General features: G+C 44.1%; 2 protein-coding genes and 1 pseudogene across 3 annotated transcripts in view; 2 read left to right on the forward strand and 1 right to left on the reverse strand.

Moving 5' to 3' along the window:
• Positions 1–19196: 19196 nt before the first annotated feature.
• Positions 19197–33242, reverse strand: LOC125549346 (uncharacterized). 2 transcript variants are annotated; one of them, XM_087514169.1, is made up of 4 exons: positions 32924–33242; positions 20482–22087; positions 19842–20355; positions 19197–19501 (listed from the first exon to the last, which is right to left on the reverse strand). In XM_087514169.1, exons 1-4 carry the CDS (start codon positions 33133–33135, stop codon positions 19482–19484), a joined length of 2352 nt encoding a protein of 783 aa, XP_087370295.1. In that variant the 5' UTR covers positions 33136–33242; the 3' UTR covers positions 19197–19481. The 2 variants fall into 2 exon arrangements, with proteins under 2 accessions (XP_087370295.1, XP_048568741.2); XM_048712784.2 differs by lacking the exon at positions 19197–19501 and having other exon boundaries at positions 19523–20355.
• Positions 33243–36408: 3166 nt separating this feature from the next.
• LOC147981928 (uncharacterized) lies at positions 36409–37506 on the forward strand (annotated as a pseudogene).
• Positions 37507–70658: 33152 nt separating this feature from the next.
• The window catches only part of LOC147981929 (uncharacterized), a 2003-nt gene continuing 572 nt past the window's right edge, over positions 70659–72089 (forward strand). Inside the window, exon 1 of the mRNA XM_087517243.1 lies at positions 70659–72089. This exon is cut by the window's right edge and continues 572 nt beyond it. Coding sequence (XP_087373369.1) covers positions 70705–71175 — 471 coding nt within the window. The 5' untranslated portion in view covers positions 70659–70704 and the 3' untranslated portion in view covers positions 71176–72089.

Below are 72089 nucleotides of genomic sequence, written 5' to 3' on the forward strand. Positions count from 1 at the left end.
GGAAACAACTGTTTGGAGCGTCCCATGCATACATGTCGCCGCTGTAAAGCCTGTGCCAAAGTTGGCTAGCGGCGGGGATCGGGCGGGCATCGGGCTCCTGCGAGGAGCTGGTGGACGCCGGCCGGCGACGTGGATGGGCCTGCGCCGGGGACCCGACGTGACGCAGAGAGCTTTTCGATCGGTTGATGCAGCGGGGCAGCTGGTCCCTGCGACGCGAGAGCTGACGAGAGACACCACAGCTTTTGCTGCTTGTAAGCGGGCAGCCCGATCCCGGCCTGATCCTTCCATCCAGCTCTTGTGTCGTGTGCGGTGGTGGTGCCCCGCTCTCATGAACCGGCCACGTCCTTAGTAGTACACGCTTTGGGCCAGATTATTATTGCATGTTAAACTGGCAAAAATGGGCTCGGAAACGCCGCTGGTTTGCGGCGAGGAGGAAGCATCCGCGGCTGTTCCTGCGGCGGGGAAAAGACGATTGTCCGAGTGAGATTCCCCGCCGCCCACTCCGGTCGCCCTCGTCAGATCGAGCACGCGCCGATTAGGTAAACTAAACGAGCATTCCGTCCTTTTGCTCCCGCCGCGATAAAGCCGAATCGGTGGACGAATGATCGGCGTGCGGCGCGGCTCCCCGGATGTTCTCTGCGTGCAGGGATCGGAGCCTACAATATTCTTCCGCCGTCCGGCATGTGCTTGCCATGGCGCAGATTTAACAAATTAACACGCACATGTTTGCACGCAAAAAAGACCATGCTACAAACGTAATTCAACTTAAAACCCTCGGAAGAAAGAATATGTTACGTGATCACGGTTTCGGGAAACTAATTTTCTACTGTCCGCGGTTATATTATTGTAAATGTACTAACCTTTTCATGAATTTTCAGACCCTCCATCTTCAAAAACTTGTCTTACATTTGTCTAGATACGCATTGGGAAGGAGGTAATATCTAATTTGTGAACGTTGAGTTTGCTAACCACATATTCCATGCGCTTACAAGTATCTAATCTGATTATGCATGATGGTAAAAAGAACAGATTTAATGTGTAATATTACAATGCACTTGCACCCAAAAAAAAGACAGCAATGCTATGTGTGTGAAATGAGAAATCTAGTGATATATTTTTCATGATATATAAGACATATTTAACTTCTCAAATCGATGACCTAGAACTACGTGAATGACTTATTCACGTAGTATTAAATTTTGCCTCAATTACTTTTAATGGCCTTGTATAGATGCATAATTTATTTTTCATACTCTCTCCGTCCAGATGCAAAATTTATGTTGTGCATCGTGACCAAGACAGAGGGGAAAATAAGAGAACTTAATGTTTATTTATTAATTAATAGCATTGCATGTAATGAATTGACCACTGCATGTCGTGTTTGGTAGTCTCGAGCCATTGAAAGCATACATGCCTCACATCTCTTATTGGTTCATTCCTTAATTTATGTCAAGAAACAAGAAATAAGGTGGAAGTTAATGCATCGCGTCTAAGTGTTTTGGAATTATTTGGTTTCGTAAGGTGACTTAGGTGGTGTTTGGTTCTCTAGTCCTAGGACTTTTTCTAGTCCCAACTAAAAAGTCCCTCCATGTTTGTTTCCAGAGACTAAAAAGTCCCTAGTCCCTTCATAGAGGTTATTAAATGACCATGTTGCCCCTAGTATATAGAAAAATAACAATCAAACAACACCATGTGGTGGCGGGCCAATGTGTGCATGAAAGGGCATTGTTGAAGATGTCCCCAAAAGTCCCAAAAAGACTCTCCTCGAGAGTCTTCTTCATTTAGTCCCAAATGCCTAGTTTAGTCCCTAAAAAGTTCCTCCCGTTTGATAAAAAAGTCTCTAGTCTCTAGACAAAAAAGTCCCTGAAAAAAAACACCCCCTTATACACCTAAACGTAGGGAGTAGTGTCCTTGTATAAGGGAATGGAGGAAGTATTTTTTTTATATAAGTTTGGTCAAAGTAGATACTCCCTCCTTTCCGGTTTATAGGGCTCAAATCTAAAATCTCATCAACAAAGGGATATGGTGAGTGGAGGAATATATCTCGTACTTTACAAAACTACCCAAACTAAATTGATGCATCAAGTGAGATTAATTGCACTGCATGCATGCTTGGCCACTAGATGAATAGTAACATTACATGCATTGGTGAGTTCCTTTTTAATTCTTACATTCAAAGATTTAATGTGCCTTGGAATCTTAAAAGAAGATGGAGATAAGCCCTATAAATAGGAAAAATGAAAAAAAATTAAGATAAGCTTTATAAACCGGAAATGAGAGAGTATTCTTTTACTTCGGACAAAATTTATATGCGGATTAAAAAAGAGCGGAGGGAGTACTAATGCATAGGCGGTCCTCTTAATTCTCACTTATGGTTGATACGGATGGACGAGACAGTCATCAAATGACCTAAGAATGGCCTAGTAGTAGTAGTTGGCTAGTTACTCCTAGCGGCCGTGCATCCCTTGGGCCGCAAACCGCAAGCTCGTTGCAAGGAGACGATACCATTTATGGGACGTGAGAGGCGTACATGGCGCGTAGCGGCGCCGCAGCGCAGCACCAGCACGGTCATACCCATACGTCGAGGTCGAGAGGAGGCCAGACGAATTATTGGAGCGTCCGGCGCGGTAGCTGCACGCTGTCGGGACCGCTCCTCTCGTCTTTTTGGACGCTAGCTGCGCGGGGCGTGCAATAACTGCCCCGCCCAACGGCCCTCGGCCCTCGCGACGTGTCTCTCCTCTCGTCCGTCCCGGAGAAGACGACTTATTACCGGACGCAAACACGGCTCGCCGCACACCACAACAACGCAAACACACACGTATGTACTCGATCTACATGGTACTACTATACATCTACATGCGATGTGAGTACGACACATGCATGGGTACGTACATGCGGTACTAACCCTAGGATATCGTGCAATTTATACGTGCGAGCAGGCAGCCCACGACGATGATTTACAGGCGTACGTGCCAGGGGGTCCATGCATGTTAGAGAAGGAGGAGGAGCGCTACGCCGGTCGCGGCCGCGGGAGGGCGGTACAGTGCGCCGGTGGCCGGTGGTACGAGGCAATAGATGCGGCCGGTTTCTCGCTACAGGAGCTGCCGCAGCAACAGTGATGCATCGTTGCTTGATTCGCTACGTGACAAGGGCTCTGCGACAGGCCCGCGCCCGGTGCGCTCACTGTCCAGCCGGTAGCAAGTTGCCTCGAGGTCCCGAGCCTAGCCTAGCATGTACTAGCACGAACGGGCGGCGCGCTCGATCTAGGTTACCAACTGGTTCAAAATCCGTTGCGTCGATCGTGCGGGACATGGATGTTCCAGGCACCACGCCCCAGCACATGGCTCAACGGTGATGTGTGTAGGTTTTTGGTTAGTGAGGGAGTCGCCGAGACAAAACGGTGATGCGCACTTTGGTGCGCGTGTACGATGCCAAGCTTTTCTGTAGAAAAGAAAGAAAAAAGTGGAGCGGAGTAGTGTGCCAAAGAGGGAATGAAATGTGCGTTAATATATTTTCCCCCGTCGTCGCGCTCCGTTTCCATGCATGCATGCAGCGTGAGCTTTTTGGACGGGAGGAAATTATTGGTGCAGGCCCCGCCGCACCAGCCTCCTTGAATTTAGCCCGGCTTGTCGCCACCATTCCCGCCCTCGCTCGCTCCCCGGCCGGCCCCTCCATCTCCATTCCACACCCACCCGTCGCCGTGCAGCTTCGTCTTCTACCTCGGCTGGCTGCTGTCCCCGTAGATCCGCTGGTCGATTTTATGATCTCAGAAAAGGGAGAACAGTAGTGCTGGTGCACATGGGGTAGCAGCGGCAGGCAGGCTCGCTGCGGCGCTGAGCACGAGCCTTTCTGCCCGGGCTAATCCCATCATCATTCCGCTGCTCATTGGGCCCTAACCCTCGGGAAAAGGCAGGCCCGATCAGTGTCGCAGGCCCGTCCTGATACAGTGATTATCTCGGACCACGTTCCTGCCCTGCCACAGTGAAATACGCCGTGAACAGTGTCTGCATCGACCTGACCCGTCAGAGCCGCGCAAGTCAACTTTGTTAATCCTACGTGACCTATGGCGTCTGTGTTTTTTCACTGGGCCTTCATGATTGGCGTTGGTGGGCGATGGATCGCCAGCCGAATGGATTCCTGGAGATGAACTGGCTCAGACGTGCAGAGGGGGTCAATTTATTAAGCACGTCGGCCGGGCAAGTGGCCGCATGAGATTAAAGGCTGCTCGATATGTGTGCATGCAGCGCCTCTGGGCGTCTCAAGGTCGTCGCTGGCTTCCATGCAGGCGGTGGATGAGACGGTGCAAGTCAGGCCGGCGTGCCAGGGCCACGTCAGAGCCTCGACCTGGGATTAGCCATGGATGAGCACGCAAGATTCCTCTCCGCCATTCATGGCTTGCAGAGCTCCAGCCTGCAGGGTACGTGGCCTGAACACTAATTTGGTTTCGGTCGAAAATGTCACATTCTTGCTGCCTTCCTGCCGGTTCTCCACCTCCTCCTTTTCCTTTTGCGGATTTGGTGGTTCTCCTTGTAAGTTTGCCGGTGTTTTGAGCCGTATGCCTGCCTCCCCGAGAGGAGTGAAATGAGGAGACATGATAGACAAAAGAGACTCTCTTTTTTTCTTTTTGAAGAAGAAGACAAAAGGAACTCTGTGCAAGGGAAAAGGGCACTAGTAGGAAGCAGTGTGGGACACTGCATACGAGCGGATGTTGGGCAGAGGCAATTATTTGGTGCATCGTCCTTCCTCCACTGAAACCTTGCATGGCATCGGATCCTCCTCCGCTTCCTTGCAATGGACCCGTCGAGCAAGCACGCATACAACCATGATGAAGCCATGCATCGGCACTATGGCAGCCACATGGAGGAATAGTACTGCATCATTTAGCCGTGGATGCGGATTCATGGGAATGGATCGTGCCGAGGGGAGGATCTCTGCCGATTTCGTCACCGACAAGTATGTTGACAACGTAGACGACATTTTTCTTTTCAAAACACGCATGAGACTTGCGCATCTTTGCTTTAAGATTGGGAGAGATATTCTACAGAATTATATTACAAAGTTGAACTACTCCAGACCAACATACCTGCGTCTGCTCCTCCCCCCAAAGAAACATAGACGACATTTTTCTTTTCAAAACACGCATGAGACTTGCGCGTCTTTGCTTTAAGATTGGGAGAGATATTCTACAGAGTTATATTACAAAGTTGAACTACTCCAAACCAACACACCTGCGTCCGCTCCTCCCCCCAAAGAAACATAGACGACATTTTTCTTTTCAAAACACGCATGAGACTTGCGCGTCTTTGCTTTAAGATTGGGAGAGGTACTCTACAGAGTTATATTACAAAGTTGAACTACTCCAGACCAACACACCTGCGTCCGCTCCTCCCCCCAAAGAAACATAGACGACATTTTTCTTTTCAAAACACGCATGAGACTTGCGCGTCTTTGCTTTAAGATTGGGAGAGATATTCTACAGAGTTATATTACAAAGTTGAACTACTCCAAACCAACACACCTGCGTCCGCTCCTCCCCCCAAAGAAACATAGACGACAATTTTCTTTTCAAAACACGCATGAGACTCTCGCGTCTTTGCTTTAAGATTGGGAGAGATATTCTACAGAGTTATATTACAAAGTTGAACTACTCCAGACCAACACACCTGCGTCCGCTCCTCCCCCAAAGAAACATAGACGACATTTTTCTTTTCAAAACACGCATGAGACTCTCGCGTCTTTGCTTTAAGATTGGAGAGATATTCTACAGAGTTATATTACAAAGTTGAACTACTCCAGACCAACACACCTGCGTCCGCTCCTCCCCCCAAAGAAACATAGACGACATTTTTCTTTTCAAAACATGCATGAGACTCTCGCGTCTTTGCTTTAAGATTGGGAGAGATATTCTACAGAGTTATATTACAAAGTTGAACTACTCCAGACCAACACACTTGCGTCCGCTCCTCCCCCAAAGAAACATAGACGACATTTTTCTTTTCAAAACACGCATGAGACTCTCGCGTCTTTGCTTTAAGATTGGAGAGATATTCTACAGAGTTATATTACAAAGTTGAACTACTCCAGACCAACACACCTGCGTCCGCTCCTCCCCCCAAAGAAACATAGACGACATTTTTCTTTTCAAAACATGCATGAGACTCTCGCGTTTTTGCTTTAAGATTGGGAGAGATATTCTACAGAGTTATATTACAAAGTTGAACTACTCCAGACCAACACACATGCGTCCGCTCCTCCCCCCAAAGGAACATAGACGACATTTTTCTTTTCAAAACACGCATGAGACTCTCACGTCTTTGCTTTAAGATTGGGAGAGATATTCTACAGAGTTATATTATAAAGTTGAACTACTCCAGACCAACACACCTGCGTCCGCTCCTCCCCCCAAAGAAACATAGACGGCATTTTTCTTTTCAAAACATGCATGAGACTTGCGCGTCTTTGCTTTAAGATTGGGAGAGATATTCTACAGAGTTATATTACAAAGTTGAACTACTCCAGACCAACACACCTGCGTCCGCTCCTCCCTCCAAAGAAACATAGACGACATTTTTCTTTTCAAAACACGCATGAGACTTGCGCGTCTTTGCTTTAAGATTGGAGGAGATATTCTACAGAGTTACAGTATATTACAAAATCGAACTACTCCAGACTAACACACCTGCGTTCGCTCCTCCGCCAAAGAGCCTTGGGATGCCCTACCAACTACACTCGCAAGGGAGGACGAAATCCTGTCGGAGGACATGATTGTTTCTGTCTAGCCAAATGAAATGCAATCCCACAGCCACCAGCAAGGAGATTCACGAGCGCCGCAAGTGTGACACCGCCGCCACCATGAGCGACCACCATTCAATGATGTCAATGCGGTGCATCGGGCCGGGGTGAATCGGCACAGGCTGTGGGGCAGAAGAAGTTGATACTCCCTCCATTCCAAAATATAGTGCGCCCGCGTTTGCCGAGGTCCAACTTTGACCATAAATTTAACCAACAAGACCAACTGCGGCGGGAGAAAAAATTATATAATTGAAAACTTCTTTCGAATACGAATTCCCTAATATAATTTTTGTTCCTGCCGCAATCGGTCTTGATAGTTAAATTTACGGTCAAAGTTAAAGCACGTGGATAGAGAAAGCACTACATTGTGAAATGAAGAGAGTGCCATACTTGTGGGGCGAAGGAGCAGCCGGGCATCATAAGTTGAAGATCCTCATCGGTTTGGTCACACAGCTTGCAGCACGCGCGGTGAGGAAGACCGCAGCTGGCCAGCCTATCCGCCTTCCATATCCGGCCCATGAGCACAAGCCACCTGAGTATATTGACGTCAAGTGGAGACACGAATTCGAAAGCTAGGCGGCGCCAGGAGCCAACTCAGGACCGAGGAAGGAAAAATCTCATAAGAGAGCTAGCGGAGTATCAGCCGTTCATGTAGTCCTTTATTAAAGTCTCTAAAAGAAATTTGTTCAGAAACAGTGGGACTATATCCATTTAAGAGGGTAATGGCCGGAGTAGTCCTACAGATTCCTGCAGCTAGTTCCGTCCAGAACATGCAGAGCATCTCAGACACCGTTATCTCCCCCCGCCCGCGCCTTGGCATCTTCTTCTACGTATGTACAAAAAGGGCCAAGACGAGCCAGCCCCAACCGGCGCGGGTCCCGCGCGAGCTTCAGCTTTCGGCGCACGCAGAGAGGCGCCGGCGCAGCGAGCGCGAGGAGTCGACCGACCCGACCCAGCCTGCTGAAATCGCTGGGTTCGAATCAGAACCCATCGGAGCAGCGCGCGGTTTCCGAGGAGATGAATGCGTGGCGCGTTGGGCGGGTCGGGGCGGCATCGAGCCCCGCGCGGGCAGGCCGCAGAGGGGACCGGGCGCGTCGCTGCTTCTTTTGTCCTTGGCGTTTTTAACCCCGCCGCGTCCTGACGGCGACCGCAATAACTAAACCCTGCCGCCGACGCCAGTGGAGCAGGCGCGGGCGGGTGCGAGCGGCGAGCCGTGCCTCGCCTCGGCCCTGCCGACGGAATTAACCGGCGGGTGCCAGCTGATCTCATCGGTCGAAACACCCAGCCTGCTGCTCTGCGCACAGCAGTCTCTCGCCTTCCCTCGTCGACCTGCTTACTGCTACCCCGACAGCACGATCGCATCTCCTTAATTTAAATTATGGAATGATGGTAATTACAGACGTTTTTAAACATCTGAAAGAACTAGTCATGTGCATGTGGTTCTAGAGTAGTACTACCGCGACTTTAGGCCAACCCCACCGACCCCAACCGGACGTCCGTTTTATCCGGATTCTGTCCGTTTGGGTGGAGATTTGGGGTCGTGTCTGGGCGTGTTCTGGGATACGGTGGCCGTGCGTCCAGTGCGCGGACGCATCTCGGTCACATTCTGTTCACGTGCATTTTTTTTGCAAGTCCTTAACTTTTTTTTATCATTCATTTTTGCTACATGACAATACATCATCACATTTTAACTAGTAAAGTAAGGCCAAAGAAAATAAGGACAACAAGAATACGTTTTAAAAGATAGCCAACTTTCATAACTGCCCCCTTAAGTTGGCTTAGGGCCTTCTCGATGCACTCATTGTTGATCTGTGGAGGAGGCTCGATCTGCCATCCTCCTTTCTTCTTCAAGCTAGAAGTAGATGTTGCTTCATCAGACCTAGTCTCGTGTCTAGCCTCTAATCTAGCAACAAGTGCACTTGTCTCATTTACAGCCTCTATGCTAGCTAAAAGTGCACGAACATGTACTAAATTTCGCTATATCAATATATCGATGTACTCTTCTTCCCAATACCAAAACTTGCATCCATTCTACACAACAAAATTTGAAGTTAGCACAACTAGTCAAATCTAGAGCACAGACCGAAGCTAAAAAAAGCGCATACCCCGTCGTTTAAGCACTTGATGAACACCCATCTGGGATGTTCCGGCGTTGTAGACACGCGATGCACGACCATCCTTGGGCAGTGGTCGCACTTAATGAGTGGCAACGGTGCGCCGACGAGCTTTTGGGCAAGCACCGAGCCCGGCCGACCGCCATTCATGTATCTGCCGACGGACCACCGACGGTGCAGATCCGAGCGGCTAGAGGAGGAGCCACTGCCTGCATGTGGCCTTGCGGCCCTGCCAGGGCCTTCCGGCGAGGTGCCCGGCCTGTCCATGGCGCGGCCCGACCTCCCACAGCCGGCCGAGCTCAAAACCGACCGGATCCGCCCCAAATCCGGCCGGCGGGTGCGCAAACCAGGTGGCCGTGGTTGGGTAGCTCGACGGCGCCGAGGGGAAGGGGCTGGGCGAGCTCGCATCCGAACTGCACGGCTACAATGGCAGCGGCGGCGGCGGTGAGGGGAAGAGTGAGGAAGAGTGGAGGGGGTGCGGCTGGAGGGAGGGAGGGGGCGGATAGAAAAAGGCCCGCCCTGTGCCACCGACGGGCGGGCCAGGGGAGGACACGCGCAGACGACCCGCGCGTCCGCGTGGTGTCCGTTTCACCCCAAAATCGGCGCAAACTTGGACCGTGGATGGGTCGAAAGCGGACACAAAACGGACAAAAGTCCGTTTGCTCCCGCGCGCTGGGCTGCCTCGTTTGTCCGTTTTACCCCGAACGGACGGGGCCGGACAGGATAGGGTCGCGCGGTGGAGTTGGCCTTACAGCAACAAAATGCTATTCCTGCCGAAAACAATTAGGTTATAAACTTTCCGTCCGAAGATACTCCCAGCATTTCACAATATAATGCGTCCGCACTTTTCGATATCTAAATTTGATCATAAATTTAACCAACGAGACCGACTGCGACGAGAACAAAAATTATACCATTGAATTTGTATCGAAATAACGAATTCAGTGGTATTATTTTTGCTCCCACCACAGTCGGTTACGTTGGTTAAATTTATGGTAGAACTTAGATCTCGAGAAACGTGGGCGCACTATATTATGAAACGGAGGAAGTATGGGTGTACCCATATTCCAAAAATCTATGGAGAATGGTGTTTTGGCTCTCGGGAGGGCGTGCTCCTGTGTGAATAGAAAACAAAAATGTAGATAATGTTTTTCAAAAATTCTGATTTTTTTGTAGATGTTTGTGTTAGCGTACCAAGCATCCTTGCAATTTTTCATGCGAAACTGAGCAACGGCATTTCATCAGTGAAAAAAAAAACAATTTTACGGTGACATTTGGTATATTTTTTTCACAGGCCAAAATGTTTTATATTTTTCCCTACAAATTTGTATGTAGCATTTGGATGTGACAAATAACTCATTGAATCTTTGTTGAAATTTTTTTGACATTTCAAAAAATATTTTCGCGCGTAGGAGAGCACGCTTCAGAGAGCACCAACGGATTTATGAAATCTATGGCCCTTTTTGTCACATGTCAATGCTACTATTTTTTGCATCAAAATTAAAGTTTTATATAATACCTAGTCATTATATGTGTGATTTTTCCCGCAGAAAAATTTGAGTGATTTGAATAAATAAATGATGAAAAACATTTTGTTGAGCGAGGAAGAATTGCTTGTGAGGTCACCTAGTAGTTAGAGAATATACTACCGGACACCCTATATCTGTCCCAAATGCTCAGAATGACCGGCAATTGACATATCCTACTCATATGTGGGGCGGATATGGCACATCCTGACGTGTCCGAACACCACTACCACGTCGGACTGACCACATAGATCCACGTGAAAATCAGTTTGACGGTGCATTCTTTGTTTTTCACTGAGGGCATTCATGGTGCCGTCCGGTGCCCCTCCGGCGTGCCGCCAGAGGGATCAAGTTTGACTATTTAAGCTGAACAGTGGCATCCCAACCCTAGCCCGTTTCTTTCCCCTCCTCCCCCTCCATTGACCACTGCCACATTCCAATCCGTCTGTCGCTAGCCATTCCGAGGCGTCGGATCACCATCTATGCCTTGCTCATGCCGGAGCAGCGACCCGAGTTGCATGAGAAGATCCAAGCTAGGCGTGAAACCGTGCCACATCCCCTCTTTACTGGTTGTGCCGCTGTCTAAGATGCCCTCGTCTTGCCTCTGTTGCTTCCGCCTACCACACACCTCTTGCCGCATCGCTGCCACTCGCCACTACAGCTACTTCTGCCACCCACCCACCCGGTCGCCCCTACCCCAAACCCTAAACCCATCTCTAACCCCGGCCGCATCCCAACTCCAACCGATGGACTTCTCTGCCAACTCCTTCCTCTCCGGTTGTAGGGAGGGATTTGCATCCTATCAATCCTCTACACCTATAATCATTCAGAATGAGCGCGGTCAAGATGAACACCGTGATAGTACAATCTCACGGGAGCACCAACTGCCTTGAGAGGATTTCTACCGTAATCCACTGCCGATACAGGTGTTATTTGGGTCCATACAAGCATGTGAAAAGAGGCACGCATTGACCCACACGAAATATGGAGACGGCCTTTTATAGAGGAACTCGCGGGTACACAAAGTCATAGACAGCGTGACGCCTCGCGCCTGCCCTCTCACGTGACTCGTGCCGCTCCCGCCGAAAGAAGAAAAACGGACACGTTTTAACCCGCGCCGGACGAGCGAACAGGAATTACCTTTGAACATTTTCTGAGATCGAGCGAACAGGCAGCACGCGCGAGGAGCGATCGAGGCGAGAGATGCCGCTGGTCGATTTTCTGAGAAAAGGCTGAGGATGTCGTCCCAGGGGCGTCAGTGGCCCAGCCATTCCTGCGGGACGCGCAGGCCTGGTTGACACCTGTGTCGTCGCCCTGCTGCTACTGCCCGGGTCGGAGAATGGGCCTGAAGCTACCGCGGCGCCCACACAGCAGGAGGCCACGCTTCCGTTTCTTTCTTCTGGCCTGCCTGCCTTGCCTGCGCCGTGTGGCAGCAGGCAGGGCGAGCCTTCTTCTTTCCTCTCGTCGGGCTGCATCGGGCGGGCGAGAGATAGATGCCGCCCGTACGGTACGGTCTGGCTCGTGTCTTGCCCGTCATCATAGCCCGCCTGCCTCGGTGCTGTCTCCCCCTCTCACGCGCCGAGCACGCACGCCAGAGGGTCTGGACCGGGGGACACGGCCGCTAGCAGAAGAGCTGGAAGGGGTCACGGAACATTTTTTGCTCTTCTGATTTTAGCAGAACAAACCGATCCCGCTGAATGAACGCAGTGACAATGTTCAGCATATCACGGTATCAGGCTGTATGTCTTTAGGATATTCACCGGAAGAAAAAGGATATAGTATTTGTTTATTCGGAAAATGAAAACTCTAAGGGTGTTCGCGACTTGCCTTGTGTCTAACACTTTCTTCGCATTCCTCGCAAAAAAAAATAGAGCTCCTTAAAAAGGATATCAAAATGGTTTCTTTAGTTACTAACTTACTTACGACAGGTGCCAAGTGATATGAGATTGTCAAAAAGGGTTCTAAGTGTACTGCCACTGCCTTTGTCGGAGCGTCTACGTCTCAACTTGCCGCGAGGCGATGCTCCCACCTCTTTACGTCGTGATTTCTATCACCATCCCCACCTCCTGGTGGATTTGGAAATGTTTGCAATGGCTGCGTTTTCAGCAGCGACGAACGACCTGTGCAACGTCTCGCCGACATCATCAAAGATGACACTCGTTCGTGGGATGACGCTGGAGTGACGAGGCTAGGACAATTGATCCCAGAGACATAATAGTTTGTCCTTTTGGGGTTGCGCATCCCTTTTTCATACGCGTTCTTTGCATTCCCACTCACATCGGTCCTGGCGTTCGTGTTCGTGCAATGCCCTTTGTATCTGCTACAATATATGTCTTCTATCAATGCAATCATACACTATGCTTTTACATATTCGCAAAAAATAAGTTTGCTACGTGACACCAAGGCTATTTATTGCTTCCTGTGAGGCAGAACTACATCTCGCCTCAGCGATCCCACAAAACGGGCCGGCCCAGCAAGCGGTTTTCATGTATGCACAGGTAGCACAATCCTTCTTTTTCGTGCTAGCTTTTATGTTTTAGCGTGCTTTTGCTCCGGTTTTCCATTTTTGCTGGCCTTTTTGGTTTTCCTTTTTCTGCTTGGCTTTTTTAGTTTTCTCATCATTACTTTTATCCTTTTTCTTTTTTTGCTGTTCTTTACTTGTTTTCTTTGGATTTTTGGCCTTTTCTGTTTTCCATTTAGTTTTTTCTTCTTTTCAAATAAATGAAGACCTTTTCCAATGCACGTTGAACATTTTTTATTACATGCACAACCTTTTTTTGGTACGTATAGAACATTTTTCAAAAACATGTTTGAAATATAATTTAATATGTCTTAACATTTTTTGAACTACGCAAATATTTTTTGACATTGTATAAACATTTTAAGATAAATGTCATGAACATTTTTTTAAACGCCAGGACATTTTTCAAATATCACATACATTTGTTTAAATGGCACAAAACAGTGTTTTTGAATTGCACTGATTTTTGTACATTGTATAATTTTTTTTGAAAAGTTTCGTGAACATTATTTGAAACATGTCAACTTTTTTTAAATGTCACGTACATTTTTTGATGGTTTGAAATATTTTCCTGAATTACAAACATTTTCTGAAACACGTGCATAATTTTTAACGTCACGTACAAACATGTCTGAAAAAGGTTTAACAACACTGTTAAATTTTTCAATATATTAATTTTTGAAATACATGTATATTTTCAAATTATAACTAGAAAAGAAAACATGCGCATCACGTCAGCGTGACGAGCCAGATGGCTAGCCGAGCTACTGTCTCCGATAAAGAGGGAGCGCTCGGCTCTAGTGAGCTGTAGTGGGCGGCCGATTAGTTTCAACAACGTTAGTTTTGTTCGTTCGTCTTGCTTCTTTCTTTCTTTTTTCTCTGTTTCTTACTTTTGTCTACAGATACTGCGTTTGGCAGCTCAGTATTTTTGAAGTTTTACAAGGATACCATGGTTTTGAGAAAAAAACACTGGTTTTTAAATACTTTGACGTGTTTGGCATTAATTAATACTTCAGTTTTATAAAGCGTAGTATATGTGGTTTTTTTGCCGTATTTTAAAACGAGGTCATGATCTCTTTTTCGTAAACTGAGAAACGCTTGCTCGACTTCTTCCAGCCGTCATTTATCCTCCATTGCCCCGTCTTCTCTGCAGCCACCCTGGGAAGAAAAACACGTGCTCTTCTACATCGACTACTCTGCCATTCCTACGACTGGCCTCCACTTGATGACTCCGCCGTTGATCTATTTAATCCGTTGCCAATTGTGCCAATGCAAGAAGCTTTAGATCAATTAGAATGGGAAGTTGATTGATTGATCCTGACATCCTGAGAGAGCCGTACGCGGCATACTAGCTAGCTAGCCGGATTGATTGTGTCAATGATCCTACACACAGCATACAGTCGTAGTATGATTCATTGTGTCAATGATCCTACACACAGTATACAGTCGTACAATACTACGACGCCGGGTGGAAACACGCGCATGCCGAGGCTTAGATCGATCGATCATTGGAGAAGTCGTACACTGATCGATTCTATCCGGCCAGGGATACAAGAGATGAGTAGATAACTATACTACAGATCCTAGCAGGCAGGAGTCGCAAGGCTACAAGCTAACAAGCATGCGGCAGCTGTTTGCATGCACAAGCTGATCAGGTCGTTGTAACTCCTTGTCCTTTAGTGCAGCTGAGTTTGGTTCAGCTAGACGATGCATGCAATGGTCAAACCAAGTAAACTGAGGAATACTGTATTTCCCAAACATCTCCATAGTTTTGCTAAAACTGAGAAATAATGTGGTTTCTAAAACTGAGGTTTTCATTTACTATGGTTTTGAAAAAACTGCATTGCCAAACTAGGAAAATAACTTTTCAATGTATTTTTTTATCAAAACAAAATTTTAAATATATGCATTTCAAAAATTACTTTACTTAAATTTTTATATATGTCGCGTATTTGGAAAAATGTTAACAAAGCGTAATTTCTGTTTGCAAAATTACTTAAAATATCGTTGTAGCATTTATTTATTTTTGTATCATTAAAAAATATTCTCGCATTTCAAAATAATTTCTTGAGTGTAAGTAAATTTTAGTCTTGTTATGGTAATTGTAAAATATCTCAGACAACTAAGAAAAATGTTCATGACCATTCAAAAATGTTTACATGTTTAAAAAGTATTTTTTTTTTTATTTTTTTCCATTTTAATAAAAAATCTCTGTGTATTTGAAAAAAAGTTGCATTTCAAGAAATATTCAAACAAGTATTTAAAAAATGTTCAATGTGTATCAAGATTATGTCTCTTATGTTTATAAACATTATATAAAATTTATTAAAATAATTGACATGTATTTGAATAAAATAAAATGAAAAACCTGAAAATGCTAATTTTTTTTCGAAAATAACGAAAATAACTGATAAAAATCTAAACAAAAAGCATATAGAAAAAAGAGAGAAAAAGGATGACGGTCTGAAATCGTTCCATCAAAACGTACCAAAACCGCTTCCAAATGGTACAACAATGTCCTGGCCCGTTTGCCTCTCACCAGAGGTGAGGCGGAGCTAGATGTCGCAATGAGCAAAACATAGCAATCGCCGTTTTTGGCTGCTGCTGCTATGTATCACTTGTAGTGACGCCTACAGACGCGTCACCCATGTCTAGCTCCTGTTGGGCTAGGCCAAAAGCTTCAAACCACTCGGTCGGCTAGTTCTAGAAAACAAATGCTCAATTGGTCTGTTCTTCTAAATACCTAAACAAGACGGTGGGTTTTGTTTTGGTAAGGGTTATATAAATTTAAAAAATCTTAAATTTGAAGAATGTTTACTAATTTTAAAGAATGTTTGCTAATTGAATTATATGGTTTTAAATAATGTTTACTAGTAAGCCGGCTGTGACAGCCACAACACCACAACAATTCTGATGCGCAATAAGGATAATGACCCTTGTAAAGGAAAACGCCTGTATGTTTAAATGGGCTGCCGTTTGTATGGCCCATGTAGTACATGTTAGCTTTCTTTTTATTTTTTTATAATGATAGTAATAAAAATAAAGTTCAAACGCTCATGTTTTATGAATATTAATTATATTATACATAAAAATCATTTAGCAAAATGTTCAATCAATTTCAAAAGGTATTGACGTATTATTTTTGAAACAATCATATAAATAGAATAGTATATCTGATTATAGGAATAATTCTATAATTTTGAATAATAAAAATATTTCCTCAATTACAATAAATAAATATTGTTTTAATTATAATGTTTTTTGAATAATTATATGCAATTTTTAGAATTCATAAGTTTGTTGTTAAGGGATTTTTTTGTATAACTTGAAAATATTCATAATTCTGCAAAATTTAAAATGTTTTTACAAAATTTGGCATCTGACTATATGTCAATTATATAAAAACACCCAGATAACTCCGGTACAACAGCAAAGGACTGGCGATGCAACACGGATGATGACATGATAAATGCGATGAATCAATAAATACCCAATATAATAGTTGTAATATAGAAAGAATCTAGGGAACCGGTCGCAGACTGTTACAACTCTCCCCCACTTATAAGAGCTCTCGTCACGAGATCTAGGAATGACAAGATGAAGTGGTAAACTAAGTTGCTTCTTTGACAAACGTGTGAGGCCAAAGTTACAAAAGACATGAAAAGAAGAATTTGAAAGCACTCTGGTTGAAAAAAGAAACAAGGAATACAACATGGTCTTGAGAAGATGGATAGAACTTCGAAGGGAGCAACAACATGATGCCTCCGAAACAAATGAAAGATAACTATATACTTGGAACTAAAAAAAATGAGAATCCAACATCTTGTAGCACAAAGAACTTGAAATAACAATCTTACGAGGAAGGCTTGAACGTAGTTGTTGAAAACTCAACAACCAAAAGATTAACATCCAATGTGCTTATGGAAAACATCCGAAAACATTTGGACAAAACCTGCCACTAACAGAAAAATTATGCAAAACTTCTTTCAACAAGAGGAAAAACGAAACTTGGATCATCAAGCACCACAAATAGCAACATTTCCTAGGGAAGGCTTTAGGTAAAATTTATCCCAAGATAACTCATTGCTAGAAATTCTTTATGGAATGACTTATGGAATAGGCTAAAAAGATACCCTTCTCAAAAAACTTCTTTTCATGCCTCCTCATGATTCCTAAATGATATAACACAACTTCTTCCACAACCTCAAGCTTAGATAGGAAACGCAAAGTGATAAATCACAACTCCTAGAAGAAAAGGGGAGAAAGAACTTGCACTTTGGAATACAAGTAGAGGAATGCTTGAACTTTTCAAAGGAAATCATGATGAAAGGCTACTTGAACACCTTAATGATGGCGCCAAGTAGAATAGCTTGGAGATCAGAATCTTGAGAAAGAGGGAAAACCTCAAGATTGGCAAAAAAACTTGATGAACAAACGAAAATTGAATAATCCACGATGAACAACCACCGTGCCGAGCCTCCGGGAAGAACTCCAGAAATAAAAGGGTGATTGCGAGAAAGTGAAGATGGAAAGATACGAGTTGAAATTTTGAACAATTTCCTTCCAACAACCTTGACAACAGAAAGAGATGAGGCATCCTGACGAGATCACCAAGAAACACTTGAAACTTCGGAAAAGAAATGATGAAACACCTGGAACCAAAAATTTATGTATAGGATTCGGGAGTAGTTCTTGGCCGATGAGATTTGTTTTTAAATTTTTAAACACCCCCTGCGCGACACAATGACAAGTGTGTTGTGCAGTGGCAAGCTCATTGCCTTGAGATTTACCACGTTGAATGCATTGCAATCATGTGGACATCGCGGCCATCCTCATCGAGGGTGGGAAGAGATTCGGGAGTAGTTCATGGCCGTTGAGATTTCTTTTTAAGTTTTAAACATTCCCTTGCGCGACACAGTGACAAGTGTGTCGTGCAGTGACAAGCTTATTGCCTTGGGATTTACCACGTCGAATGCATTGCGATCACGTGGACATCGCGACGATCATTAGCAAGGGTGGGACGAGATTCGGGAGTAGTTCATGGACGATGAGATTTTTTAGTTCTAGGCATTCCCTTGCGTGACACAATGACAAGCGAGTTGTGCAGTGGCAAGCTTATTGCCTTGGGATTTACCACGTCGAATACATTGCGATCATGTGGACATCACGACCATCATCAATGAGGGTGGGAAGAGATTCATGAGTGTTTCATTGCTGATGAGATTTATTTTTAAAGTTTTACATTCCCTTGCACGACACAATGACAAGTGTGTTGTGTAGTGGCAAGCTCATTGCCTTGGGATTTACCACGTCGAACGCATTGCGATCATGTGGACATGGTGGCCATCATCAGCGAGGGTGGGAAGAGATTTGGGAGTAGATCATGCCTGATATGATTTGTTTTTAAAGTTTTAAACATTCCCTTGCGCGGCACAATTACAAGTGTGTCGTGAAGTGGCAAGCTCATTGCCTTGGGATTTACCACGTCAAATGCATTGCGATGATGTGGACAGTTGCGGCCATCATCAGTGAGGGTGGAAAGAGATTCGGGAGTAGTTCGTGGCCGTTAAGAGTTGTTTTTAAAGTTTAAACATTGCCTTGCATGACATAATGACAAATATGTCGTGCAGTGGCAAGCTAATTGTCTTGGGATTTACCACATCAAATGCATTGCGATCATGTGGACATCGCGACCATCATCAGTGAGGGTGGGAAGAGATTCGGGAGTAGTATGTGGCAAATGAGATTTGTTTCTAAAGTTTTAGACATTCCCTTGCGCGACTCAATTACAAATGTATTTACCACATCGAATGCATTGCGATCATGTAGACATCGCGGCCATCATCAGCGGGGGTGGGAAGAAAAATAAGTGGCAACATGACAAACCACCGTCTTAAAATAGAGGATGCTCATATGTCGAGGTATTGAGTCGTATTTATTGGGCTAGCGTGTAAATTTTTTGTCTCCTGCTGCTACCTCACGGGCATGTTTGCTAGTATCACAAAAACAACAACTTCATGCTGAGAAAATTAGGATCCACCCTAAAAAAAATTTAAACCCAAAGGTACAACAAATATGAGAACGAACAGGGTACTGTTCTTATATGACGCCACACGCACTGAGTGCACGGACTCTGTTTTCTTCATAGCACGCACGCGCCCACGCTCTCGGGTTCTCTTCTCCCGATCCCCTCTGTGTTCTCTGATGGCGCTCGCGTCGCGGGCGATATCTCCTCCGGCTGCCTCCGCAGGTGCGTCCCACCCCTCGCACTCTCCTCTACAGATTCCACCCTCTGGATCGCCTCTCGCGCACTCCTGCGGCTAACCCTAGCAGCGCTCGCGGCTTCACCTCCTCCCCCGGACCATCCCACCGACCGCGTACACGCAGCCGGGCAAGTTGCTGCTAGGAGCTCGCCGTCACGAGCGGCCTCCATTGCACTGGCAGATAATTGTAAGTTCCAACAAATACCTCCGTTATTTTTCGATTCTCTCAGCCGACCTGGTGGTGGAACAGCCCCTGCCCGCCTAGTTAGAGAAAAAATCGTTGCCCTGCACAATCAACAAGTACTTGTTTCAGAGATACACTGAGATATGAGTGACACAAAAAAGTTCATCCTTGACATGATACTAGTTTCCGAGATAGACTGAGATATGAGTGACATGGCATACTTGAATCTTAACATGGTAAATACTAGTTTCAGAGGTACACCGACATATCTGAGTATATGACATAACATAGTTGAATCTTAACATGGTACTAGTTTCAGAGATACACTGAGATATGGCATAACATAGTTGATTCTTGACATGGTTATAAGATGAACGCTCAACACAAATATTAAATAAAGCAGGCGAATGATAAGGTCTTAATTGGATGAGAGCTCCCCACCGACAATGGTATGGGGCGACATGACTTCCGTTTCCCTGTAGTTGCGAACAAGCTCCATTGCTTCTATGACAAATGAATCCAGAATCCTGTGAGGCTTCGCTGCGTGGTCACCGCTTGCGAAATCCATGGAGCTGTCAATAAAACACATCTTTCTGCTGCAAGCCTTCCACAGTGCATCCACCAAGCTCTCCAAGTCTGGCTTGGGGTATCTGCTACCTCTGCATTTCATCATCGATATGACCATTCTGCTGATAAGCTTAAGTATAATAAGGCAACTTGCCGTGGGGTCACTGTTTCTTTGTACCATCTCCCTGAGCTTCACCGGAAGGCTAAATTCACCAATTGCGCCATCAAAATGAACAGCCAAATCCTGATCAGCACTGATGAACATCTCATGTACTGTCACGCCAAGGGATAATAGAGCTTTCTCTATTTGCTGTTTTTGAATTATCCTGTGCTGGCAATTATTTTGCGAAGCAGCGCCTTCTTGACCTGTAAGTATTTTGGTGAGCACCTGCAAATGGTAAGAGTATGTTTCTCCTGTAAGTCTTTAATTGACATGTATAGATAATAAAGAGATGATAATTGATAAGTATCCAAGAACTTTTACTATATTTAATCTTATTGGACAGAGATGTACCTTTGGCATCACGTAAGTCATGGATCCCTTGAGTACTCCGAGGCATTCATCATCCCTAGTGTAATGGAGACAAGCATGCTGTAGGATTTCCGCTACACTTATATGGTATCTGCAATATCCATTACTTGCAGCGTCAAGATCCCCTGTGAAAGAGTAAACTGCAGAACCATTTACTTGTAAAATAATCCTGGCATTGCTTCCATCTCGGGAACATAGCTTCGCCAGTGCTTCAAGTGCCGCTATTCTGGCTGGCCCAGGTATTCTGGTGGAGCCGACGGCAGTGTAAGTGTAGATGTCTGCTAGCATCTCGATGAAATTTACTCTGTTTGGGAGCTGCACCTGCACGTGTAGTTCGGTGAAAATCCTTATGATCAATGCCTTCTGTTCTTTATCATCACATTCAGCACACCCGAGAATCCTGTTCATTGGCTCGACTGCTTCCTGGTTGGTTGAGATATCCCGAAGCAGGGTTTGTCCATGACCATGAGCAGTCGTGAGCCGGTTAATCAGTTTCAGTGATTCCACTAGTACGTCCCCCCAATCTTCATGATTATTTTGGTGGTAGTGGTCGGAGGTTAGAGGCGTCAGGATCTTGGTGAGCAAACCTCGAGTGTGGATGATGAGTATACAATTGTTCTCGTCGGCTGCGAACAAAAAAAGAACATGCAGACATTCCCACAACCGCTTCAGGTAGTCCTCCTCCTCGGGATAATGCTCACTTTCTTCGAATGTGCCCATCAGTGATGACATGCACTGGATCACTTGGGGAATCTGCTCCTCACTGGCCCCGTCTGCTATGTGCACCACTATACTCGCTGCGTGCTTGGTCATCTCTCTTTGTGCACTCTTTTCTGTGCCATATGGGTAGCTTCTCGGATTTGATAGGACCAACAGGCGGCGGAAGATGTGGCTGGATGGTGCGTACAAGATCAGCTGTCTTATTAGCATGCGCTGCTCCTTAAACTTATTCGATTTCATCTGGTCCAGTGGTCCGAGGATTGTTCTCAGGATCTTCAACCCGGAGAGGTAGTCTTGAGGCAACTTATCATGCGCCATCAGGTCCACAGCATATGTCACCAGGTTCCTTCCTTTGGCGAACGACGGGTGCTTCGCGCATCCCTTCCTTGTTTCTATCATGTATTTCTTAACTAATGCGACACCTGGACCTTCGAAGCCGTATATTTTGGCCACTACGGCCACTAGCTTTTTCGGCACAAGAGCATTGAGCATTAGACTGTAGTTAATGATTGCACCTTGGACCACAACAATGATGTACAAGACATCAAGGGCCGGCTTCATGTTTGCTGTGCTAGAATCTCCATCAGAGTTACCGTAATCATGCTGTTTTAAACGCCACAGGGAAACCCCGATAGCGATAAACGGCCCCGCATGAAAGATAACAGCAGCACTGCATAATAATAGAATGGCGTACATCGCTAGTTGGACCCAGAATGCAATACATCCTAAAATTTGCTTAACCAACAGTACAGCTCTTATATTGTCATCATCCATCCTGCCCCGTGCAAATACTGAGCGTACCGCATTCAATCCCCTTGATGACGCCGCAAATGAGCTCCAGTTCTCACCCCCATAGTTATCGACCACCCTGTTGTGTTGTAAAGCTCAAATTTAAATTCAATCTGGAATCAATAGGAGATATATTTTATTTCGCGAATACACAAATTGCATATCGTCCCATTGATAGGGAGGGTAGAAAACAAGAGTGGCAACGCAGCAGCTATGTACACGTTTGGGCGTAGCCTAGGGTTCCGATGAGCAGGTGAGAAGGGGTTGCTCAGCCCCAATACACTAGGGCTAGATTACAGGGATGATATTGTTAAGCCCTTTGGCACCCGCCTGTCCCCAAGTCAGCGCTTCCTGCTTGACGTCGCGGATGAGTTACTCCGCGGACGGCTGCACGCTGTCAAAGATACACGTGTTCCGGTGCTTCCTAATCAGCCACATTGTGACGGTGGTGATGCCTTCATGAAGCATTAGATGCTAACCGGATAATATGGGTCCGGAAGGATCGATATCTAGTTGGATTTGACATAGTCGGATCCAAATCGAGATAAGGTCTGAGTCGAACATACCTAACTATGAGATGCAACGATATGTCGTCTGTGAGTCTCTAGTACAACATACATTTTATGTCCTAAGACCTGAGCTGACGCACGTACTCGGGATGATGTCAACCCTGCTTTGGGCCGACCAAATGCTACTCCGTAACTGGGTAGTTATAAAGGTAGGCTTCAGACTTGTCCAGACCCATGCTGCGAGACATGGTCGAGTAAGATGTGATTTGCCCCGATCAGTAGAGATATACTCTGGACCCCTCGTGCGACCCGTCCAAGAGAAGTATGGCCATGCGACACGGATTATGAGATAGTCTGGTTTGTAGTCGGCATCACTGTAACGAGAAAAAGGTCGGGCTAGCACAAGGATGACAGACTCACCTTGAGCCCGACAACATAAATCATGTGGCAAATGGAACATAAGTGTGACATATTGTACAAGTTCGCCAACCGGCTTCATGGTCTACATGGTGGTTGGCATGCCTAGCTAGAGCCCACTACCAACCGAGTAGGTCGGAAGTGATCCGAGCAGCGACCACGCCGACTTGAACATAAGGGATCGCACACTTAATGGGAGGAACCTGTGAGGTTGGATCCGTCTCCACGAGTTAGATGTAATCCTACTTGGACTTGGATCCAAGCTGGACAGACTTTGGGCTTTAGGGCCCGTGCGAGGCCCAAGTGTTGAACGCGCGACGGAAGCCTATATATAGTGGAGGTGTAGCACACTCATTCGATTGATCGCTTCGGCGCCATCACTAGAGCTTTGCATGTGTTGAAACTAGCCACCTTCACTCATCACCGATTGCATAATCGGACCTAGCAGTCCGTCGCACAACGTTCCTACTACACACGCGGATACCGTCAGAGGTGGTGCACTTGCGCCGCTCTGGCAAACCTGCTCAAGGGACCCGATCGGCTATGTGGGAGATCGACAAGGAGGAGACGACTCTGGAGACGCGCTTCCTAGTGGTAATGATTCGTGATCCTAGATGTTCTGTATGTTGCAATTTTAATTTGCAGTCGACGCATCCTACCGTAGAATCCAACAGTTTGCATAAGTGAAAGGGTGCATTCTTGTGAGAATGAGTAAGTGAAAGATTGTCGCCAGATACGATTGGTTGACCAAAGGGTTTTGGAAACCCTAGTCATGAGTCCCAAGTCTAGTGACCTGATCTAGTAATCCACCGACGGAAGCACTTCCCCGTACATGTGAATGCATTAAAGGCATTGCACCCGCGACACCCAGATGAACTGCACATAAGACAGACTGCTCGAGGGATTTGGTGAGGAGACGGGAGTTCAACTATAGTTGCTTCATGCTACTTAGAATCTACTTCTCCAAGGGGCGATGTGTCTAGTGGTACGCTTCGTGATCTCCTACCTAGTACTTGCAAGAATCCCTCATCTCCTGGGTCCTCGCGTTGACACATGCGATCTCGGCGTGCTAGGTCGCCAGTTCACAAAGAATCAAGGTGCCGGTCTCCTCACCCTTTTTCTCGGCAAATATGTACCGCCTGAGCCTCCCCTTCAGGCTAACCAAATGCAAGTCACTGAGAGGAAGGGTCCCAATACCCAAACAAGCCACTCGCACATGGTGATCTTTGAATCAAAATCACCCTTACCCCGGCAACCCGAAGAAGGGGTTCTGGGGTGGGGCGGATGGAGATCAGCCCTGCCTGACTGCAACGATCGAGCTAGACTGATTCTCCATCACTAGCTACTAGACATAGGAGAATCCGTTCTACAATGTAATGAAATAAAGATCAATAGCCTACAAATGTGAAAAAAAGCGCGGGAACACGGTTACCCCAAAGAGGAGCTCCTTCGAACTGACTTAAGTAGAGGGTTGGCCAACCTCGAAGGAACTGGAACCCCCTAGGATTTAGCTCCCACAAGGAACCGGCACTCTACGAACAAGGATATTTGACCTTTGCCTCTTGTGTCGGTTGCTTGTGCGGGGTTTCACCCCTCGATATGGTTGGGAGTCGGAGTTGGAGTAATGTCCCAAAATCGGTCCTTTGGAGTAGCCGAACTGGCATCCCCTCGGGCACTGCCTCAAGGAATGGTAGTCCCATGTCTTTTAGGCACACAAGGGTGTGGTTCACTACTGCTTTGAACGAGACTAGTGCAAGTTAGTCCCAGGAAGGTAGTAAATGTCATCTTGGCTTCCATGACATCAAACAAGACATGTGTTGTCCGGTTATTTCCTTCCTCTCGAGACATACAATGAGGAGAATCTGGCCAAGGTCTCTATAGGGGGACAATCCTAACACCTCGCACAATAGGAAGTCATTGGGGCCGGAGGTGACCTCTCCTGACAACTAGCGACTCCAAGATACATGTGATAAGTATGTTGAAAGGCAGGCAGTCATCTAAGATGTTTCATTATTTGATGAACCAAAGCTTCCATTAGAATGTGATTTTTGATGATTGGCCAAATGACGAAGGGATATTCTGGTGGCCAGCTGAAACCTTGTGGGTGATCCTCACACAAAAATGTGAGGTCAAACGGTCACTGGGCACCGAGAGGGAACTCAACACATTGGCTCCTGATCTCATCTGAGGCGCTTGTCCCGGGTTGATGATCTCCAGAAACCTTCTCCCAGACAATCTAACCATGTGCATGAAGAACCCCTTGGTGATTCCCCAATTTGCATGGGGTCAGGATTGGCAAGGCGTGCCCTTTCGACGGGGCAATCTGATGCAAATCCTTATAATGCAGCTTGGTATCTGCCCCGTGGTAACCAAAAAAGTTGGTTTGCCAGGGGTACCCTTACAGTAGGAGACCCCCACCCATATTGGGCTTCTTCGGGTTGGTGTGCTGGAAGACCGTGCTCTGGACCAAGGGAGAGCTAGCTTTGGCAAAACTCAAAACATCATGTGAGGGCGAGTTCACCGCTAGGCTTCCTTCATCTCGGAAGAAAGGTTGAGGTCGATATCCCTACGAGTTGACGGAGGGTTAGCCCCCGGCCTAATGCGTCCGTCACTCTAGGAGAGCTCCATGTAGGAAAGGTTGTTGGTGACGAAATCTGCTTGGGCCCACAGTGGGCGCCAAATGTAGATGATTAATGCAGCGCCAATCTTACAACCGGGAGACACTTATGGAAGTGAGTAGAGACAGACGGGGGTGGTGCCCGAAGGGATCTCGTTGGCGATGGATGTGACATGATGTTTTACCTAGGTTCACGCCTCATGGATGGGTAATAGCCCTACTTCCTGTATATCTACCTTTATTGATCAGTAAGAGAATACATGGCTCGAGCGGATTTGTAAGAGTTTCCCTATCTACCCAGCCAGTTTATGAATACGTGGCTCCCACGCGGCATTGTCCTGGCGAGGCTTCATCTCCCCTCTATATAGGTAAGTGATGGCCAATAGTTTAGTAGCCATCTTCAAGAGATACGATATGATCAGGTTATCCCGCGGTTTAGGGAACATACTCCCATAATTGGCGAGTTCCTAAAATAGTGCTCCCCTTCTTATCCCCTACTCGGGCGCAACAGGGCACGGGAGTCCGAAGCCTCTAGGCACTGGGAACAATTACAGAGCGTAGTATCATATATTAGTATCATGTAGTACTTTATTTATTGTCATGCATGACACGTAATAACATAGCATTTATTATAATACAATATTAAGATATGATACTCAATCCTCTCTTTCTTCATTTAAGTCTATGACACCTCATCAAAATTACGTAGTTGATATGCATGATATTACCTATGATAATACCATTATGACCAACCTAAGGGTGGACATAGTCCGGACCCTGACACGCCGCCGCTTGGACCAGCCGGCAGCGGTCCGGACAGCACAGGACAGGACCGGACTAGGCAGCGCCGTGGTCCCTTTTCCATGCACCGGACCGGCGAGGCGAAAGCTCGGTCAGGACCGAGCGACGGCGAAGGAGGAGTGTGAGTTGCATGCGGGCCCTGCATGCCCCACATGCGTGCGTCGTCATTCATGGATAGGCGTGCAGCATGTAGAAGCTGGAAGACAATGCTGCTGCTGCTGCCAATCTCGATGGCGTCTCTTGTTCGACTCCGAAGATCAACTATCTCCGCTGAGTATAGAGCTAACTGAAAACGGAAAATCAGGCCACAGCCGAGCCGAGACGTGAACGCTGCAATCCCAACGTACCACGATCCGATTAAAGCGATGGGCTACACTTAACAAACTATAACCAAACCGTTGCTTGACTTATTTCACTAACTGAAGAAAATCCTAACTGACGAAACTGAACTTTAACAGCTACAGCTACGACTGACGAAACTGAATTATTCTGAAACTTTGACACCAACTGTTAACTGACGCCGTGGTCATCGCAGGGAGTGCGCCGCCGCTGCTGACTACGTGCCGGGTCATCCACAGGGCGTCGTCCTCGATGTCGGCGGTGATCGCAAGCGCGAGGCCGAAGTTTGAGAGCTTGGCACGGTAGCATGCGTCGAGGAGGAAGTTGCTGCTCTTGACTCTAATGCACGTACGAATGGTCGGTGCAGTTGTGCAGGTAGTTGAGCCCGCCTGCCACGTCCAGCGCAACCTGCACGCCCTGGCTCCCCCCGAGCACCTCGCCGCCATGGACGTGGAGCCACTCCCTGAGCACGCTGTTCTCGGCGAACTAGAACACCATGTACGTGTAGCCGCCATGCATGCATTGATGCAGAGGCCGGACAGGCGAATGAGGCTCAAGTGGTTGACCCGACCCAGGATGCTCACCTCTCGACGGCAGAGCCCACGTCGCCGGCGGCAGTTCTCGGTCCGACCGAGCGGTACGGCTAAAATGCGGACCGGACTGAGGTGCTGAGCGGGCCTTATTTTACTATCTAGGCCGGCCAATTTTTCTAGCGGGCTAGGACCAATCGGTCCGGTCATGAGCAGGCCGAAAAGCCTGCTCAGCTCGTCCACCCTAACTCGCCGCACACAAGTGGCGCGAACGCTATTTCTCGGCGTTTCCTAAACGGCGCCCGTTGCGCCCGTTACAGGCATGTGCGCAAACGGGCGCACACCCCCGCGATGCTCTGGGCCGGCCCATCTAAAGTGTTTTCTTTTCTGTCTTAATCTGCAAAAAATGGGGGCTGCCGCTAGGTTTCGAACCAGCCACATCCCGCATCAAGGACCGCTAGGCAAACCACTCAGCCGCCGCACGACACCTGGTTCGAACATACCTTTTCCTCTGTTATTTGTTCTTCTTCCTTTTCCCTTTTTTAGTTTTTCCTTTTTTAGTTTTTCGTTTTTTTCTTTGTCTTGGTGTGATGAATTGGTTTGCAAATACATGGACGTTTTCTTCAAATCGATGAATTTTTTTTAATTACGATGAACTGTTGTTCAAATTCGATGAACTATTTTTCAAATTTGATGAACTTTTTTTGAATTTTGATGGACCTTTTCCAATTTCGATGAACTTATTTCAAATTTGATGAACTTTTTCCACTTTTTTGTGAAGTTTTTTCAAAATCGATCAACTTTTTTCAAATGCATGAACTATTTTTCAAAATTGATGAACTTTTTAAAAATTGGTGAACTTTTTTCAGAATCGATGAACCATTTTTGAATTTTGATGAACTTTATTCAAATATGTGAACTTTTTTCTCAAGATTTGTGAACTTTTTTTTGAAATGGATGAACCTTTTTCAAAATCGCTAGACATTTTTCTCAAAATCGTGAACTTTTTTTCAAAATTGATTATTTTTTTCAAAACAAATGAACTTTTCCGTTATTCCTGAACCTTTTCCAAAATTTAAATCAAAGTGCTACAGTAAACATTTGCGGGGGTACAAATGTACTTAGAAAGTTGTCCCTGTAGTTGGTCAGTTGAGCGTGGTAGGTCAGGTGGTTAGTCTTATTGGTTCGGTGTTGTCACGGCGTGAGTTCGACCCTTGCCGAAGACCATTTTTGCGCTGTCTTTTTGGCGTTTCCTCTGTAGCGATTGAATCTTGCTGGGCCGACCCAGTCGAATCGCCTTCGGGCGCCAGTACGAGAACCGGCGCTGAGAGCGCCGGTTAGGAGCTCCCCTATTTCTCGTATTAAGCGAGTCTATCAGAATCTCTCGCGTCGACATGAACAGTGTCGGGCCGGCCCGTATAGCTCGCATAGATTCAAATCATCAGAAATAAACGAGGCATCCCATTGAATTGAACCCCGGTCTCCAGTCTTCTCACCTGGCGCAGCTAACCACTCTGCCCATCTCATGTTCCTGGTTACTTGTAGGATCAATATCTACTAGATATGCGAATCAACCTGTGATTGAGTTGGTTAGGTGGATAGTGGTATCCCTAACCCACCAGGGTTCAAATTCTGGTGCTCGCATTATTTCTGGATTTATTTCAGGATTTCCGGCGATGCGCTTTCAGTGGGAGGAGACGTTTCCGTCGACGACGAGGCGCCTACAGTGACTTCGTAAATCTCAAGATGATATGCCGGCTCAGTCTCTCGGAGGTGCTCATAGAGATAGGATGTGCGTGTGTGCGTTCATAGGGGTGAGTGTATGCGCGTGTATATGAGCGCTTGTGTCTGTACTAATGCTCAAAAAAAATATCTACTAGATACCACCGAGCCGGTCTTCTCCAATTTTTCATTTACTTTTTTTGTTCTCTTTTATTCCATTTTTCTTCTTCTCCGTTTTTCCATTCTTTTTTACTTTCTTCTCAGATTTGTTTAATTCTTTTTTTTCTTTTTTTCTCCTTTTTTGTTTGATTTTCTTTTTTCTTCTTCATTTTTTTGTTTTTCTTTTGTGTTTTCTTATGTTTGTTTTCGTGTTCACTCTACATTTTCGTACATATAAAAAAACGTTTTTACTAACAAGTGTATCCACATTCAACATTGTCCCAACGCTATTTAAACATTTTCGAAATACTTGTCCAACATTTTTAAAAATAATTGTTCAACATTTTTAATACCTATTCAACTTTTTCAAATACTAGTTAAACATTTTTTAGATATCGTTCAACATTTTTAATACCTATTTCAATTTTCTCTAAATATGTTTTCAATATTTTTAATGCTTATTTAACATTTTCAAATACTTGATCTACATTTTCTAAATTCTTGTTCAAATTTTTTAAATACTTGTTCAACATTTTTAATACCAATTCACCGTTTTTTAGATACTTGTTCACCATTTTTAATACTTATTCAATATTTTCAAATACTTGTTCAAGATTTTTCAAATTATTGTTCAACATTTTAAAATACTTTTTGAACATTTTTCATATACCCCTTCATCATTTTTAATACCTATTGAATATTTTTCAAATACTAGTACAACATTTATAATACCTATTCAATATTTTTTAGATACTTGTTCAACTTTGTTTTAAAATTCTTGTTCAACATTTCTTAAGACTTATTCAACATTTTTTTCAAATGTGTTTTGAAGAGACTTTTTTGTAATATTTATATTAGGATATGTTAACCTAGTATAAACAAAAGGAGAAACAAAAAAGGAAAAAAAGAAAACCAGAAAACATGGCAAAAAAACAGAGAAACAGGCTGGTGTTGCCCATGCGGGTGGGCCGGGCCAGACCCTCGCGCGCTTCAGCGAGTCGGACGCCCTGACTTGCTGAAAGCGAGGAATAGCGATGCCCCACAGGTGGTACAAAACGGAAAACCCTCTACGACACACGCATAGACATGGCGAGGCGAGCGATTAAACGCTCTAGAAGGTTCCCAACCGTTTCATGTTATGGTTTTTTTATTTTTATGTTTTCCTGCTGTTTCTTTTATGGTTTTGTCCGGGTTTTTTACTTATCTGATTCTTTTTTCGTTGTCATTTTTTCCTTTTCCTGTTTATTTCTTTTTTATTTTAAATGCTTTTCCTTCTATTTTTCTGTATCTATTTTTGTTTTTCATACTTTTAAAATTATTCGAAATTAAATAAAAGGTTCGGAATGTCAAATAATGTTCCCGTTTTTAATTTTTGGTCAAAATTAAAAAATATATCCTGATATTTAAAAAATCGTTGCCTTTCAAAATAGGCTGATAAGTTCAAAAAGCATCCTGTTTTCAAATTTTGCTCATAAATTCAGAAAAATTCGGGATTTAAAGAAAAATCAATTATTTTAAAAATGTCCTCCTTTTCAATAAACGCACATAAGTTCAAAAAATGTACCTTTTTTCAAATTTAGTTCACAGATTCACAAAATTTCCCCAAATTTTAAATAATGTTCGTTTTGTTTTTCATATTTTGTTCAGAGTTTCAATTTTTTCACAGATTCAAAAATATATTCCCTCTTGTACAAAATGTTCATGTTTGAAAAATAAGTTCCTTTTCAAATTTTATTGTGAAATTCAGAATAAATCCCAATTGGAAATTCTTTCACAAATTCAAATATTGGTCACATTTAAAAAAAACCTGTTCGTGTTTGAGAAAAATTTTGAAGCGATTTTTTTTCCTTTTTTTAAATTTGTGCACATATTCATACATTCTTCCTGTTTTGAAATTTGGTTAAAAATCCGAAATTTGGGCAATTTTTCCGAAACTTGTTTATGTTCTTTACAAAGTTCTTTAGAATCTTTTTTAGAAGTATTCAAATTTTTCATTAAATGTTTGAAAAAAGGGGTAACATGCAGATCGGTCGATGTTGTTTGTTCTAAAGTATTTCGCATTACATACTCGTCACTAGCGCTGGCCAGCTCGAGTGGTTAGGTACGTACATCCATTAGAGGTGGATCGGGAGTTTGAATCCAGGATAATGCGATTTATTTTTGCGATTCTTTTTGCAATCCGGGCTGGCCAATTTCTCTAGGGAGCTCGGACCAATCGGTCCGGTCATGAGCGGGCCACAGGCAGACCAAAAAGCTCGCTCGCTATGTCCACCCTGACTCGCCGCACACAAGTGGTACAAACCACGACCGACTGGCCTGACTTTTGGCAAGTGGTACAAACTTCTTCTAGATTATGTTTCTTTGTAAATAGTTATTGCATACAATAGTTCTTCCTTTGCTAAGTTTGCATCGGAGTTAATCTCTTTTTTTGACAGTGAATCTAGGAATTTATAATACATAAATAGTTGATTCCCACTAAGTCTAATTCTCTCAACATGCAGCCCTTCACATTATCAAATGTGTCACGTCATCATTTACTAGAACTATTTTTTAGCACATGTATACCCTAATTTAATTGTCCCATCTCGAATAGTCCAACGTACATACATACTCTTTGTTCAGATATAATTATTTTTAAAAATAATACTTTCTCTATCTAAATATATAAGTCACCGTACGAAAATCAGATATTCCCATTAAATTCGGCCCTCGTTTCCCTCCTTGCCTCGTACTGCTGCCTACCAAAACCAGGAAAAGGAGACGCCCGTATGAAAACAACCACTGCATGCATCGTGGCTGGCCGTTGGGCAAGGTTCTGAAAACGGTTTTGCATGCATTCACTCCTATAACTAGTAAATTAATGCTGATTTTGCTTCCATTTAAAACTGCGCTGTGATTGGAAGTTTTCCTGACCATGGTACTCCTACTCGTCCAATCTCTAGCCACCTAGGTCACGATGCTCCTCCTAAAACTACCCACAGTGGGAGTAATATAGATGGTAACATCACACTTATTTAGACTAGTCATATTGGGGAGTAACTTAGACTATTAACATCACATTTTATTAGGCTATATTATTATTTTCACAGTGGGTAGTAACATATGTGTGTTGTCGATCATGTTATGGTTCATTTATTAGCCTATAGACTCACGTTGTCTTGGTATGTGTGATGTTACAGTAACTAGCTAAGTTACCACCATCACCTCTCTCATCATTAAATATGTGCCACATAAGCAAAATTATCTTGAAAAGTGTGATGTTACTAGTGATGTTACTCCCACAAGCAAAATAGATGATGTGGCATGTAGTTAATGAAGAAAGAGAGGCATGTCGTAACATAGGTAGTTACTATAACATCACACATATCAAGAAAAGATAAGTCTACAACCTAATAAATGAAGTGATGCATGACACAACACATATGTTACTTCCTACTATAGATGTAGTAACATAGAATAGTAACGTATGCATGTTATTACTCCAAGTTACTCCCCACTGTGACTAGTCTAATGTGACTTATGCACCTAGACGGAAGGAGCAACTTTTGATTTAGATCATTTTGTTTATATAGAATGTATCAAAAATTAATTTTTCAAACCCCGCAGCAGCGCACGGGGAAATATTCTAGTTAACTATGATATATAATTAATAACAATTGAAGCTCGTGAATGGCTAATCGCTAAGGATTAGTTTGGAACTCAATACAAATATGTTCGAGTAACTCCTACTGTATTTGAATGGAGGCAGAGAAGTGTTCTTATAGTCCACGGGACATAACCTAAGAAGCTATTAATCAAGAAAACTAAGTAGTAAAACTAACCTCGATATCTGTATGAGTGTAATCACCGTGAGAGACCAAAAATCCTTCTTGTGCAGTAGGGAGACGAAGCCACCCAGAAGAACGACGGTGGTCCAGGTAACTACCAGAAAGCCTAGCCCTCTGATTAACATCGCCAGCCCACCCAAAAATGCCGCGTAGCCATTGATACGGCATTCCGACCATCCGCAACCCCTGCACTCATGGCCAACCATTGTTTCTCTCCAGAGCTGATTGAGGTCGCTACTGCAATGCAGCGATGTTATGTATCCGCAAGATGGAGAGGAGATGGACTAAGCAATAACATGGCCTGTGATTACAATACAAGCCTATTGGCTGCTGATGAGATCGATATTAGATCTTGACCAGGACTGCAAGCGTGGGTCGTCATTACTTAATCCTAACAGCCTATTTTTAAGTCCTAATTTGTCAGTTGTCACAATGGATCGTACTAGTATACAATATCAGCCGAGCTAGCGTGTTATGTTTTGTTTTCCCGAGGGTGTCCTATCCTCAGTCCTCACTCACCTGCTCACTAATTCTACTTTTTTGTGCAGTAACCGCACCTTGATCGAGCAATAGATTACGTAGGAAGCGAGGCCGCTGGGTATTCGTGCGCAGCGTGTCCATGGCGTTGTTCCATACTACAATTATCAATAATTACGAGGGCAATAAAGGTGTAAAGCTCCCTCCGGTCCGGTGTGTTAGGCTCCCTTCAATGCTTCACCTTGTACAGATGCTAAGACCCCTCCCAATGCTTCACCTTGTATAGGTGCTAAGCCTGTCATATAAGTGGGAAATGTGATGTGGCAAGACAATTAAGAGGAGAGGGATGGATTTGATGACTCTAGGAAGAATCAATACCAAGCACGTGAACTTAGAGAAAACATTTAAATGAAGCAACCTCATCATCGCATGAAAGAGTTTAGCTACAACAAGTTAAGGGGGTGTTTGTTTCCAGGAACTTTTTGATGTAGGGACTAGAAAAAGTCCCTCTTAGAGACTTTTTAATCAAATAGGAGGGACTATTAGGGACTAAAAGTTGCTTTTGGGGACTAAATGAAGAAAACTCTCTCCTCTTTTTTGGGACTTTTCCAACAATGCCCCTCTCTGCACCCATTGTCTCGTCGCCCCATGGTGTTGTTTGGTTGTTATTTTTCTGTATACTAGAGATAACATGGTCTTTTACATGTCATTTAATAACCTTTAGGGAGGGACTAGAGACTTTCTAATCCCTGGAAACAAACATGGAGGGACTAGAGACTTTTTAGTTGGGACTAGAAAAAGTCCTAGGACTTCTTAACCAAACAGGGCCTAAGCACCTATGCATTGGGGACTATAGTTGCTAAGCTATTTAATGCGCTTAGCACCTCATCTAAGCACCTGTCCATTGGAAGAGGTCTAAGGCTGCCATGTAGGCAAAAATCTAATGTGGCAAGGTAATTAGGAGGATTGAAATGAGTGTGGTGACCCTAGGAAACAATGCCAAATACGTGAACCTAGACAAAACACTTAAATGAAAGAAACCCCCACTACTAGGAAAAACCTTATACACAGAGGTATAGCAGTAGCGCTGGTCAAAGCTCGACACTATTGCTACTTATTAGTAGCGCTTGTTAAAAAAACACGCTACAACCATTGTTGTAGCAGTAGCGCGTCTGCGCGGAAAAGCGCTACTACTATAATTCCCTCGCTGGTGCCGGTAGGCTAGGAATAGTAGTAGCGGTTCTTCCAAAAGCACGCTACTGTTAAAAACTTTGTAGCAGCGCGTTTATGCTATAGAGCACTACTGCTATGAAAAAGAAAATAAATAGAAAAATAAGTAGAAAAGTAAATGAAAATGAAAGAAATAAAAAAAGAATAAATGAAAAAAAGAAAATGTAAAGAAAACAAAAGAAAAAGAAAAAGAAAACAGAAAGGAATAGTTGTAGCGCATTTCGCAGGAAAACGCTATAGCTAACTTAGCTATAGCGCGTTTCGACAAAACGCGCTACTGCTAGTTTGACTTAACCCCCGGCCGCGCGGGCTCAAAATTTTGCTAAGTCCTCCCCCCTCTCCCCCAACTGCTCCATCACCGTCGTCACCCTGCCACCTTCGACCACACCGCCACCGCCCGAGGCCGCCTTCGACCACACCGCCGCCGTCCGAGGCCGCCCTCGACCTCACAGCCGCCGCCGACCTCACTGTCGCCTCCCTCAAGCTCACCACCACCGCCCTCGACCTCACCACCGCCGCCTGAGCCCGCCCAGGACCTCCGCCGCCCGAGCGAGAGCCTGCCTTCGCTACCGACCGTAAGGCTCCACCTCTCCTCTCCCCTACCCTCCTCTCTCTCTCTCTATGCTAGGGCAATTCATATATATGTTGATGCTGTGTTGATGTTCATATGAACCCTAGGTGTTCATATGAACCCTAGGTGTTCATATGAACCCTAGATTTGTTTAGGGCAGTAGGCATTTTTTAGCATTTAGGAAAAATGATTAGCAATTTTTTTAGGAAATTAGCTAGGGCAAATTTTTATGAAAATGCCTAAATAGTAATTCCATTTAGATTTAAATTAATAGAGGGTATGTAAATAATAGCAGCATTTAGATTTAAATTAACAAATGCTATAAACAAAAAACACTTAGCTATAAAAAATTATTTGGACTATGGACCTGAATCTGTTCCAAATTTCATTCAAATGAAATTTGAATTATTTGGACTATGGACCTGAATATTTTTGAAGAAATTGGGTGTAGGTAATAAGGTCTTGTTGTGGAAATTTCGGTGAGGTCAGAAGGGTTAGAGAAAATGGAGTTCCTAGAATTTTAGCTTTAGACAAAAAACAAAAGTATTTAGCTATAAATAAAAAACAGTAGCTATGGCATTTAGCTATAAAAAATAGAATTGTTTTTCTTTTCAAAAACTTGGTTAAACTAATTGTTGCTATGTAAACAAAAAACAAGATTGTTGTTATATGATATATGTCATTGTTGTTCATTTGCATATTCCATTATTGTTGATTATATCTTTTCATTAAAGTGGCCATGTTATATGCAAATTCCTCAATAGTGTTTGCTCATGTTATATCTTTTCATTGAAGTGGTTCAATTATGCCCAAGTGGCTTTGTTGTTTCCAGGGAATGAAGCTGAGTGGCAAATGTTTTCCCGGAATGTTGATTCATTTTCGTTCCGGCAAATTTCAGGTTCTCCATTTGTCCACTTTTTAGCAAAAGTCATGCCGAAATTTTCCGTGAATTTCGGCATGACTTGTGCTACAAACTAGGACATATCGAGTGCCCGGGATTTGCCGCACCGGAAAGGAATCAACGTTCCTGCAAAATATAGGCCTTTTTTATGTCATTATTCATTTTATTAGGTCTAGAATTAATTGAGTAGATTTAATCGTAGGAAACATGGCTAGCAACGATGAAGGACAGGGTTCTGATGATTGCGATGACGTCTACCTGGCGGCAGATGAATTTTTGAGCCTTGCCAACAATCAACCGATGTTGTTGTTGGGCCCACCGGTCGCATCAGGGACTGAGACCGACACACAGACTGGTGCTGAGACTGAGACCGGCGCGGACACTCATACCGGCATCGAGACCGACACTGACACTCATACCGGCATCGAGACCGACGATAAGACTCAGACCGGCATCGAGACCGGCGCTGAGACTGAGACCGATGCTGCCTCGGGGAGCGGAGCCGGTATAGAACCGAAAGCAAAGAGGCGACGACTTCCTAACAAGCTCGGGACTACTAGACTAGTGGTCACGGAGGTGGACGACGGCAATTTTGAGCCAAACGTGCCCGAGGAAGTGCGCGCGTGCTACGACAATCAAATTGGCTGCATCATACGGACAACCGCCACCATCAACGATGAGAAACTAAACAAGATAGATAATATGAGGCCCTCCCTCCTAAAGAAGCTACACCAGATATTCTTGTTCCCGGGCCGGAATGAAAAGGATTATAAAGATTCAGATAAGGACCCGGCAATGAAGAAGATAAACAAACACACCATGAGCAAGTTTAGCGAAGCGTTGGCCGCCTAGAAAGCAAGGGTGAAATGTCGGATCATCAATGAAAAGGAACCCTACTCCGAGATTGTAAAGGATAATCCGACAATCACAACAGAGCACTTTGAAATATTGAAGGCGGCTTGCGAGGCCGAAGCTGCCAAAAAAAAGTCGGAGTACATGAAGGGGCTTCAACAGAAGAACATTGGGTGCCACCACCTCGGAAGCCGTGGTTACGGCGGGAAGAGGTCCATATGGGCCAAGGAGGACGCGGAAGCCGCGAGTCTGGGCATTCCAGACCCCTTGGCGGAGTTCACCGTCCCGCAGGAGCTTGACGTCCTCAGGGCCCGGCACCGTTGAGACCCAGTGAAGAAGGTTTTCGAGAAGAACGCGGTCACGACGAAGTTCATTAGACTGCTGGTAATTTTAGTTTCTAATCAATTCAACTGCACGTTAGTCATATTTGTAAATGATCCTTGTGCCATTTGCAGAGAGAGCAGCACAGGATTGTGGCCGAAAGCGACTCGCCGTCTGAGGCGTTGGCGAGGCCCAAGTGAGACACTCCATTCAACCAGGCGTTGAATATATTGAAAGGACTCCCGGTGGATACTCGACCGTCGTATGGACGCGTGCACGATGTCGGAGACGACGCCATGTGGAAGAAGTACTACCGTGAGACCACGGAGGAGAGAAAGGAAAGACGGAGGTTAACTGAAGAAAACATCGACAAGAAGGTTGAGATTGCGGTTGAAAAGAAATTATCTGAGACAGTCGCAACAACGATAGCTGCTGCAAAACAGGTGTTTGTAGATATGTCTATTACGTTGATTCCAGCCGTTTTCAATTGGAGTAGGCAAAGTCCAAAAAAAATGCAGCGGACTTTCCCCTTGCCGACTTCCTCAGGAGCAGCTCGACTAGCGTTGCACCAGCACCTGCTCCCGCACCAGCTCCTGCACCTGCTCCGGCACTGGCTCCTGCACCTGCTCCCGCACCTACTCCCGCACTGACTGCTGCACCTGCTCCCGCACCGGCTTCCGCACCTACTCCGACACTGGCTCCGGCACCGGGCGTGCTCGGCGGTGCTTCGTCTTTGGCTGAGCTCGACGCCCTCACGGTATCTGTCACACCGCCCCCCTTCAATAAATGTATAATCCCCCGTTTTCGTTTCCTTTTAGATGTCTCACATCGCAGACTTTTCTTTGCAGGCCGACGAAACCCCATGCACCATATTGTACACCATCGCCGACCAGAAGGTAGACGTGGGAAAGGCGACGATAATGGAGCCGAAGGAACCATTGTTCCACAGCCGGCCGATCCCCCCGGAAGTCTTCAAGGTTTCCGTGGCCGGTGTCAAACCGGGCCACGAGAATTTGGCTCCTCTGGTACTAGTGGGGGATGATGACGAGACCCCATGGCGTCTTGGTGATTGTTGCAATGGCTGGGTCCTATTGTGGCCAAAGAGTCTGCTTTGTCTGGAGGCGGCCGGGAGCACATCCACGAGCACGCAGTTAGGTATGAACATCAACACCTCGCCTACTCCATTAGTCGTCGCTGGTGACGTCGTCATAGATGAGGATGAGGATGACGATGACACTCAAGAGTATGTCAATACTGGCGCCTACTTAGGGTTTGAGCGTCATGAGTCGGTGCCTGAATTGCCGCCTCCGGAGTCTGAACGTATTATGGACAACCTTCCGGTAGTAAAGAAGTCTAGGAAGAGACCGAGGAAAGGCAAAAAAGCTGCTTCTATGATCCAGCCGCCTTAGCAGCCTCGGGTTCAAGACCGTATAGATATCCCCGGTGCGGCAAAATGGCATATCCCTGGTCAACCAATCCTACCTGAAGCAGCGCTGCGGGCCAGATTCGGCGATTTAAGGAGACTTCATAACGATGTGCTGTGGACAGAGAAAGGCCTCATCGCCTCAAAAAATCCAGGATACCCACTCTACGTGGTTAACGTGCCGCGGGGATTGTCGTACGTTGACACATTCCCCGCGGAGAAGTTCTTCCTTCGATTCGATTACATCTTCGACATGTTTCACTTGAAGAAGCTGGATTTTGCGTTTGCCCGCCTTTATGCTTTGCACATGAACTACCTCATCCGGATTGAGCAGATACCTCATATCTGTGTCGCTGACCTGTACTTCATGCACGAGGCCTTCTTGGGAGTCTGTGCAAAGCACTGTGAATACGTGAGGGGATACATCGTCAATTTCATGCTTGCCAATAAGGACAAGGAGGCGATTCTTGTGCCTTATCATCCCATGTAAGTCATCCGCACGGATATCCTTCCTTTGATTTCAATCATTCATTTGCACAGTGGAGGCTAATTAATTTGAGGTGTACTTATTTTGCGCAGCGGCGGGCGCGCCGTCCTCACCATCCTCTACCCCCGATACTCCCACGCTCTTTACTTGGACTCGTTGAAGAACATTAACAAAAAGGATTACACCCACATCAAGTCTGTTCTCGACAGTGCTATGTTTTACTACGGCGCACGGGGTGGAGAGGTCAAGGACAAGAAGATAAAGGACGGCAGGCCCACCTTCGGCCATAAGACCGACTTCTTCTGCATCCAGCAACCGAATGAGTCTCTTAATGATGGATTCTATGTCCTACACCAGATGCTGGAGTACAGACGGGATCACCAGAACCTTCGCATGTCACCTACATCCGGCGATGCCCATATTCTGCAATGGGCAAAGAACTTAGGAGATATCAAGGATCATCGACTTCGATCTGAGTTCTATCACATCTAGCGCGAACTTGCCCAAATCATCATGAAGGAGGTCGTCGGAAAAACAGGGATGTTCTACGAAGAAGAACAAATGTCGCGGGAAGACGTCCGAACACGTGTAGCCGCTCAGCGTCTCGACCTGAAGCATTTCACTAAGCTCAGGGACTATCTCCCTGACTTGGATGGATGGCATGACATGGAGTGATTGTCGATACACTACTATAGAAAACCTTATACATAGAAATTTAGCAGTAGTGCGTGTCAAAAATAGCAGTAGCGCGCGTTCGTAAACCGCGCTACAGACACAATAGTAGCAGTAGCGCGTGCGCATGAAAAAGCGCTACCACTAGTATTCCCATTGCTAAAATGATAGGCTACGCATAGCAGTAGCGGTCTTGAGGGAAGCGCGCTACCGCTAGGACATAAGTAGCAGCGCGTTTCGCGCGGAGAGCGCTACTGCTAATGTAAATAAAATAAAATAAAAAACAAATAGAAAAGTAAATGAAAAAGAAAGAAATAGAAAAAGGAGAAAGGAAAAAATAAAATGTAGAGGAAAATAAATGAGAAAGCGAAAAAAGGAGAAAGGCGTAGCAGTAGCGTTTGTTCGTAAGAGGCGTTATAGCTAATGTAGCTGCAGCGCGTTTCCTAGACCCCCGTTGCACAAACAGAAAAGGAAATAAGAAAGATGAAGGAAATTGCATAGCTATAACAGTAGCGCGTTTTGTGAAAATCGCTATAGCTAACTTAGCTATAGCGTGTTTCGCAAAAAGAGCTACCGCTAAGTTTGACTTAACCAAAAAACCGTTTCCCCCCGGCCACCACTTCTCCCCCAAATCCCTCGACCCACCCCGCCGCCGTCTGCCCGATTCGCCGTCGCCCCACTTCGCCGCCGTCTCCTGCCGACGTCGACGCCCCCGGAGCCACCAGAGCCGCGCGCCGTCGACGCCACCGGAGCCGCCCCCAACGCCACCGGAGCCGCGCGGCCACATCAACGCCACCGGATTCGCAGTCGACGCCACTGGAGCAGCAGTCGACGCCACCGGATCCTCCCTCGCCACAACTGCCTCCCTCACCGTCACCGGAGACGCCCCTGCCTCCCGCGCCACCATCGGAGCCATCCTCTGTAAGCCCCCACCCCTCCTCTCTCTCTAGATTAGTTAGGAAAAGAATTTAGTTAGGTTAATTAGTTAGGTTAATTTGACAAAGACGCCCCTGCCTCCCTCGCCGTAGGAAAAAATTGTATATGCTTAACTAGGACAGTAGGGTTAGGGTTGTAGTGTTTAATTACAAATGTTAGGAAAGTAAGGTTTAACTAGATGTTAACTAGGGTGGTAGGATTTAGTTTAGAGAAAAAAATCAATATAAAAATATAAATTTCTATTAGTGTTGCAAGTCTAGTAGGTTCTTAATTTTTAGTGAATTTTTATTAGGACAAAAATTTAGGACATAATTTGAGTTCTAGGTTCATAATTTGAGTTCTAGGGTTCATCCATCTATATTTGGTTTTTGAATTGAGTTTCAGAGAACATGGGATTTGTGTAGATTTTCTTGAAGTGTCAAACACTAGGAGATGCAAATTTGAAGTGGTCATGATATATGAAAAATCCTCAATTGTGTTTGCTCATTGATCATAATCGACATTGAAGTGGTTCGATTGTGCCCAAGCTGCCTTTTGTTGTTTCCAGGGAATGAAGCCGAGTGGCCTATGTTTTGCCGGAATGTTGATTCATTTCTGTTCCGGCAAAATTCAGGTTCTCGATTTGTCCACTTTTTAGCAAAGGTCATGCCGAAATTTTCCGTGAATTTCGGCATGACTTGTGCTACAAACTAGGACATATCGAGTGCCCAGGATTTGCCGCACCGGGAAGGAGTCAACGTTCCTGCAAAACAATAGGCCTTTTTTATGTCATTATTCATTTTATTAGGTCTAGAATTAATTGACTAGATTTAATCGTAGGAAACATGGCTAGCAACGATGAAGGACATGGTTCTGGTGATTGCGACGACGTCTACCGGGCGGCAGAGCCTTGCCGACGAGATTGAGACCGGCGCTGAGACTCAGACCGGCATTGAGACTGAGACCGGCGCTGCCTCGGGGAGCGGAGCCGGTATAGAACCGAAAGCAAAGAGGCGACGGCTTCCTAACAAGCTCAGGACTACTAGACTGGTGGTCACGGAGGTGGACAACGGCAATTTTGAGCCAAACACGCCCGAGGAAGCGCGCGCGTGCTACGACAATCAAATTGGCTGCATCATACCGACAACCGCCACCATCAACGATGAGAAACTAAACAAGTTAGATAATATGAGGCCCGCCCTCCTAAAGAAGCCGCACCAGATATTCTTGTTCCCGGGCCGGAATGAAAAGGATTATAAAGATCCAGATAAGGACCCGACAATGAAGAAGATAAACAAACATACCATGAGAAAGTTTAGCGACGCGTTGGCCGCCTGATACGTCTCTGTCGTATCTACTTTTCCAAACACTTTTGCCCTTGTTTTGGACTCTAACTTGTATGATTTGAATGGAACTAACCCGGACTGACGCTATTTTCAGCAGAATTGCCATGGTGTTGTTTTATGTGCAGAAAACAAATATTCTCGGAATGACTTGAACTCCACGGAACATCTTAGAAAAAATAATAAAAAATCCTCGCCAAAGATGAAGACCAGGGGGCCCACACCCTTCTCACGAGGGTGGGGGGCGCCCCCCTAGGGCGCGCCCCCTGGATGCCCTCCGACGCCAACTCCAACTCTATATATTTGCTTTCGGAGAGAAAAAAATCAGGGAGAAGAAATCATCGCGTTTTACGATACGGAGCCACCGCCAAGCCCTAAAACCTCTCGGGAGGGCTGATCTGGAGTCAGTTCGGGGCTCCGGAGAGGGGGATTCGTCGCCGTCATCATCATCAACCATCCTCCATCACCAATTTCATGATGCTCACCGCCGTGCGTTGGCAATTCCATCGTAGGCTTGCTGGACGGTGATGGGTTGGATGAGATTTATCATGTAATCGAGTTAGTTTTGTTAGGGTTTGATCTCTAGTATCCACTATGTTCTGAGATTGATGTTGCTATGACTTTGCTATGCTTAATGCTTGTCAGTAGGGCCCGAGTGCCATGATTTCAGATCTGAACCTATTATGTTTTCATGAATATATGTGAGTCCTTGATCCTATCTTGCAAGTCTATAGTCACCTACTATGTGTTATGATCCGACAACCCCGAAGTGACAATAATCGGGACCACTCCCGGTGATGACCATAGTTTGAGGAGTTCATGTATTCACTATGTGCTAATGCTTTGTTCCGGTTCTCTATTAAAAGGAGGCCTTAATATCCCTTAGTTTCCGATAGGACCCCGCTGCCACGGGAGGGTAGGACAAAAGATGTCATGCAAGTTCTTTTCCATAAGCACGTATGACTATATACGGAATACATGCCTACATTACATTGATGAATTGGAGCTAGTTCTGTGTCACCCTATGTTATGACTGTTACATGATGAACCGCATCCGGCATAATTATCCATCACTGATCCGGTGCCTACGAGTTTTCCATATACTGGTTTACGCTTATTTACTTTCCCGCTGCTAGTGTTACAATCACTACAAAATACCAAAAACATTACTTTTGCTGTCTTTACTTTTGTTGCCGCTACCACCACTATCATATTACTTTGCTACTAAACACTTTGCTGCAGATACTAAGTTTCCAGGTGTGGTTGAATTGACAACTCAACTGCTAATACTTGAGAATATTCTTTGGCTCCCCTTGTGTCGAATCAATAAATTTGGGTTGAATACTCTACCCTTGAAAGTTGTTGCGATCTCCTATAATTGTGGGTTATCAAGACTAATTTCTGGCGCCGTTGCCGGGGAGCATAGCTCTATTCTTTGAGTCACTTGGGATTTATATCTGCTTATCACTATGAAGAACTTGAGAGATCCAAAAACCAAGATCTATCCCTCAACTACGAGGGGAGGTAAGGAACTGCCATATAGCTCTGCACTTGATTCACCTTCTGTTATGAGTAAGTTAGCGACACCTACACCTACACCTGCTTCTGCTATTCGTTCTGATATGTCGCATGTTATTGATGATGCCACTTCTGCTATGCATGATACTTATGATAAAACTGCTTCTATGCCTGATACTACTGTGCCCCTTGGTGAATTTCTTGATGAAAAAATTACTAGGGCTAGAGAAAAAGAAATTATTGAATCTGAATACGATGATGATAATGATGATGAAAATATGCCTGTTATTCCTGAGGGCTATCTTTTTGATATGGAATCTTCTGCCGCTATTTTAGCTTGCAAAGATAGATATGAGCTTAAGAGGTTATTAGTTAAATGGAACAAAGAATCACTTAGAGATAAAATGAAACCCGGCCCTGCTTTTGCTACTTCACCTATTTGTGTTCCTGATAAGGATTATGAATTCTCTGTTGATCCTGATATAATTACTTTGGTTGAATCTGATCCGTTTTATGGCTATGAATCTGAAACTGTTGTGGCACATCTTACTAAGTTAAATGATATAGCTGCCCTGTTCACTAATGATGAGAGATCGCGTTACTTCTATATACTCAAAATATTTCCGTTCTCATTAAAGGGTGATGCTAAGATATGGTTTAATTCTCTTGATCCTGGTTGTGTGCGTAGTCCCCAGGATATGATTTATTACTTCTCTGCTAAATATTTCCCTGCTCATAAGAAACAAACTGCTTTGAGGGAAATATACAACTTCGTGCAAATTAAAGAAGAGAGTCTCCCACAAGCTTGGGGGAGGCTTCTCAAGTTACTTAATGCTTTGCCTGATCATCCTCTTAAGAAACCTGAAATACTTGATATCTTTTATAATGGACTAACCGATGCTTCCAGAGATTACCTGGATAGTTGTGTTGGTTCTCTTTTCAGGGAAAGAACACCGGATGAAGCTGAAATTCTATTGAATAATATGTTGACAAATGAAAATAATTGGGCACCTCCTGAGCCAGCTCCTGCTCCAATTACTGAGTCTATTCCTAAACCAACTCCGAAGAAGAGAGGTGTTCTATTCCTCAGTCTTGAAGATATGCAAGAGGCAAAGAAATCTATGAAAGAATAAGGTATTAAAGCTGAAGACGTTAATAATTTACCTCCTATTGAAGAAATACATGGTCCTAATTCACCGCCTGTTGAAGAAACATATGATCTTAATTCTTTATTTATTGAAGAACCTCCTGATCCCGATATCCCGACACAGGTAGTAAAGGTAAATTCTCTCTATAGATATGATAAAGCTGAAGTCCCTCCTACTAAAATTGCTAGTCAGTGCTTGGATGAGTTTGATAACTTTATGTTTAAGCAAGACGACTTCAATGCTTATTTTGGTAGACAATTAAAAGAAAATGCTTATATGATTAGACGCTTGGGTGATTATATGGCTAATATTAAAGGTGAACTTAAACTTGTTAGCAAACATGCTTCTATGGTTACCACTCAAGTAGAACAAGTACTTAAGGCTCAAAAAGAAGTGCTTGATGAAATGAATAGTAAGAAAAATGATTATGATGTTAGAGTGGCTACTAGAACTGGTAGAATGACTCAGGAACCTTTGTATCCTCAAGGCCACCCTAAGAGAATCGAGCAAGATTCTCAAAGAAATAATATTGATGTTCCTAGTTCTTCTAAAAAGAAGAAGAAGAAAAATGATAGAACTGTGCAAACTTCTAGTGAACTTATTGCTGAACCACCTCATAATCCAAATGATATTTCTATGTCTGATGCTGAAACACAATCTGGTAATGAACATGAACCTAATGAAAATATTAATGATGATGCTCAACCTAGTAATGACAATGATGTAGAAGTTGAACCTACTGTTGATCTTGATAACCCACAATCAAAGAATCAACGTTATGATAAAAGAGACTTTGTTGCTAGGAAACATGGTAAAGAAAGGGAACCTTGGGTTCAGAAACCCATGCCTTTTCCTCCGAAACCATCCAAGAAAAAGGATGATGAGGATTTTGAGCGCTTTGCTGAAATGATTAGGCCTATCTTTTTGCGTATGAGATTAACTGATGTGCTCAAAACAAATCCTTATGCTAAATATATGAAGGATATCATTACTAATAAAAGAAAGATACCGGAAGCTGAAATTTCCACCATGCTTGCTAATTATACTTTTAAGGGTGGAATACCAAAGAAACTTGGAGACCCCGGAGTACCTACTATACCTTGCTCCATTAAAAGAAATTATATTAAAACTGCTTTATGTGATCTTGGAGCCGGTGTTAGTGTTATGCCTCTCTCTTTATATCGTAGACTTGACTTGAATAAGCTGACACCTACTGAAATATCTTTGCAAATGGCTGATAAATCAACTGCTATACCTGTCGGTATCTGTGAGGATGTGCCTGTTGTGGTTGCAAACGTTACTATTTTAACGTACTTTGTTATTCTTGATATTCCCGAGGATGATAGTATGTCTATTATTATTGGAAGACCTTTTCTTAATACTGCAGGGGCTGTTATTGATTGCAACAAAGGCAATGTCACTTTTCATGTTAATGGTAATGAGCATATGATGCACTTTCCGAGGAAACAACCTCAAGTTCATAGTATCAACTCTATTGGAAAAATTCCATCGATTATATTTGGAGGTTTTGAATTTCCTCTTCCTACTGTCAAGAAGAAATATGATATTCTTATTATTGGGGATGTGCATATCCCCGTTGAGGTAACTTAGTGTTATTCGAAATTTCTCCGGTTTCATGATTATCGGAATGAGTTTGTTAACAAGACTTGATCAACCTTGTTAGTGGATTCTTTTTGATGAGCATGAGATGGATGAAACTAGAAGCACAAACTTCTGTACCCTCTCTGTACTTTCTGTTAATTAGTAGGAATAAAGTAAAAATAGTATTTTTCTGTCTGTTCCCTGACTTATCCGTGCAATATAAAAATATCTTGAAAATAAAAGTCCTCAGAATGACATGCCAATTTAATATGATTTTTTTGGGAATATTTGAGGATTTACTGTGCAAAAATTACCGCGGGAGGAGCTGCCACCTGGCCACGAGGGTGGTGGGCGCCCCCCCTCTAGGGCGCGCCCCCTGCCTCGTGGGCCCACGGTGGCCCTCCTCCACTTATCCCAGCACCCATCTTCTTCCTCTGTCTCACACAAACCCGAAAAACCAACTCAAGCATGAGTTCCAGCCATTTTTGCTGTGATTTTCGATCTCCTTGCTCAAAGCACCTCTCGCAAAACTGCGTGGGCAGATTGTTCCTTGGTATGTGATTCCTCCATTGGTCCAATTAGTTTTTGTTCTAGTGCTTTATTCTTTGCAAATTTGTGCTGCATAGGTGACCATGTTCTTGAGCTTGCATGTCAAATTTATATGGTCCCAAGTAGTTCTAATGCTTGATATAGGCTCTAGACACTTGTAGGACTAGTTGCTATCAGTTTTATTGAAGTTGGTTCACTTTTGTTTGAAGTTACTAAAAATTTCAGAATTTTTCAGAGAAAAACAATATGCTTAGGAAGATGTTACAAGGTGGTTCCTCTAAGAAGCAAGGACCCAGGATTGCTATGCGCGATGCTGACGAGGATCCACCAAGAGACGCTCTAGTACGGCCTTGCGAATGGCCGCCGGAAAATTTTATGGACCGTGCGGGAATTAAAGAAGAATTCAAAGCATATTTGCGCAATGCCGGTCTTGAGGGTTTTGAGGGTAACAAATGCCCCCAGTATCATGATCTCACAAGTTCCTTTGTGAGGAGGTTTGAGTATTCATCTTTGCGTAATTCTCCTTCAGTCATGTTTGATCTCTATGACAAATCTTATACCATAGACTTAGAGGATTTCACTTCTGCTTGCAAACTTCCATCATGGGGTAGTGTTAGGGATCCCCCTAAATCTGAGTTTAGAAACTTTCTTGCTAGTATAACTGTGGGGGAATCTAGAGATATAACGCAGGCTACCATAGGAAGCATTCACTTTCCTGCTATACATTATTTTGCTCTCTTCATCGGTAGATGCATAAATGCTAAGGATGAAGCATGTCACATGTGTGTCCCTGATCTTAGCATTCTTAGGAGTGCTGTGTTAGGAGACCAATCTTATCATATGGGAGCCATTGTAGCTCGTAGGTTGCATCATAATAGACATAATGGAGATTTCTTTGGAGGAATTTATGCAACCCGCTTAGCTCATTTTCTTGAGATAGACATTCGTGAGGGTGATACGGAGTTGCCTCCTGCATATTTAGATTATGACTCTATGGCTTTGCACCAGTTTGTCGAGAGGCCTGAACCACCTCTCTTATATCGTTTAATTTTTGATAAATGACGTGTTTTCCGTATTACTCTCCCTGCTCCTGCCTTCTTTGATTCACAGACAAAAAGAAGATATGTTATTACCAGAGAGGAGGCAGAAGAGTACGAGAGGAGAGCGGAGGCATCTCGACTCCACGATGCAGCTCAGCAGGCGATAACCGCTGCACATCAGTATGATCCCAACTATTCTTCCTCATCACAGTACGACCCCAACAACTATTATTATGGATATCCGCCAGCCCAGCCGTGGCCATAGACCAACTTAGGTCAAAAGCCTAAGCTTGGGGGAGTACGTATTTCTCACCGACATTACATTTATGTTCACACCACTCATTGCTAGATGTCGGTGCTCATACTTTTTCACTGTAATATTCATGCTAGTTTAGTTTCCTTTTCCTGCTTTCTTCTTGTGTGTTTGTTAAACCTTAAGAAAAACAAAAAAAAATAGTAGTAGCTTATTTTTCTGCTGTAGTAGTAATAATTAAAAAGAAAACCAAAAAATATTTCCCATTCTTCTTTTGCTTGTTGGGAGCTTTCCCGTGTAAATAGTTTTATTTCTTTTCTTTTATTTGGGGGTCAGTAGGAGAAGACCATAATTAAATTGTTGAAGTGGCTCTTATATGCATTACTGTTGATTTAACCAAGATCCCATATTGCCTTGTCTTCTCCTGTTTATTGAATGCTCGCAGATTCCAGCTTAGTCCAATGCACGTACACTCTTATTATTATTCACACCGTTCGGTCGTGCAAGTGAAAGGCAATTATGATGATATATGATGGACTGACTGAGATGAGAAAAGCTGGTATGAACTCGACCTCTTTTGTTTTTGTAAATATGATGAGTCCCTCGTTCTTGATTCATCTTATTATGAATAAACATGTTTGCAATGACAATTAGAGATCATAGTTGCTTGTGCCATGCTTGATTAGCTATGAGTTATAATGATTTACCTTGTGTGCCAACATGCTATTGAGATGATTATGATGTGGTATGATGGGGTGGTATCCTCCTTTGAATGATTGAAGTGACTTGACTTGGCACATGTTCACGCATGTAGTTGAAACAAAATCAACATAGCCTTCACGATATTTATGTTCATGATGGATTATATCCTACTCATGCTTGCATCCAATGTATATTAATTTTAATGCATGTACATGGCTGTTGTCGCTCTCTAGTTGGTCGCTTCCTAGTCTTTTGCTAGCCCTCACTTGTACTAAGCAGGAATACTGCTTGTGCATCCAATCCCTTAAACCCCAAAGTTATTCCAGATGATTCCACTATACCTTCCTATATGCGGTATCTACCTGCCGTTCCAAGTAAATTTGTATGTGCCAAACTCTAAACCTTCAAATAAACATTCTGTTTTGTATGCTCGGATAGCTCATGTATCAACCAAGGCTGTCCTTGTCTTCCGTGTTAGGCGGGTTATTCTCAAGAGGAGTGGACTCCGCTCCTCACTCACGAGAAAATGGCTGGTCACCGGGATGCCCAGTCCCATGCTTTATGCAAACTAAATCAAAATTAATTGCAAACAAAACTCCCCCTGGGACCTGATGTATGTTGGAGGCACTCGTTGTTTCGAGCAAGCCATGGATTGATGCTTGTTGGTGGAGGGGGAGTATAAAATTTACCATTCTGTTTGGGAACTGCCTATAATGTGTTTAGCATGGAAGATATCGCCATCTTTTAGTTGTTATGTTGACAATGAAAGTATACCGCTCAAAATACAAATTATCTCTATTTCAAAACCGGGCACTAGCACCTCTACAAATCCCTGCTCCCCTCTGCGAAGGGCCTATCCATTTACTTTTATGTTGAGTCATCACTCTCTTATTAAGAAGCACTAGCTGGAGAGCACAACTGTCATTTGCATTCATCACTGTTAATTTATATTGCGTATGACTATGATTGGATCTCTTTTACCATGAATTACAATGTCTAGTCAGTCCTTGATCTTTAAAGGTGCTCTGCATTTATGTTTTGCGGTCTCAGAAAGGGCTAGCGAGATACCATCTTGTTATATCATATTATGATTGTTTTGAGAAAGTGTTGTCATCCGAGATTTATTATTATGACTTGCTAGTTAATTATGCTATTGATATGAGTAATTATGAGACCTGAGAATTATTGCAAATGTGGTTAGTTATGATCTATGCTGAAAACTTGAATGCTGGCTTGACATAGTTACAATAACAAGAGCAAACAGAGTTTGTAAAAGTTTTTCTTTCTTTCTTTCAGTTTGTCAACTGAATTGCTTGAGGACAAGCAAGGGTTTAAGCTTGGGGGAGTCAATACATCTCTGTCATATCTACTTTTCCAAACACTTTTGCCCTTGTTTTGGACTCTAACTTGTATGATTTGAATGGAACTAACCCGAACTGACACTGTTTTCAGCAGAATTGCCATGGTGTTGTTTTATGTGCAGAAAACAAATATTCTCGGAATGACCTGAAACTCCACGGAACATCTTAGAAAAAATAAAAAAAATCCTCGCCAAAGATGAAGACCAGGGGGCCCACACCCTTCTCACGAGGGTGGGGGGCGTGCCCCCCCCTAGGGCGCGCCCCCTTACCTCGTGGGCCCCCTGGATGCCCTCCGACGCCAACTCCAACTCTATATATTTGCTTTCGGAGAGAAAAAAACAGGGAGAAGAAATCATTGCGTTTTACGATAGGGAGCCGCCTCCAAGCCCTAAAACCTCTTGGGAGGGCTGATCTGGAGTCCGTTCGGGGCTCCGGAGAGGGGGATTCGTCGCCGTCGTCATCATCAACCATCCTCCATCACCAATTTCATGATGCTCGCCGCCGTGCGTGAGTAATTCCATCGTAGGCTTGCTGGACGGTGATGGGTTGGATGATATTTATCATGTAATCGAGTTAGTTTTGTTAGGGTTTGATCCCTAGTATCCACTATGTTCTGAGATTGATGTTGCTATGACTTTGCTATGCTTAATGCTTGTCACTAGGGCCCGAGTGCCATGATTTCAGATCTGAACCTATTATGTTTTCATGAATATATGAGAGTTCTTGATCCTATCTTGCAAGTCTATAGTCACCTATTATGTGTTATGATCCGTTAACCCCGAAGTGACAATAATCGGGACCACTCCCGGTGATGACCGTAGTTTGAGGAGTTCATGTATTCACTATGTGTTAATGCTTTGGTCCGGTACTCTATTAAAAGGAGGCCTTAATATCCCTTAGTTTCCATTAGGACCCCGCTGCTACGGGAGGGTAGGACAAAAGATGTCATGCAAGTTCTTTTCCATAAGCACGTATGACTATATACGGAATACATGCCTACATTACATTGATGAATTGGAGCTAGTTCTGTGTCACCCTATGTTATGACTGTTACATGATGAACCGCATCCGGCATAATTATCCATCACTGATCCGGTGCCTACGAGTTTTCTATATACTGGTTTACGCTTATTTACTTTCCCGCTGCTAGTGTTACAATCACTACAAAATACCAAAAACATTACTTTTGCTGTCTTTACTTTTGTTGCCGCTACCACCACTATCATATTACTTTGCTACTAAACACTTTGCTGCAGATACTAAGTTTCCAGGTGTGGTTGAATTGAAAACTCAGCTGCTAATACTTGAGAATATTCTTTGGCTCCCCTTGTGTCGAATCAATAAATTTGGGTTGAATACTCTACCCTCGAAAGCTGTTGCGATCCCCTATACTTGTGGGTTATCACCGCCTGGAAAGCAAGGGTGAAATATCGGATCTTCAACGAAAAGGAACCCTACTCCGAGATTGTAAAGGATAATCCGACAATCACGGCAGAGCACTTTGAAATATTCAAGGCGGTTTGCGAGGCCGAAGATGCGAAAAAAGTCAGAGTACATGAAGGGGCTTCAACAAAAGAACATTGGGTGCCACCACCTCGGAAGCCGTGGTTACGGCGGGAAGAGGTCCATATGGGCCAAGGAGGACACGGAAGCCGCGAGTCTGGGCATCCCAGACCCCTTGGCGGAGTTCATCGTCCCGCAGGAGCATGACGTCCTCAGGGCCCGGGACCGTTGGGACCTAGTGAAGAAGGTTTTCAAGAAGAACGCGGTCACGACAGAGTTCATTAGACTGCTGGTAATTTTAGTTTCTGATCAATTCGACTGCACGTTAGTCATATTTGTAAACGATCCTTGTGCCTTTTGTAGAGAGAGCAGCACAGGATTGCGGCCGAAAGCGACTCGCCGTCTGAGGCGTTGACGAGGCCCAAGTGGGACACTCCATTCAACCAGGCATTGAACATATTGAAAGGACTCCCGGTGGAGACTCGACTGTCGTATGGACACGTGCACGGTGTCGGAGACGATGCCACGTGGAAGAAGTACTAAGGTGAGACCACGGAGGAGAGAAAGGAAAGACGGAGGTTAACTGAAGAAAACATCGACAAGAGGGTTGAGATTGCGGTTGAAAAGAAATCATCTGAGACACTCGCAACAGCGGTAGCTGCCGCAAAACAAGTGCTTGTAGATATGTCTACTACCTTGGTTCCGGCTGTTTTCAATTGGAGTAGGCAAAATCCAGAAAAAATGCAGCGGAATTTCCCCTTGCTGACTTCCTCAGGAGCAGCTCGACTAGCGTTGCACCAACACCTGCACCTGCTCCCGCACCGGCTCCTGCACCTGTTCCCGCACCTGCTCCGGCACTGGCTCCTACACCTGCTCCCGCACTGGCTCCTGCACCTGCTCCGGCACCGGATGTGCTCGGCGGTGCTTCGTCTTTGGCTGAGCTCGATGCCCTCACGGTATCTATCACACCGCCCCCTTCAATAAATGTATAATCACCCATTTTCGTTGCCTTTCGGATGTCTCACGTCGCAGACTTTTCTTTGTAGGCCGACGAAACCCCGTGCACCATATTTTACACCATCAGCGACCAGAAGGTGGACGTGGGGAAGGCGACAATAATGGAGCCAAAGGAACCATTGTTCCATAGCCGGCTGATACGTCTCCGTCGTATCTACTTTTCCAAACACTTTTGCCCTTGTTTTGGACTCTAACTTGCATGATTTGAATGGAACTAACCCGAACTGACGCTGTTTTCAGCAGAATTGCTATGGTGTTATTTATGTGCAGAAACAAAAGTTCTCGGAATGACCTGAAACTTCTCGGAACATCTATTCGGAAATAATAAAAAATCCTTGCAAAAGATGAAGACCAGGGGCCCACCACCTGTCCACGAGGGTGGGGGGGCGCGCCTGTTGGGGAACGTAGTAATTTCAAAAAAAATCCTACGCACATGCAGGATCATGGTGATGCATAGCAACGAGAGGGGAGTGTTGTCTACGTACCATCGTAGACCGTTCGCGGAAGCGTTATATCAGCGCGGTTGATGTAGTCATACGTCTTCACGATCTGACCGATCCAAGTACCGAAATCACGGCACCTCCGAGTTCTGCACACGTTCAGCTCGGTGACGTCCTCGCCTTCTCGATCAGCAAGAGGGGCAAAGTAGTCGATGAGTTTCGGCAGCACGACGGCGTGGTGACGGTGTTGGTGAAGAACAATCTTCGCAGGGCTTCGCCTAAGCACCACGAAAACTATGATGGAGGACAAACTAGAGGGGACGGGGTTGCCGACACATGGCTTGGTGTTTCTTGATGTGTCTTGGGTGCTAGCCCTACCCCTCTATTTATATGTTGAGCCTTGGGGTCAAAACTTGGAGTAAAAGCCTCCACAAAGTCGGTTTCACCCGAAAGGCAAGAGTCCTTCTCAGACTCCAGGGCCAGACGCCAGGGTTCCCGACGTCTGGACCCAGATGCCAAGGACCCTGGCGTCTGGCCCCTGGACTCCGCAAAACTTCCTTCTGCGCTTTCAAAAAACATCGTGGGCTTTCCCCCGTGGCCCAGATAAAGTGTTCTCGTGCCCAAACATTTCGGGAAACATCCGGAACCCCTTCCGGTGAATTCTGGAACTCTTCCGGAGATCAAACACTACTATTCACATATCAATCTTTACTTCCGGACCATTCCGGAGTTCCTCGTCATATCCGTGATCTCATCGGAAACTCCGAACAACATTCGGTCACCAACATACATAACTCATAGTACTATATCGTCAACAAACGTTAAGCGTGCGGACCCTACGGATTCGAGAACTATGTAGACATGACCGAGACACCTCTCTGGTCAATAACCAATAACGCGACCTGGATGCCCATATTGGCTCCTACATATTCTACGAAGATCTTTATCGGTCAGACCGCATAACAACATACGTTGTTCCCTTTGTCATCGGTATGTTACTTGCCCGAGATTTGATCGTCGGTATCTCAATACCTAGTTCAATCTCGTTACCGGCAAGTCTCATTACTCGTTCTGTAATACATCATCCTGCAACTAACTCATTAGTTGCAATGCTTGCAAGGCTTAAGTGATGTGCATTACCGAGAGGGCCCAGAGATACCTCTCCGACAATCGGAGTGACAAATCCTAATCTCAAAATACGCCAACCCAACAAGTACCTTTGGAGACACCTGTAGAGCACCTTTATAATCACCCAGTTACGTTGTGACGTTTGGTAGCACACAAAGTGTTCCTCCGGTAAACGGGACTTGCATAATCTCATAGTCATAGGAACATGTACAAGTCATGAAGAAAGCAATAGCAACAAACTAAACGATCAAGTGCTAAGCTAACGAAATGGGTCAAGTCAATCACATCATTCTCCTAATGATGTGATCCCGTTAATCAAATGACAACTCATGTCTGTGGTTAGGAAACTTAACCATCTTTGATCAACGAGCTAGTCAAGTAGAGGCATACTAGTGACACTCTGTTTGTCTATGTATTCACACATGTATTATGTTTCCGGTTAATACAATTCTAGAATGAATAATAAACATTTATCATGATATAAGGAAATAAATAATAACTTTATTATTGCCTCTAGGGCATATTTCCTTCAGTCTCCCACTTACACTAGAGTCAATAATCTAGATCACATCGCCATGTGATTTAACATCAATAGTTCACATCTTTATGTGGTTAACACCCATAGTTCACATCGACATGTGACCAAAACCCAAAGGGTTTACTAGAGTCAGTAATCTAGTTCACATCGCTATGTGATTAACACCCAAAGAGTACTAAGGTGTGATCATGTTTTGCTTGCGAGATAATTTTAGTCAACGGGTCTGTCGCATTCAGATCCATAAGTATTTTGCAAAGTTCTATGTCTAAAAAGCTTTGCATGGAGCTACTCTAGCTAATAGCTCCCGCTTTCAATATGTATCTAGATCGAGACTTAGAGTCATCCAGATCGGTGTCAAAGCTTGCATCGACGTAACTCTTTACGACGAACTCTTTTATCACCTCCATAATCAAGAAATATTTCCTTAGTCCTCTAAGGATAATTTTGACCGTTGTCCAGTGATCTACTCCTAGATCACTATTGTACTCCTTTGCCAAAAAGATGCTAAGGTATACAATAGGACTGGTAAACAACATAGCATACTTCATAGAACCTATGACTGAGGCATAGGGAATGACTTATCATTCTCTTTCTATTTTCTGCCGTGGTCGGGTTTTGAGTCTTTACTCAACTTCACACCTAGCAACACAGGCAAGAACTCCTTCTTTGACTGTTCCATTTTGAACTACTTCAAAATCTTTTCAAGGTATGTACTCATTGAAATAACTTATCAAGCGTCTTGATCTATCTCTATAGATCTTGATGCTCAATGTGTAAGCAGCTTCATCGAGGTCTTTCTTTGAAAAACTCCTTTCAAACACTCCTTTATGCTTTGCAGAATAATTCTACATTATCTCCGATCAGCAATATGTCATTCACGTATACTTATCAGAAATGCTGTAGTGCTCCCACTCACTTTCTTGTAAATACAGGCTTCACCGCAAGTCTATATAAAACTATATGCTTTGATCAACTTATCAAAGCGTATATTCCAACTCCGAGATGCTTGCACCAGTCCATAGGTGGATTGCTGGAGCTTGCATATTTTGTTAGCACCTTTAGGATTGACAAAACCTTCTGGTTGCATCATATACAACTCTACTTAAATAAATCCATTAAGGAATGTAGTTTTGTTTATCCATTTGCCAGATTGCTAGCATGATTCGGACAGACTTAAGCATATATACGAGTGAGAAACTGTCATCGTAGTCAACACCTTGAACTTGTCAAAAAACTTTTGCGACAATTCTAGCTTTGTAGATAGTAACACTAAGTTTTGTTTATCCATTTGCCAGATTGCTAGCATGATTCGGACAGACTTAAGCATAGATACGAGTGAGAAACTGTCATCGTAGTCAACACCTTGAACTTGTCAAAAACCTTTTGCGACAATTCTAGCTTTGTAGATAGTAACACTACTATCAGCGTCCATCTTGCTCTTGAAGATCCATTTATTCTTAATGACTCGCCGATCATCGGGCAAGTCAATCAAAGTACATACTTTGTTCTTATACATGGATCCAATATCAGATTGCATGGCCTTAAGCCATTTCGCGGAATCCGGGCTCATCATCGTTTCCTCGTAGTTCGTAGGCTCGTCATGGTCATTTAACATGACCTCTAGAACAGGATTACCATACCACTAGAGTGCGGATCTTACTCTAGTTGACCTACGAGGTTCAGTAGTAACTTGATCTGAAGTTACATGATCATCATCATTACCTTCCTCACTAATTGGTGTAGGAGTCACAGAAACAGATTTCTGTGATGATCTACTTTCCAATAAGGGAGCAGGTATAGTTACCTCATCAAGTTCTACTTTCCTCCCACTCACTTCTTTCGAGAGAAACTCCTTCTCTAGAAAGGATCCATTCTCAGCAATGAATGTCTTTCCTTCAGATCTGTGATAGAAGGTGTACCCAACTGTCTCCTTTGGGTATCCTATGAAGACACATTTCTCCGATTTGGGTTTGAACTTATCAGGATGAAACTTTTTCTTATAAGCATCGTAACCCCAAACTTTAAGAAACGACAACTTTGGTTTCTTGCCAAACCACAATTTATACGGTGTCGTCTCAACGGGTTTAGATGGTGCCCTTTTTAACATGAATGCAGCTGTCTCTAATGCATAACCCCAAAAATATAGTGGTTAATTGGTAAGAGACATCATAGATTGCACTATATCCAATAATAGTACGGTTATGACGTTCAGACACACCATTATGCTGTGGTGTTCCAGGTGGCGTGAGTAGTGAAACTATTTCACATTGTTTTAACTAAAGGCCAAACTCGTAACTCAAATATTTTACTTCTGTGATCATATCGTAGAAACTTTTCTTTTGTTACGATGATTCTCCACTTCACTCTGAAATTCTTTAACTTTTCAAATGTTTCAGACTTGTGTTTCATCAAGTAGATATACTCATATCTGCTCAAATCATCTGTGAAGATCAGAAAATAATGATACCTGCTGCGAGCCTCAATATTCATCGGACCACATACATCAGTATGTATGATTTCCAACAAATCTGTTGCTCGCTCCATTGTTCCGGAGAACGGAGTCTTAGTCATCTTGCCTATGAGGCATGGTTCGCAAGCATCAACTGATTCATAATCAAGTGATTCCAAAAGCCCATCAGCATGGATTTTCTTCATGCGCTTTACACCAATATGACCTAAACGGTAGTGCCACAAATAAGTTGCACTATCATTATTAACTTTGCATCTTTTGGCTTCAATATTATGAAAATGTGTATCACCATGATCGAGATTCAACAAGCCATTTTCATTGGGTGTATGACCATAGAAGGTTTTATTCATATAAACACAACAACAATTATTCTCTAACTTACATGAATAACCATATTGCAATAAACATGATCCAATCATATTCATGCTCAACACAAACACTAAATAATATTTATTTTAGGTTTAACACTAATCCCGAAAGTATAGGGAGTGTGCAATGATGATCATATCAATCTTGGAACCATTTCCAATACACATCGTCACTTCACCCTTAACTAGTCTATGTTCATTCTGCAACTCCTGTTTCGAGTTACTATTCTTAGCAACTGAACTAGTATCAAATACTGAGGGGTTGCTATAAACAATAGTAAAGTACACATCAATAACATGTATATCAAATATACCTATGTTCACTTTGCCATCCTTCTTATCCACCAATTACTTGGGGTAGTTCCGCTTCCAGTGACCAATCCCTTTGCAGAAGAAGCACTCAGTTTCAGGCTTACGTCCAGACTTGGGTTTTTTCACTTGAGCAGCAACTTGCTTGCCATTCTTCTTGAAGTTCCCCTTTCTTCCCTTTGTCCCTTTACTTGAAACTAGTGGTTTTGTTTACCATCAACACTTGATGCTTTTCTTTATTTCTACCTTCGTCAATTTCAGCATCACGAAGAGCTTGGGAATCGTTTTTGTTATCCCTTGCATATTATAGTTCATCACGAAGTTCTACTAACTTGGTGATGGTGACTAGAGAATTCTGTCAATCACTATTTTATCTGGAAGATTAACTCCCACTTGATTCAAGCGATTGTAGTACCCAGACAATATGAGCACATGCTCACTGCTTGAGCTATTCTCCTCCATCTTTTAGCTATAGAACTTATTGGAGACTTCATATCTCTCAACTCAGGTATTTGCTTGAAATATTAACTTCAACTCCGGGAACATCTCATATGGTCCATGACGTTCAAAACGTCTTTGAAGTCCCAGTTCTAAGCCGTTTAAGCATGGTGCACTAAACTATCAAGTAGTCATCATATTGAGCTAGCCAAACGTTCATAACATCTGCATCTGCTCCTGCAATAGGTTTGTCACCTAGCGGTGCATCAAGGACATAATTCTTCTGTGCAGCAATGAGGATAAACCTCAGATCACGGATCCAATCCGCATCATTGCTACTAACATCTTTCAACTTAGTTTTCTCTAGGAACATATCAAAAATAAAACAGGGGAGCTAAACGCGAGCTATTGATCTACAACATAGATATGCTAATACTACCAGGACTAAGTTCATGATAAATTTAAGTTCAATTAATCATATTACTTAAGAACTCCCACTTAGATAGACATCCCTCTAATCCTCTAAGTGATCACGTGATCCAAATCAACTAAACCATAACCGATCATCACGTGAAATGGAGTAGCTTTCAATGGTGAACATCACTATGTTGATCATATCTACTATATGGTTCACGCTCGACCTTTCGGTCTCAGTGTTCCGAGGCCATATCTGCATATGCTAGGCTCGTCAAGTTTAACCTGAGTATTCTGCATGTGCAAAACTGGCTTGCACCCGCTGTAGATGGACGTAGAGCTTATCACACCCGATCATCACGTGGTGTCTGGGCACGACGAACTTTGGAAGCGGTGCATACTCAGGGAGAACACTTTTATCTTGAAATTTAGTGAGAGATCATCTTATAATGCTACCGTCAAACAAAGCAAGATAAGATGCATAAAAGATAAACATCACATGCAATCAATATAAGTGATATGATATGGCCATCATCATCTTGTGCTTGTGATCTCCATCTTCGAAGCACCGTCATGATCACCATCGTCACCGGCGCGACACCTTGATCTCTATCGTAGCATCGTTGTCGTCTCGCCAATATTATGCTTCTACGACTATCGCTACCACTTAGTGATAAAGTAAAGCATTACAGGGCGATTGCATTGCATACAATAAAGCGACAACCATATGGCTCCTGCCAGTTGTCGATAACTCGGTTACAAAACATGATCATCCCATACAATAAAATTTAGCATCATGTCTTGACCATATCACATCACAACGTGCCCTGCAAAAACAAGTTAGACGTCCTCTACTTTGTTGTTGCAAGTTTTACGTGCCTGCTACTGGGCTTAGCAAGAACCGTTCTTACCTACGCATCAAAACCACAACGATAGTTCGTCAAGTTGGTGTTGTTTTAACCTTCACAAGGACCGGGCGTAGCCACACTCGGTTCAACTAAAGTTGGAGAAACTGACACCCGCCAGCCACCTGTGTGCAAAGCACATCGGTAGAACCAGTCTCGCATAAGCGTACGCGTAATGCCGGTCCAGGCCGCTTCATCCAACAATACCGCCGAACCAAAGTATGACATGCTGGTAAGCAGTATGACTTATATCGCCCACAACTCACTTGTGTTCTACTCGTGCATATGACATCTACGCATAAACCTGGCTCGGATGCCACTGTTGGGGAACGCAGTAATTTCAAAAAAAATCGTACGCACATGCAGGATCATGGTGATGCATAGCAACGAGAGGGGAGAGTTTGTCTACGTACCATCATAGACCGTTCGCGGAAGTGTTATATCAACGCGGTTGATGTAGTCGTACGTCTTCATGATCCGACCGATCCAAGTACCGAAATCACGGCACCTCCGAGTTCTGCACACGTTCGACTTGGTGACGTCCTTGCCTTCTCAATCCAGCAAGAGGGGCGAAGTAGTAGATGAGTTCTGGCAGCACGACGACATGGTGACGGTGTTGGTGAAGAACAATCTCCGCAGGGCTTCGCCTAAGCACTACAAAAACTATGACAGAGGACAAACTAGAGGGGACGGGGTTGCCGACACACGGCTTGGTGTTTCTTGATGTGTCTTGGGTGCTAGCCCTACCCCTCTATTTATATGTTGAGCCTTGGGGTCGAAACTTGGAGTAAAAGCCTCCACAAAGTCGGTTTCACTCGAAAGGCAAGAGTCCTTCTCGGACTCCAGGGCCAGACGCCAGGGATCCCGGCGTCTGGACCCAGACGCCCAGGACCCTGGCGTCTGGCCCCTAGACTCCGCAAAACTTTCTTTTGCGCTTTCCAAAAACCTTGTGGGCTTTCCCCTTTGGCCTAGATAAAGTGTTCTCGTGCCCAAACATTTTGAGAAACATCCGGAACCCCTTCCAGTGAATTCCAGAACTTTTCCGGAGATCAAACACTACTATTCACATATCAATCTTTACTTCCGGACCATTCCGGAGTTCCTCGTCATATCCGTGATCTCATCCGAAACTCCGAACAACATTCGGTCACCAACATACATAACTCATAGTACTATATCGTCAACGAACGTTAAGCGTGCGGACCCTACGGGTTCGAGAACTATGTAGACATGACCGAGACACCTCTCTGGTCAATAACCAATAGCGGGACCTGGATGCCCATATTGGCTCCTACATATTCTACGAAGATCTTTATCGGCCAGATCGCATAACAACATACGTTGTTCCCTTTGTCATCGGTATGTTACTTGCCCGAGATTTGATCATCGGTATCTCAATACCAAGTTCAATCTCATTACTAGCAAGTCTCGTTACTCGTTCTGTAATACATCATCCCGTAACTAACTCATTAGTTGCAATGCTTGCAAGGCTTAAGTGATGTGCATTATCGAGAGGGCCCAGAGATACCTCTTCGACAATCGGAGTGACAAATCCTAATCTTGAAATGCACCAACCCAACAAGTACCTTTGGAGACACCTGTAGAGCACCTTTATAATCACCCAGTTACGTTGTGACGTTTGGTAGCACACAAAGTGTTCCTCCGGTAAACGGGAGTTGCATAATCTCATAGTCGTAGGAACATGTATAAGTCATGAAGAAAGCAATAGCAACAAACTAAACGATCATGTGCTAAGCTAACAAAATGGGTCAAGTCAATCACATCATTCTCCTAATGATGTGATCCCGTTAATCAAATGACAACTCATGTCTATGGTTAGGAAACTTAACCATCTTTGATCAACGAGCTAGTCAAGTAGAGGCATACTAGTGACACTCTGTTTGTCTATGTATTCACACATGTATTATGTTTCTGGTTAATACAATTCTAGCATGAATAATAAACATTTATCATGATATAAGGAAATAAATAATAACTTTATTATTGCCTCTAGGGCATATTTCCTTCAGCGCCCCCTACCTCATGGCCCCCCTGGAGCTCCTCCGACCTCAACTCCAACTCTATATATTTGGTTTCGGGTAGAAAAAAATCAGAGAGAAGAATTCATCGTGTTTTACGATACAGAGCTGCCGCCAAGCCCTAAAACCTCTCGGGAGAGCTGATCTGGAGTCCGTTCGGGGCTCCGGAGATGGGAATCCGTCGCCATCGTCATCATCAACCATCCTCCATCACCAATTTCATGATGCTCACCGCCGTGTGTGAGTAATTCCATCGTAGGCTTGCTGGACGGTGATGGGTTGGATGAGATCTATCATGTAATCGAGTTAGTTTTGTTAGGGTTTGATCCCTAGTATCCACTATGTTCTGAGATTGATGTTGCTATGACTTTGCTATGCTTAATGTTTGTCACTAGGGCCCGAGTGCCATGATTTCAGATCTGAACCTATTATGTTTTCATCAATATATGAGAGTTCTTGATCCTATCTTGCAAGTCTATAGTCACCTATTGTGTGTTATGATCCGTTAACCCCGAAGTGACAATAATCGGGACCACTCCCGGTGATGACCGTAGTTTGAGGAGTTCATGTATTCACTATGTGTTAATGCTTTGGTCCGGTACTCTATTAAAAGGAGGCCTTAATATCCCTTAGTTTCCATTAGGACCCCGCTGCTACGGGAGGGTAGGACAAAAGATGTCATGCAAGTTCTTTTCCATAAGAACGTATGACTATATTCGGAATACATGCCTACATTACATTGATGAATTGGAGCTAGTTCTGTGTCACCCTAGGTTATGACTGTTTAGATGATGAACCGCATCCGGCATAATTCTCCATCATTGATCCATTGCCTACGAGCTTTCCATATATTGTTCTTCACTTATTTACTTTTCCGTTGCTATTGCTACCATCACTACAAAATACCAAAAACATTACTTTTGCTACCATTACCTTTTGCTACTGTTACCACTACTATCATATTACTTTGCTACTAAACACTTTGCTGTAGATATTAAGTTTCCAGGTGTGGTTGAATTGACAACTCAGCTGCTAATACTTGAGAATATTCTTTGGCTCCCCTTGTGTCGAATCAAATAAATTTGGGTTAAATACTCTACCCTCGAAAAGTGTTGCGATCCCCTATACTTGTGGGTTATCACCGGCCGATCCCCCCGGAAGTTTTCAAGGTTTCCGTGGCCAGTGTCAAACCGGGCCACGAGAATTTGGCTCCTCCGTTTCTAGTGGGGGATGACGACGAGACCCCGTGGTGGCTTGGTGATTGTTGCAATGGGTGGGTCCTGTTGTGGCCAAAGAGTCTGCTTCGTCTGGAGGCGGCCGAGAGCACACCCACGAGCACGCAGTTAGGTATGAACATCAACACCTCGCCTACTCCATTAGTCGATGGTGACGTCGCCATAGATGAGGATGAGGATGACGATGACACTCAACAGTATGTCAATACTGGCGCCTACTTAGGGTTTGAGCCTTACGAGTCAGTGCCTGAATTGCCACCTCCGGAGTCTGAACGTATTATGGACAACCTTCCGGTAGTAAAGAAGTCTAGCAAGAGACCGAGGAAAGGCAAAAAAGCTACTTCTGTGATCCAGCCGCCTCAGCAGCCTCGGGTTCAAGACCATATAGATATCCCCGGTGCAGCAAAATGGCATATCCCCGGTCAACCAATCCTACCTAAAGCAGCGGTGCGGGCCAGATTCGGCGATTTAAGGAGACTTCATGACGATGTGCTGCGGATAGAGAAAGGCCTCATCGCCTCAAAAAATCCAGGATTCCCACTCTACGTGGTTAACGTGCCGCGGGGATTGTCGTATGTCGACACAATCCCCACGGAGAAGTTCTTCCTTCGATTCGATTACATCTTCGACATGTTTCACTTGAAGAAGCTGGATTTTGCGTTTGTCCACCTTTATGCTTTGCACATGAACTACCTCATCGGGGTTGAGCAGATACCTTATATATGTGTCGCTGACCCGTACTTCATGCACGAGGCCTTCTTGGGAGTCTGCCCAAAGCACTGTGAATACGCGAGGGAGTACATCGTCAATTTCATGCTTGCCAATAAGGACAAGGAGGCGATTCTCGTGCCTTATCATCCCATGTAAGTCATCCGCGCGGATATCCTTCCTTTGATTTCAATCATTCATTTTCACGGCGGAGGCTAATTAATTTGAGGTGTACTTGTTTTGCGCAGCGGCGGGCGCGCCGTCCTCATCATCCTCTACCCCCGATACTCCCATGCTCTTTACTTGGAATCGTCGAAGAACATTAACAAAAAGGATTACACCCACATCAAGTCTGTTCTTGACAGTGCTATGTTTCACTACGGCGCACGGGGTGGAGAGGTCAAGGACAAGAAGAAAAAGGACGGCAGGCCTGCCTTCGGCCATTAGACCGACTTCTTCTGCATCCAGCAACCGAGTGATTCTCTTAATGATGGATTCTATGTCCTACACCAGATGCTGGAGTACAGACGGGATCACCAGAACCTTCGCATGTCACCTACATCCGGCGATGCCCATATTCTGCAATGGGCAAAGAACTTAGGAGATATCGAGGATCATCGACTTCGAGCTGAGTTCTATCACATCCAGCGCGAACTTGCCCAAATCATCATGAAGGAGGTCGTCGAAAAAATAGGGATGTTATACAAAGAAGGACAAATGTCGCGGGAAGACGTCCGAACACGCGTAGCCGCTCAGCGTCTCGACCTGAAGCCTTTCACTAAGCTCGGGGACTATCTCGCTGACTTGGATGGATGGCACGACATGGAGTGATTGTCGATATATGACAACGTGTCCGTTTAGTCCATACTATCTGTATGATGAAACTTTGAATTATGCACGACGAAACTTTATTTGTGATGTAATTAAACCGTCCTGCTCGACTAGCGAAGATCACTCTAGTTAGGGCATTTTGGGTACGATGAACTGTTATTTATGCTTATGATATGTTTCTTCTATTTTTGCCAAGTCTGTCTCTTTCTGTTGCTCAACTATATATGTTGCATATCATCGACTCATGTGACGATGCAGGTGTATAGATCATTGATGGCGAAGAAGTGCTACGCCATGAGTATACGACGAGTGGCCGGAATGTCAGGCCCGGGTGTACCGGTTTCCGGTTTCCGAGCGACATCCATTAGTTAGTTTAGGTTCATGCAAAGTGATAGCTCTTCTCGCGTATATCATTGTTTAGATGGATGACGATGTAGTTGCAAGTAATCGAGATTTGTATCGCTATTTTCGAGATGATGATGAGAGACCACTTTGTGTTGGATGATGACATGATTTGATGAGACTATTTGTATGTATATGCTATGATTACATTTGTATGTGTATCTTATACTAAAGATTATTGTATAAAGCCTATTCAAATACAAAAAAAAATATGCAGAAAAAAGAAAAAAACTACTAAAATTAGCAGTAGCGAGTGGAGAAAAGTTAGCAGCAGCGCCACAGTAGCAGTAGCGCGTCCACGGAAAGCGCGCTAGAGCTATTAGCAGTAGCGAGCTTCCACGAAGCGTGCTGCTGCTACACTTGTATAGCAGTAGCGCGGGTGCGCACGCGCTACTGCTATGGGTTAGCTGTAGCGCCTTATTAGTAGCGCCGATCCCCGCGCTACTGATATACCTAGAACCCGCGCTGCTGCTAGCCTTTTCCCTAGTAGTGCCCACCAATACATGAAGAACTTTAGTTGCAAAATCATTAAATGTAGTATGCTTAGCTACAACAAGTTAAGCATGCATTGGGGGCTTTAGTTGCTAAAGTTTTTAATGTGCTTAGCACCTCATGTAAGCACCGGTGCATTGGAAGAGGCCATAGGCTCACTAGAAATTTAACTTTGTTCCATTAAATTTGGCTTAACTCTCTCCGTAGGCTGGTCATGGTGATAATATTATAGCTAGTATTATGCATGCCAACTAAACAAATTAGATGAGGTGACACATAATTAAATAAAGAAAGAGAGGGATGAGTTCATATTAGGCTGGTCATAGTGGGAAGTAACTTAGACTAGTGTCATGCATATGACACTAGTCTAAGTTACTACCTTCATAATGCAAAGTAACATAGTAGTAGTATTATAGATGGATTCATTTATTAATTTGTAGACTCATCTTGTCTCGGGAAGCACTATGTTACAGTAACATATTATGTTACCATCTCTCATTAACTACTTGCCACATAAGCAAAATAATTTTGGAGTGCGCTAAGTTACTCCCACTATGACTAGCCTTATGATATCGTATCATAATAAATTTTATGCTACTATGTGTCACACATTCAATAAATGAGACCACACATGATAATACTCTATGATACTATGCACTACAGATGTACTCCCTTCTTTCCGGTTTATAAGGCTTATCTCAAAATTTTAGTTTTTCCATTTTATAAGACTACCCACAGTGGGAGTAACATAAGTAGTAACATCACATATATCTAGATAAAATAGATGATGTGGCAATCAATAAATGAAAAAAGAGAGACATGTGGTAACATAGCTAGTTACTACTAGTATGAGTAATATCACACATATCAAGGCAAGATGAGTCTATAGCCTAATAAATGAAGTGTTGCATGTTACCACACATATGAGCATGTTACTACTCTATGTTACTACCCATTGTGCCTAGTCTAAGGCTGAATTTGATTGTTCCCCATCACATGTTCAGATTCTAAGGTGCATTAAATCATTGCATGCAAGTATTAAGAGAAAATGACCAATGCATGTACTTTATGCATGCATGCATTGCAATTAATACATTGGTAAACATAATTTTTTGAGGAAAACAAAAGCATTAATTGGGTGCCTTTTCAAATTACAAAAAATATTTCACCACTCACCATCTACCTTGGTTGGTGAGATTTTTGAATTGAACCCTATAAACCGGAAAGAAGAGAGTAGTATGCATGAGGCTAGTCATAGTGGAAGTAACTTAGGTAGTAACATAACACACCCCAAGATAAGTTTGCTTATGTGGCATGGAGTTAATGAGGAGAGAGGTTTTTGGAGTAATATAATATGTTACCATCACATAACACTTTCCAAGACAAAATGAGTCTACAAGTTAGGGCATCTCCAACAGTTGTAAGATAGTTGTTGGTAAATTTGCCACCTAGGACATAGTGATGATGTGGCATGTAATAAATGTGAAGAGAGAGCAAAGTTATATGTAGATTAATCAACAACTTTTGCATAAGCTCCAAAGTGAAATAGAGAGCAATCACATTTATTTTCTCACTATCTATTGGATAGTTTAGATACAACCTACTGGAGTAGTTGTATGATAGCTTGTTGGTTGATGACATAGACATTTTACCAACAAGACTAACATACAGCCTGTTGGAGATGCCCTTACTCTCCACTATGACTAGCCTGATAATATATGATACTTCCCATTACGAGGAACCATACAATGCTCCCGTTTGCATGCATTCCTCCTTAAATGTGATGCATGGCTTTTCTAATTGGCTAGTGAGAAATCGGTTTGCGTGGCCTTTTTAATGACTTCTTTAAAGAGACGATAAGCTGTGATCTAATTGGCTAAAAATATGGAGGGACTAACATCCCTTGCCCACTCACCTCACGCCTTGGTCGTAGAGCTCTTTCTAGCAAGCCTAAGGCTGGTTGTAATGGGGAATATCATATGCTAGTATCATGCATATGATACTAGTGTATGATACTACCTTTCTAATGTATAGTATCATATATTAGTATCATGTAATACTTTATTTATTGCCATGCATGACACATAGTAGCATAGCATTTATTATGATATGGTACCATGATATGATACTCAATCATCTCTTTCTTCATTTAAGTCTACGACACCTTATCAAAATTGCCTAGTTAACATGTATGATATTAGCTATAATACTACTATTACGACCAGCCTAATACACCAGACCGGCGGGAGTAGCTAGTTGGTGTAGTACCATTTGCTTCATCTACGAAGTTCTAAGTCCGATTTCCATCGACACTGTCCTCCATTGTTGGATTTGCTGCCCACCTTTAATCAAAGGGTCATGGCTCAGCGTCGTATTTGAATCAGACGAAAATGGTCATTCGCATAGCACTATTGTTCTCATTGAAAAGGCCAGGCACCTAGTCCCCTCTCTTATGAAATATTTTGGCATTCCATTGAACAAAATTAGAATCGGAAATAAAGATTAGAAATCTTATGAAGATAAAATAAAAAGTGATGTGCCTATTGTCAAGGTAAAATGTTAATCATCGCTGGTAGGTTTGCTTTGGTGCAGTCCTCCCCGAGTAATATTTCTTTGTAAATGATGTCCTTTTATCCCATCTATGTGAGGGTGAGGAACATAGCTGATTTCTTTAGAGCTAGAATTACTTGGCAAGATGGCAAAGATAATAATAAATACCACTTGATTTCGTGGGTTGATGTTAGTCAGCAGGGGCGGAGCCAGGCTAACACTGCGCCCCGGGCCTGCTTCGTCGCTACAGTGTTAAACAGTGTCCAAACAGTGCAAAATCACTACAGTTAACAAAGAAACAAAACTTCACGCCCCAGGCCCAGGCCCCCCCGGCCTGGGTCCTGTCTTCGCCACTGTTAGTCAGCCTAAAACGCAAAGGTGGTCTGTGTATCCTCAACCTGGATCTTATGAACAAAGTCATCCTAGCTAAGTGGTTTTGGAAATTAGGTACTGATGTAGGTCTTTGGCAAACTATTTTCTTCAATAAATATCTCAAAATTGTTTGTCTCTGGTGTAAAGATATAAAGTGGCGGATTCCCAATTTTGGGTTCGGGTCCTTTGTGTTAGATATTTTCTTTAAATATGTCAAGATGAAAGTTGATGACGTGAGAAATATCAGATTCTCGAAGTGGATGACAAACCTCTAAAACAGTCCTTTTCTAGATTGTACTAGTAGAATGACCGTTCGTTGCTACGGGCTACAATGCATATATATGAATTAAACAAATGATTATGGTCGACTCCAAGGTCAAAGCTTATTTCTCCCTCATGCACTTGGGTGTGTTCAGACATCAAAAGGGCGCCCGTCGGGCGCCCGAAAATTCAACCACCTAAACAATCAGGGCTCCCCCAATCACACATTTGTGGGGAGAGAAACTTGATTGTCCAGACTATTCGACACTTCAATCATGCCAATCCACCAACGCCATCAAGGGGGACAATGCGTGCGCCGCACGTGACGCCCCCGAGCCAAAAAGACAGATCTGATGTCTTTTGAGCCATTGTCACATTGTAACATACAATTGAATGTTCTGCATTACCACAAAACAAAAACATAATGTTCGTTGTTGAGCATGCAACTGATACACCACCATGCCGTTATTAACTATTGAAGCAACTAACCAATGCATTTACCCTTCTATCTTAACCAACAAATCATACAACTTGATGGAAAAAAAATATGAATCGCTCGCTCATGCAATTTGTTGTAAAACCATCTCTAATAAAATGCAATTTGCCACAATATCAAAAGTAGGAAAATTATTACGTGCAGACAGCCATAACTAAACAGATAAACCCGTGCTGATACAAAAATCTAGCAGTTTGCATTACTGCTAGAAGTCTGAACAAGCTTATCAAGTCATACAGATTTTCTAGCTTATAGGCGTACCTTCATGGAGATCACATCAAAGGAAAAATGGTAGCTGCGCCTTTGTACAGCAGGAAATTGTTATCACATGTTGAGCGTGAGAAGCCATCATCACTTGGATGGGAGGCACCGCCGGCCGGCTGGGCTGTGCTCAACATCGACGGGTCCTTTTCTGCCAAGGACGGAACTGCAGGAGCTGGCATGGTCCTCCGGGATGAACATGGAGATATTATTTTTTCGTCTTGCCGTGAGTTAAGGCAGTGTGCATCACCACTAGAATCTGAACTTGCTGCATGTTCAGAAGGCATCTCCCTGGCTACCCAGTGGTCTGAGCTGCCTTTTGTGATTCAAACGGACTGCGCAGAAGTGGTAAAACTAATTGAAGGAGGTATTGGCGACCGATCGAAGCATATGATGTTGATCCGCGAGATTACTTCGCGTCTTGGGGAACATGGTGAATTCTTAGTTAAGCTTGTGAGGCGTGAATAAAATACTGTTAGTCATTTTTTAGCGAACTTTGGTCGAATAAAGAAGCGCACTGCGGTGTGGCTTCATTCTGGGCCGGACGAGGTTCCGGACCTATGTAATGCAGACATGGCTGCCACTTAATTAATGAATTCCTTTTTTCCCTGCAAAAAAAAACTGATGTGATTTTGTTTACAACACGATGTTTAAGGGGCACCTCCATATAGGATTACCGCCTTCATTAATTGGACACATGCACCTTACACTATTCTTGTGCCTGGAGCAGAAAGACAAAGAACATATACATTTTGAAATTTTACAATGTAATTTCAAGTCCAAATTAGACTCCAAGTCCATACAATATACACCTCATGACTTTGTTTATGAGACATCTATGCAGGGTATAGTATAGTAGTATACCCAACACCAGCTCTAGAAAGAAAGCGCAATGGTTATCATGTGTCGGGCTTTGGTGGTGAAGGAACAAATTCTTGCTTACTGTAGCAATCAATTAAGAAACAGTATAACGAGGCTAGCTACGAGCCTCCACAGCGATCTAGAGTAACTGTCTCTGTCGTTGGATCCTCGAACCTACGATCGAATCAAATTCGGGCGTCATTCCTCGCACGCGCGCGTCGCGTGCCGCTGCTCCGCGGAGCGACCTCCTCTTCCTGTACATAATTGGGCCGGCCCACTTATTGTCACTCCCACGCTAACAGCCCACGTTGCCCAGCCCCCGAACGAACACTTCCCCTCTGTTCCTCCGCGTCGCCGTCCTTCCTCCTCTCGATGCGGCGGCGTTACTCCCTCCTCGATGTGCTGTCGATCCGCGACATGATGCTGCGGGACTGCTCCGCCGGTACGGTCCAACCCCCTCCCCTCTACACTTCCTCCATAGCCCCTAACAGAACGGAAGAGGCACCCAGCCAGTCTATCGATGGGATGGCAAAGGCGCATGGCGCGGCGGCGGCTCTATGCCCCGACGGCGGGTACACGTCGGACACGCACGACGAGGGCCGGCCGCAAGAAAAAGAAGGAGATGGCAGACGATTCGCCGCCACCGACCCAGGTCCCAAACCAGTGGGTCGCCACAACTCCCTGAGCGACCGCGTCAGCGAAAGCCTCTGCATCGCCGAGGAGGAGGACGTCGCTGTCGACGACCAGAGCAAGGACCTCATGGACTACGTAGCCCGCCCGCGTCCCATCGTGGCCTGGGAGGAGTCAGGTAGGAGTGCAGAAAAGGGCAAGCAGGTACAATGATTCACCACTCCTGTTCTTCTCCATCTTGCAATTGAAGATTCAGGTAGTCCACTGCATCTTGCAATTCTTGATTCCTGGCCTTCTGCATCTTATTTCCTTTGTCCGTTGCCTCTGAATTTGGTGTGCCGATTGGATTGCCGCAGGAGGCCAGGACGGCCACAAGTGAGGCATCCAGCTCGACTTTGCCATGCGGGCGCGCTGCACATTCCACCCATCGCCGGCAAATCATTCGTCAGCTGGGAAGGTGAGCAAGCAGGTAATGCCTTACGCTTTCTGTTGTTCATTTTCCATTTCATTTCTTGATCCGCGTTGGCGTCACCACTTCAGAATGCTGTTATCTGAAGCTTATCTTGTTTTCTTTGACTCAAATATTATTGTGAGTACGCCATTATATTATTTGTTAGATTTTTGATCGATTGAGTAGATACTTTTCGAGACAAAATGACTCTTGTCTGAAACTTATGATCTCCCCAGTGTACTTACATTTTGGTAGCATGTGCACTTCATAATTATATTAGTAGAAGCACTGCTTATATTAGCAATTTATTAGTACATACTCTCCAATTCACCACGCCTGCACATTTTGACCGGTGTACCCTGATAATTTATTAGCTTTGTGATCGATCAACATATCGTTTAGAACCCAAATGTACTGTTATCTGAAGCTTATTATTTTATCGGTGTAATTCACATGCTGATGATTGTACTCTCCAGCTCTCCAGGCTTGAACATTTTCGTCAGTGTAACCTGATCATTTCCTAGCTTCTTCATAATTGATTAGACCATCAGATACTACATTGCCGATTTTCCGGTAAACTACTACAGTATCATTTTCCAATTTCAGGTATGAATATTGTATTATTGCATGAAACCAATACTATAGGTACTGTATAATCGGCATCTAAATTTCTCAA

Source organism: Triticum urartu, chromosome 3A (assembly GCF_056163025.1).
Source record: "Triticum urartu cultivar PI428250 chromosome 3A, HENAU_Tu73, whole genome shotgun sequence".
NCBI classification, from domain to species: domain Eukaryota; kingdom Viridiplantae; phylum Streptophyta; class Magnoliopsida; order Poales; family Poaceae; genus Triticum; species Triticum urartu.

Excerpts from the sequence above, each read along its gene's own strand:
- LOC125549346 (XM_048712784.2), bottom strand. The coding sequence starts at position 33,135 with ATGGTTGGCCATGAGTGCAGGGGTTGCGGATGGTCGGAATGCCGTATC. Across the intron at positions 22,088-32,923 it reads ACACTCATACAGATATCGAG|GGTGGTCGATAACTATGGGG; the intron begins GTTAGTTTTACT and ends ACAACACAACAG. Across the intron at positions 20,356-20,481 it reads TGACTTACGTGATGCCAAAG|GTGCTCACCAAAATACTTAC; the intron begins GTACATCTCTGT and ends TACCATTTGCAG.